Source organism: Callithrix jacchus, chromosome 10, assembly GCF_049354715.1.
Source record: "Callithrix jacchus isolate 240 chromosome 10, calJac240_pri, whole genome shotgun sequence".
Classification (NCBI taxonomy): Eukaryota; Metazoa; Chordata; class Mammalia; order Primates; family Cebidae; genus Callithrix; species Callithrix jacchus.
Genome location: NC_133511.1, coordinates 35,950,048 through 36,022,136, shown reverse-complemented (window position 1 = coordinate 36,022,136; position 72,089 = coordinate 35,950,048). Strand labels below are relative to the sequence as shown.

General features: G+C 40.4%; 6 non-coding genes across 6 annotated transcripts; 1 reads left to right on the top strand and 5 right to left on the bottom strand.

The window, feature by feature from the left end:
- Window positions 1–9,850: 9,850 nt before the first annotated feature.
- LOC118151012 (U6 spliceosomal RNA) lies at window positions 9,851–9,957 on the bottom strand. Its single transcript, XR_004739151.1, has one exon. It is a non-coding gene; the product is annotated as a U6 spliceosomal RNA (small nuclear RNA).
- Window positions 9,958–10,780: 823 nt separating this feature from the next.
- On the bottom strand, window positions 10,781–10,887 carry LOC118151016 (U6 spliceosomal RNA). Its single transcript, XR_004739155.1, has one exon. It is a non-coding gene; the product is annotated as a U6 spliceosomal RNA (small nuclear RNA).
- A 29,372-nt stretch (window positions 10,888–40,259) lies between these two features.
- Window positions 40,260–40,366, top strand: LOC118151017 (U6 spliceosomal RNA). Its single transcript, XR_004739156.1, has one exon. It is a non-coding gene; the product is annotated as a U6 spliceosomal RNA (small nuclear RNA).
- Window positions 40,367–41,380: 1,014 nt separating this feature from the next.
- On the bottom strand, window positions 41,381–41,487 carry LOC118151010 (U6 spliceosomal RNA). Its single transcript, XR_004739150.2, has one exon. It is a non-coding gene; the product is annotated as a U6 spliceosomal RNA (small nuclear RNA).
- A 746-nt stretch (window positions 41,488–42,233) lies between these two features.
- LOC118151014 (U6 spliceosomal RNA) lies at window positions 42,234–42,340 on the bottom strand. Its single transcript, XR_004739153.1, has one exon. It is a non-coding gene; the product is annotated as a U6 spliceosomal RNA (small nuclear RNA).
- A 4,303-nt stretch (window positions 42,341–46,643) lies between these two features.
- On the bottom strand, window positions 46,644–46,750 carry LOC118151015 (U6 spliceosomal RNA). Its single transcript, XR_004739154.2, has one exon. It is a non-coding gene; the product is annotated as a U6 spliceosomal RNA (small nuclear RNA).
- Between the last annotated feature and the right edge of the window lie 25,339 nt (window positions 46,751–72,089).

Sequence of the window (72,089 nt, the reverse complement as noted above, 5' to 3'; positions counted from 1 at the left end):
GTCTGCCCCCTCACCTATCTGGGTGCCTGAGCGACACGTCAAGCATGCCCTGAAGAAGACAGTCCTCTCTAAGGCCAGTGACCATCCCTCTTCCTTCACTGACATCTCCTCGTCAGCCGAGCCCTCAGATGACTTCACTGAACTCCCTTCCCCTGAGAATCCGATGTCTACGCCTACGGAAGACGACATCCCGCCGTGTCCATCGCCAGCGGCACCAGCTGACACCTCCTCAAAAGGTTCCAGTCCTGACCTGGACCCAGATGCGACACCTAGTGGCTGATGCGTCACACATTGTTCGTCAGCAAGGACATTCTCTTAATCTGGTTACTCTATTTTTAGCCATGCTAGCCATTTTTTCTTGTGATTCTACGTCGGCAATTATAGCCATTGTGTCTGTGATAACTTCTACAGCTACAGCTGCTGTTAGTCTTTCAAAATCCATTAATACTGCTGTATATGCAAATCATTTAGCCAAAAATGTTTCTATTGCTATGGGATCTCAAATGTCTATTGATGACAAGTTAGAAGCTAAACTGCATCATTTAAAGTTAGACAGTAAAATAGGCGTTAGCTAACATTTGAGGTGTTTGTACAAAAAAGAGGCACACAGAATGTCAGTCCTAGCAGAGGTGGTGGGCTCAAGCTGAAGAAATGTGGGTGCATGTGCTCCTCAGTGACATATAATCTAATATCACTTGCAAGGCCATTAGCCTCTAAAGATAATATTGACTATGATGCTGGACCTGAAGGGATGGCTGGTTAGTCAATGACGGGTAAGATCCTCAGGGGAGGACAACCTAAGACAGGCACAGCCGCAGTAAGGCCAGCATACACCGGGGATGTGCCCAGCCGGCAATCCCTCCTGAGGCTTTTGAGCGTTACCCCACAATGCTGTCCATCTAGCTTGTCTTCCTAGTGAAGGTGACAGCTGCCACTGACTACTGCTTGGACATGAAATTCCTGTGTGGTCTGTTTCAATGTACTACACCCTACATATTAATAATAGTAATGCTTAATGTTGTGCCTGCCATATGTCTTCCATCTTGTGTCCTCCACCCTCCGAGAGATGCAACTGAAGCTGTTTACACTTCATTTGCAAAGTAAAAAAACGGGAGATGTGGTGTTTGCGCCAAAGGCTCGAGACAGTTGACTCGTCCCAGTTTGGCTGCTGGACCTGTACTGCATTTCCTCACCTCGAGGGCTGTTGAGTGAGACAGGGCCGTAAGCTGACTCACTAAAAGCAACAACAGAATGCAAAGCAAAGGCCTGCAGTTTATGAGGACATTGTGCTGTCTGCTTCCATGTCCCCCTTCAGTCTCTGTGTAAGCAATAAACTTGCTGCAATTGAAATGTCTAAGAAGAGCAGAGACCTCTGCCCATATTTTCCCTGGAGCCAAGCCTTTGTTCTAGCTCCTGATGCAAAACAGGTTTAACCAGCCACCTTAAGGGCGCCATTGTATCTTTAGAATGTAAAATCATTGAAATGTAAACTACTACCATTAGCCCCCTTAAACTGCTTCCTGAGCAGGATATCAAGCCCCGGATATCTATTTTATGGAGTTTTTGTTTCCTTTCTGTTTTCCCCTTTGTTTCTTTCTGCTGAGATGACGTAAATGTAAACAAGACAAAAGGTATAAAAGCTGTAACCCACAAAAATAAATTTGCTGCGTTTTGGCCATAATCTTCACGCAGCCCTCCAGACTCTACTTTTCTATATTCTTTCTTTTCCGCGCACTCTCTCTCTCAGGTTGAACGAGACATCTACGTTGGCGGTCTCGGGGACTCCCGCGGGTCGGTAGTCCCCCGGCAGACGTGCCGGACCCCGACAAAGAAAACTAAATATATGTTTAGATTCAGAGATTTGAAAACACGTTTCATCTAGGAGCTTCGTTTGGATATTCCAGAATGAAAAAGATTACACGCTGTATTGAGAAACATCCGGTTCTAAAACAACAATGGAGCTACCTAACAGAAAGGTCTTCAATGTGTGCATTAAATTTACAGAGTTAAACTGATGTGTGTTTGCAGCTGTTTGTAAACCCTTGTTGTAAAGAATCAGAAATCGGATTTTTCCAGCCAAATACAAGCATTTAAGGAATAGCTTTACCAAATCAAGAACAAAATGCCATTCACAATCACTACAAAAAGAATAAAACACCTAAAAATACAACTCACAAGAAACGTAAAAAACCTCTTCAAGGAAAACTACAAACCACAGCTCAATAAAATAAGAGAGGACACTAACGGAGAAACATTCCATATTCATGGTTAGGAAGAATTAATATCGTGAAACTGGCTATACTGCCCAAAGTAATTTACAAAATCAACGCTATCTCCATCAAGCTAGCATTGACTTTCTTCACAGAACTAAAAAAACCACCATGAACTTCATATAGAACCAAAAGAGAGCCCAATAGCCAAGTAAATTCTAAGCAAAAAGAACACAGTGGGGGGCATCACACTACTGGATTTCAAACTATACTACAAAGTTACAGTAATCAAAACAGCATGGTACTGGTACCAAAACAGAGATATAGACCAATGCAACAGAACAGACGCATCACAGGCAACACAACATATCTACAACCATACAATCTTTGATAAACGTGACAAAAACAAGCAATAGGGAAAGAATTCCGTTTAATAAATGGGGGTGGGAAAAGTGGCTAGCCATGTGCAGAAAGAAGAAACTGGACCCCTTCCTGACACCTTACACTAAAATTAACTCCAGATGGATTAGAGACTTAAATATAAAACCTGGCACCATAAAAACTCTAGAAGGAAATCTAGGCAAAACCATTCAGGACATAGGAGCAGGCAAGGACTTCATGAACAAAACACCAAAAGCATTGGCAACAAGAGCCAAAATGGACAAATGGGACCTAATGAAACTCCACAGCTTCTGCACGGAAAAAGAAACAGTCACTAGAGTGAATCAGCAACCAACAGAATGGGAAAAAATTTTTGCAGTTTACCCATCTGACAAAAAGCTGATATCCAGAATTTACAAAGAACTCAAACAGGTTTACAGAAAAATAACAAAGAAGCTCATTCAAAAATGGGCAAAGGATATGAACAGGCACTTTACAAAAGAAGACATACATGAGGCCAACAAACATATGAAAAAATTCTCATCATCACTGGTCATTAGAGAGATGCAAATCAAAACCACATTGAGATACCATCTCACGCCAGTTAGAAAGTTGATCATTAAAAAATCTGGAGACAACAGATGCTGGAGAAAATGTGGAAAAATAGGACCACTTTTAAACTGTTGGTTGAAGTGCAAATTACTTCAATCCTTGTGGAAGACAGTGTGGCGATTTTTTAAGGCCTTAAAAATAGAAATTTCACTTGAACCAGCAATCCCATTACTGGGTATATATCCATAGGACTATAAATCTTTCTACTATAAAGACACATGAACACGAATGTTCATTGCAGCACTGTTTACAATAGAAAAGACCTAGAACCAACCCAAATGCCCATCAATGATAGACTGGATTGGTAAAATGTGGAACATATCCAGCATGGAATATTATGCAGCAATGAAAAATGATGAGTTCGTGTCGTTTGTAGGCACCTGGATTAATCTGGAGAACATCATTCTCAACAAAGTGACACAAGAACAGAAAATGAAATACCACATATTCTCACTCATAGGCGGGTGATGAAAAATGAGAAAACATGGACACAGGGAAGAAAGTACTAAAAACTGGGTCTACTGGGAAGAATAGGGAAGGAGAGCAGAAGGGGAGGTGGAGAAGGATAGCCTGAAAAGAAATGCCAAATATGGGTGAAGAAGAGGAAGGCAGCAAAATATCCTGCCATGTGTGTACCTATAAAACTGTCTTGCATGTTTTGCACATGTACCCCAAAACCTAAAATGAAATTAAATAAAGAAAGAGCTGTGTAACTACGTCTAGAATCCAAATCAAACGTATCTTTCAAACTGCTCTGCTGTCTATTCATTCAACTAAGAGAGTTGAATCTATGTTTAGATTCGAAGAGTGGGAAACACGTTTCATCTAGGAGCTGCATTTAGATATTACAGAGTGAATGGGAGTACACGCTGTATTGAGAAATACCTGGTTCTAAAACCAAAACGGAGCTACCAAACAGAATGGTCTTCAATGTGTGAATTTAACTTACAAAGTTTAACTGATGGGTGTTTCCAGCAGTTTGTAAACCCTTTCTGTAAAGAATCAGAAAACGGATATTTCCATCCAAATCCAAGCATGTAAGAAGTAGCTGTGAAACTGTGTCTGAAACAGAGAACAAACGTATCTTTCAAACTGCTCTGCTATATGTTCGTTCAGCTAAGAAAGTTGAATCTATGTTTAGATTCAGAGAGTTAGAAACACTTTGGTCTAGCAGCTGTGTTTTGATATTCCAGAGTGAATGGGAGTACACACTCTATTGAGGAATATCTGGTTCTGAAACCAAAACGGAGCTACCTAACATAATAATAATAAATGTGTGCATTCAACTTACAGAGTTAAACTGATTTGTGTTTGCAGCCGTTTCTTAACCCTTTCTGTAAAGATTGAAAAAAGAATTTTTAAAGCTAAATCCAAGCATTTAAGAAATAGCTGTGAAACTGCGTCTAAAACACAGATGAAAAGTATCTTTCAAACTGCTCTGCTGTATGTTCGTTCAACTAAGAGAGTCAAATCTATGTTTAGATTCAGAGAGTTGGAAACACGTTTCATCTAGGAGCTTCATTTGGATATTCCAGAGTGAATGGGACTACAAGCTGTATTGAGAAATATCTGCTGCTAAAATGAAAACGGAGCTACCTAACTGAACGGTTCTCAACGTGTGCATTCAACTTACAAAATAAGCTGATGTGTGTTTGCAGCAGTTTGTAAACTCTTTCTGTAAAGAATCAGAAAACAGATATTTTTAGCCAAATCCAAGCATTTAAGAAATAGCTGTGAAACTGCGTCTAAAACGGAGAACAAACGTATCTTTCAAACTGCTCTGCTGCATGTTCATTCAACTAAGAGAGTTGAATCTATGTTTAGATTCAGAGTTAGAAACACGTTTTGTCTAGCAGCTGTGTTTTGATAATCCAGAGTGAATGGGAGTGCACGCTGTATCGAGAAATGTCTGGTTCTGAAACAAAAACAAAGCTACCTAACAGAACGGTATTAAATGTGTGCATTCAACTTACAGAGTTAACCTGATGTGTGTTTGCAGCAATCTGTAAACCCTTTGTGTAAAGAATTAAAAACCGGATTTTTAAAGCCAAATACAAGCATTTAAGAAATAGCTGTGAAACTGCCTCTAAAACACATAAAAAAATGTATTTTTTAAACTGCTCTGCTGTATGTTCATTCAACTAAGAGATTTGAATCTATGTTTAGATTTATAAAGTTAGAAACACGTTTCGTCTGGGAGCTGCATTTGGATATTCCAGAGTGAATGGGAGTACACGCTGTATTGAGAAATACTTGGTGCTAAAAAAAAAAAAAAACAGAGCTACCTAACAGAATGGTCTTCAAAGTGTGCTTCGAATTACAAAGTTAAACTGATGTGTGTTTGAATCAGTTTGTAAAGCCTTTCTGAAAAAAATCAGAAAATGGATATTTTTAGCCAAATCCAAGCGGTTAAAAAATAGCTGTGAAACTTCGTCTAAAACACCAAACAAATGTATGCTTCAAACTTTTCTGCTGTATGTTCGTTCAACTAAGAGAGTTGAATATATGTTTGGATTCAGAGAGTTAGAAACACGTTTTTTCTAGGAGCTGCGTTTGGATATTCCAGAGTGAATGAGACTACAAGCTGTATTGAGAAATATCTGCTGCTAAAATGAAAACGGAGCTACCTAACTGAATGGTCCTCAACGTGTGCATTCAACTTACAAAATAAGCTGATGTGTGTTTGCAGCAGTTTGTAAACTCTTTCTGTAAAGAATCAGAAAACGGATATTTTTAGCCAAATCCAAGCATTTAAGAAATAGCTGTGAAACTGCATCTAAAACAGAGAACAAACGTATCTTTCAAACTGCTCTGCTGCATGTTCATTTAACTAAGAGAGTTGAATCTGTGTTCAGATTCAGAGATAGAAACACGTTTCGTCTAGTAGCTGCGTTTTGATATTCCGGTGAATGGGATCACACGCTGTATTGAAAAATATCTAGTTCTAAACCAAAATGGACCTACGTAACACAATGGTCTTCAATGTGTGCATTCAACTTACAGAGTTAAACTGATGTGTGTTTGCAGCAGTTTTTAAACCCTTTCTGTAAAGAATGAGAAAACAAATATTTCCAGCCAAATCCAACCATTTAAGAAGTATCTGTGAAAGTGCATCTAAAACACAAAACAAACGCATCATTCAAACTGCTTTCCTATATGTTCATTCTACTGAAAGCGTTGAATCTATGTTTTGATTCGGAGAGTTAGAAACACGTTTTGTGTAACAGCTGCGTTTGGATATTTCAGAGCAAATGGGAGTACACACTGTATTGAGAAATATCTCTTTCTAAAATAAAAACAAAACTACCTAACAGAATGGTCTTCAAAGTGTGCATTCAACTTACAGAGTTAAACTGATGTGTGTTTGCAGGAGTTCTTAAACCCTTTCTGTAAAGAATCAGAAAACAGATATTTCAAGCCAAATCCAAGCATTTAAGAAATAGCTGTGAATCTGCATCTAAAACACAAAACAAACGTATCTTTCAAACTGCTCTGCTCTATGTTCATTCACCTAAGAGAGTTGAATCTGTGTTTAGATTCAGAGTTAGAAACACATTTCGTCCAGCAGCTGTGTTTTGATATTTCAGATCGAATGGGAGTACACGCTATATTGAGAAATATCTGTTTCTAAAACAAAAACAAAACTACCTAACAGAATGGTCTTCAATGTGTGCATTCAACCTACAGAGTTAAACTGATGTGTGTTTGCAGCAGTTTGTAAACTCTTTCTGTAAAGAATCCGAAAACGGATATTTCCAGCTAAATCCAAGCATTTGAGAAACAGCCATTAAACTTCTTCTAAAACCCATAACAAACGTATCTGTCAAACTGCTTTGCTGTATATTCATTCAACTAAGAGAGTTGAATCTATGTTTAGATTCAGAGACTTAGAAACATGGTTCATCTAGGAGCTTCATTTGGATATTTTAGAGTGAATGGTTGTACATGGTGTATTGAAAAATATCTGGTTTTAAAACGAAAACGGAGCTGCCTAACAGAATAGTCTTCAATTTGTGCATTCAGCTTACAGATTTAAACTTATGTGTGTTTGCAGTGGTTTGCAAACCTTTTCTGTAAAGAATCAGAAAACGAATTTTTTCAGCCAAATACAAGCATTTAAGGAATAGCTGTGCCGAATCAAGAAAGAACTGCCATTCACAGTCGCTACAAAAAGAATAAAATACCTAGGAATACAACTCACAAGAAACATAAAAAACCTCTTCGAGGAAAACTACAAACCACTGCTTTATGAAATAAGAGAAGACACAAACAGTGAGAAACATTCCGTGTTTATGGTTACGAAGAATCAATATCGTGAACCTGGCTATACTGCCCAAAGTAATTTACAGAATCAACACTATTCCCATGAAGCTACCATTGACTTTCTTCACAGAACTGGAAAAAACAACCATGAACTTCATATGGAACCAAAAGAGAGCCCGTATAGCCAAGTCAATTCTAAGCAAAAAGAACACAGTGGGGGGCATCACACTACCAAAGTTCAAACTATACTACAAGGCTACAGTAATCAAAACAGCATGGTTCTGGTATTAAAACAGAGATATAGACCAATGTAACAGAACAGAGGCATCGGAGGCAACACAATATATCTTCAACCATACAATCTTTGATAAACGTGACAAAAACAAGCAATAGGGAAAGGACACCTTGTTTAATAAATGGGGTTGGGAAAAGTGGCTAGCCATGTGCAGAAAGCAGAAACTGGACCCCTTCCTGACACCTTACACTAAAATTAACTCCAGATGGATTAAAGACTTAAACATAAGACCTGGCACCATAAAAACCCTAGAAGAAAATCTAGGCAAAACCATTCAGGACATAGGAGTAGGCAAGGACTTCATGAACAAAACACCAAAAGCATTGGCAACAAGAGCCAAAATAGACAAATGGGACTTAGTGAAACTCCACAGCTTCTGCATGGAAAAAGAAACGGTCACTAGAGTGAATCGGCAACCAACAGAATGGGAAAAAATTTTTGCAGTTTACCCATCTGACAAAGGGCTGATATCCGGAATTTACAAAGAACACAAACAGATTGACAGGAAAAAAACAAACAATCTCATTCAGAAATGGGCAAAGGATATGAACAGACACTTTACAAAAGAAGACATACATGAGGCCAGCAAACATATGAAAAAATTCTCATCATCACTGGTCATTAGAGAGATGCAAATTAATGTATTCAAAGTGCTTGGACGACAGGCTTACATAAGTCATTGTGCCCAGCTAGCCGATTTATTGCTAAAAAAGAAATCAGAGAGACTGGGCTGAGCACTGTGACTCATGCCAGGAATCCTAGCACTTTAGAAGGCCGAAGTGGGTGGGTCACCTGAGGTCACGAGTTCAAGGTCAGTCTGGGCATCCCGAGGATAACCCACTTCATTTAAAAAAAGAGAAAAAGAAAAAGAAAAGAAATAAAATCAGTGTGCATAATTGCAAAAACCAAGGTGACAGATCACTTCACCCTTTGCCCCAGCTTTCTTTATGACGTACTGTTTCCCTCTTGTCACCCAGGCAGGAGTGCAATGGTATAATCTTGGCTTATTGCAACATCTGCCTACTCTGTTCAAGCGATTGTCCTGCCGCAGCCTTCCAAATAGCTGGGGTTGGATGTGTCCACACAACCATGTTCAGCTAACTTTTATTTATTTATTTAATTTTATTTGTGAACCTCAAATCTATCTGGTTTGATTTCTACAAAATAGCCACAATGGCAAAAAAAAAAAAAATACGGAACGCTGCACACCTTTTCCTGTCAACCTTGTGCAGCAGTCACACCAGCCTTCTGTGTATCATCTAAATTTTAGTGTAGCTGCTGCCGGAGCGAGCACATGCCATGTCCGGCTCAGCTTTTTCATTTGTCTCTGTTTTAATGTTGTTTTTAGGTAGCTGGTTGAGCTCTGTCGTTCGCAGCCGGTCTTGAACACATGACCTCATGATCTGCTCGCTTCGGCCTTCCAAAGTGCTGAAATTATAGGCATGAGCCACCGAGCCCAACCTAAGTTTTGTTTTCGTTTTAAAGACGGTGTTTCACCATGTTGGTCGAGCCGATCTTGAACCCACAACCTCAGGTGATCCGCCCACCTTGGTCTTCAAAGTGCTTGGATCACAGGCTCACGTGAGCCACGGTGCCTGGCAGGCCGACTGTATTGTTTAAAAGAAATCAGGGAGACTGGGCCGGGTGCTGTGACTCACGGCAGCAATCCTAGCACTTTGGAAGGCTGGATTGGGCGGGTCACTTGAGGTCACAAGTTAGAGGTCAGCCTGGACGTCCCGATGAAAACCGGGCTCATTTAAGAAAAGAGAGAACGAAAAAGAAAAGAAATCAGACAGATCAGTGTGCACAATAGTAAAAAAACAAGGTGACAGATGACTCCACCGCCTGCCCCGCCTTTCTTTATGACTTACTGTTTCCCTTTTGTCACCCAGATTTAGTGCAAAGGTGTGATCTTGGCTTATTACAACATCTGCCTCCTTGGCTCAATTGATTGTCCTGCGGCAGCCTCCCAAATAGCTGGGGTTGCAGGTGTCCACACCACCACGTCCAAGTAACTTAATGTTTTTTTTTCTTTGTACCTCAAATCTATCTGTATTTGATTTCAACACAACAGCCACAATTTCTAACAAAATATACAGAATGCTGCACACCTTGGCAAGTCATCCTTGTGCGGTGGACACGCCAGCCTTCTGTGTATTGTCCCAATTTTAGTGTAGGTGCTGCAGGAGCGAGCAGATGCCATGCCCGAAACAGCTTTTTGATTTTTTTCTGTTTTTATGTTTTTTTTATAAGGAGTGGGTTGAGCTGTGTTGTTCGAGGCCAGTCTTGAATATGTGACCTCACAATCAGCTCACCTCAGCCTTCCAAAGTCCTGGGATTACAGGCGGGAGCCACCGAGCCCAACCTAAGTTCTGTTTTCATTTTAAAGATGGGGTTTCACCATGTTGGTCGGGCTGGTCTTGAACCCACAACCTTGGATGATCCGCTGGCCTCTGTCTTCAAAACACTTGGATGACAGGCTCACATGAGCCACTGTGCTCAGCCGGCCAAATTTATTGTTATAAAAGAAATCAAAGAGACTTGGCCAGGCGCTGTGACTGACGCCAGCAATCCTAGCACTTTGGGAGGTAGAGGTGGGTGGGTCGCCTGAGGTCACGAGTTCGAGGTCAGCCTGCGCATCCCAGTGAAAACCCACCTCAGTTAAAAAAGAGAAAATAAAAAAGAAAAGCAATCAAACAAATCAGTTTGTACAATTATAATAAAACGAGGTCCCAGATGACTCCACCCCCCACCGCGCCTTTCTTTGTGACATACTGTTTCCCTCTTGTCACCCAGTCTGGAGTGCAATGGTGCGATCTTGGCTTATTGCAACATCTGCCTCCTCGTTTCAAGCGATTGTCCTGCCGCAGCCTCTCAAGTAGCTGGGGTTGGAGGTGTCCACACCACCACGTCCAGCTAACTTTCTGTTTCTTTTTTGTTTTGTTTTGTTTTTCTTTTTTGTACCTCAAATCTATCTGTATTTGATTTCTACAAAACAGCCACAATGGCAAAAAAGAAAAAAAATACAGAACGCTGCACACCTTTGCGTGTCATCCTTGCATGGCAACCATGCCAGACTTCTGCGTATCGTCCCAATTTTAGTGTAGGTGCTGCCGGAGTGAGCACATGCCATGCCCGGCTAAGTTATTTTATTTTCTTTGCTTTTATGTTTTTTAAAGGGAGCAGGTTGCGCTGTGTCGTTCAAGGCCAGTCTCGAACCTGTGATCTCACAATCCACTGGCCTCAGCCTTCCAAAGTGCTGGGATTACAGGCGTGAGCCACCAAGCCCCACCTAAGTTTTGTTTTCATTTTAAAGACGGGTTTTCACCATGTTGGTCAGGCTGGTCTCGAACCTGCAACCTCAGGTGATCCACCCGCCTTGGTCTTCAAAGAGCTTGGATGACAGGTTCACATGAGCCCCCATGCCCGGCTGACCGACTTTATGGTTAAAAAAGAAATCAGAGAGACTGGGCCGGGTGCTGTGACCCACGCCAGCAATTCCACCACTTTGGGAGGCCAAGGTTGGCGGGTCACCTGAGGTCATGGGTTTGAGGTCAGCCTGGGCATCCTAATGAAAACCCACCTCCTTTAAAAAAGAGAAAAAGAAAAAGAGAAAAAATCAGACAGATCAGTGTGTACAATTTGTAAAATATGAGGTGCCACCTGACTCTACCCCCCAGCACCACCTTTTTTATGATGTAGTGTTTCCCTCTTGTCACCCAGGCTTTTGTGTAATGGTGGCATCTTGGCTTATGGCAACATGTGCCTCTTCGGTTCAAGCGACTGTCCTGCCGCAGCCCCCCAACTACCTGGTGTTGCAGGTGTTCACACCACGATGTCCAGCCTAATTTTATTTTTCCTCAAATCTCTCAGTATTTGATTTTTACCAAACAGCAACAAAAGCAAAAAAAAAGAAACTATGGAATGCTGCACACCTTTGTGTGTCATCCTTGAAAAGTGGCCTCACCTGACTTTTGTGTATCATCCCAATTTTAGTGTAGGTGCTGCCAAAGCGAGCACGTGCCATGCCCGGCTCTGCTTTTCTATTTTTTTTCTGTATTTATTTATTTTTTTATATAGAGTGGGTTGCTCTGTGTTGTTCAAGACCAGTCTTGAACCTGTGACCTCACGATCTGCTCTCCTTGGCTTTCCAAAGTGCTAGGATTTACAGGCGTGAGCTGCCGAACCCAACCTAAGTTTCGTTTTTATTTTAAAGATGGGGTATCACCATGTTAGTCGAGCCAGTGTCAAACCCACAACCCAGGGTGATCCAACCACCTTGGTTTTCAAAGTGCTTAGATGACAGACTCACATGAGCCACAGAGCCCAGCCGGCTAATTTTATTGTTAGAAAAGCAAACAGAAAATGGGCCGGGCAATGTGAACCACACCAGCAATCCTAGCACTTTGGGAGGCTGAGGTGGGTGGGTCATCTGAGTTAACAAGTTTGAGGTCAGCCTGGGCATCCCCGAGAAAACCCACCTCATTTAATAAAAGAGAAAAAGAAAAAGAAAAGAAATCAGACAGATCAGTGTGTACAATTGTAAAAAACGAGGTGCCAGATGACTCCACCTCCTGCCCCGCCTTTCTTTATGACATAGTGTTTCCCTCTTGTCACCCAGACTGGAGTGCAACACTGCAATCTTGGCTTATTGCAACATCTTCCTCTTCGCTTTAAGTGATTATCCTGCCACAGCCTCCCAAGTAGCTGAGGTTGCAGTTGTCCACACCGTCTCATCCAGCTAAATTTCTGTTTTTTGTTTTTTGTTGTTTTTTTTTTTGTACCTTAAATCTGTTTCTATTTGATTTTGACAAAACAGCCACAGCGGCAAAAAAAAAAAAAAAAAAAAAAAAAAAAACACGGAATGCTGCACACCTTTGCATGTCATCCTTGCATGGCAGCCATGCCGGCCTTCTGTGTATTGTCCCAATTTTAGTGTAGGTGTTGCCGAAACTGGCCCATACCATGCCCGGCTCAGCTTTTCTACTTTTTTCTGTTTTTATGTTTTCTATTGGGAGTGGGTCGCACTTTGTCATTCAAGGCCAGTCTTGGACCTTTGACATCACATTCCACTCGCCTCGGCCTTCCAAAGTGCTGGCATTACAGGCGTGAGCTGCCGAGTACAACGTGCTGGGATTACAGGCGTGAGCTGCCGAGTACAACGTAAGTTTTGTTTTCTTTTTAAAGACAAGGTTTCACCATGCGGGTTGGGCCAGTCTCGAACCTGCAACCTCGGGTGATCCACCTGTCTTTGTCTTCAAAGCACCTGAATGACAGGCTAACATGAGCCACCGAGCCTGGCCAGCAGATTTTATTTTTACAAAATATGTCAGAGAGACTGGGCCTTGCGATCTGACTCATGCCAGCAATCCTAGCCCTTTGGGAGGCTGAGTTGGCTGGGTATCCTGAGGTCACGAGTTCAAGGTCAGCCTGGGCATTCTGTGGATATCCTGTATCATTTAAAAAAAGAGAAAAAGAAAAAGAAACAAAATCAGACAGATCAGTGTCAACAATTGTAAAAACAAGGTGCTGGATGACTCCCCCCTACACCTTTGTTTATGACATAGTGTTTCCCTTTTTTCATCCAGACTGGAGTGCAATGGTGAAATCTTGGCTTATTGCAACATCTGCCTCCTCAGTTCAAGCGATTGTCCTGCCACAGCCTCCCAAGTAGCTGGGGTTGCAGGTGTCGACACCACCCCATCCAGCTAACTTTTAAATTTTTTTGTACCTCAAATCTGTCTGTATTTGATTTCAACAAAACAGCCACAATGGCAAAAAAATACGGAACACGGCACACCTTTGCATGTCATCCTTGTGTGGCGGTCACACTGGCCTTTGTGTATTGTTTCAATTTAATTGTAGGTGTTGCCAAAGCAGGCACATGCCATGCCCAGCTCAACTTTTCTGTTTTTTTTTTTTCTGTTTCTATTTTTTTTATATGGAGCAGGTCACGCTGTGTTTTTCGAAACCTGTGACCTCACTATCCGCTCACCTTGGCCTTCCAAAGTGCTGGGATTACAGGCATGAGCCACCAAGCCCAACCTAAGTTTTGTTTACATTTTAAAGACCAACTTTCACCATGTCCGTCAGGCCAGTCTCGAAACCGCAACCTTGGGTGATCCACCCGCCTTGGTCTTCAACGTGCTTGGATGACAGGCTCACGTGAGCCATGAAGCCTGGCCAGCCGATTTTACTGTTAAGAAAGTAATCAGAGAGACTGGGCCGGGCAATGTGACTCACGCCAGCAATCCTAGCACATTGGGAGGCCAAAGTGGGCGGGTCACCTGAGGTCAGTAGTTCAAGGTCAGCCTGGGCATCCCGGAAAAAACCCACCTCATTTAAATAAAGAGAAAAAGAAAAAGAAAACAAATCAGACAAATCAGTGTGTACAATTGTAAAAAACGAGGTGCCAGATGACTCCACCCCCCACACTGCCTTTCTGCTTCCCTCTTGTCACCCAGACTGGAGTGCAATGGTGCAATCTTGGCTTATTGCAACATCTACCTCCTTGGATCAAGCAATTGTCCTGCCACAGCCTCCCAAGTAGCTGGCATTGCAGGTGTCCACACCACCTCCTCCAGCTAACTTTCTGTATTTTTATTTTATTTTATTTTATTGTACCACAAATCTGTCTGTATTTGATTTTGACAAAACAGACACAATGGCAAAAAAAATATGAAATGCTGCACACCTTGGCATGTTATCCTTGAATGGCGGCCACGCCAGCCTTCTGTGTATTGTCCCTATTTTAGTGTAGGTGTTGCCGAAGTGGGCACATGCCATGCCCGATTCAGCTTTTATATATTTTTTAAAATATTTTTTATTGGGAGTGGGTTGCACTGTGTCATTCAAGGCCTGTCTTGAACCCTTGACATCATGATCTACTCGACTCGGCCTTCCAAAGTGCTGGGATTACAGGCGTGAGCTGCCGAGCCCAACCTAAGTTTTCTTTTCATTTTAAAATCGGGGTTTCACCATGTTGGTTGGGCAGGTCTCGAACCTGCAACCTCGGGTGATTTGCCCGCCTTGGTTTTCAAAGCACTTGGATGACAGGCTCATGTGAGCCACCCAGCCCAGCCAGCTGATTTTATAGTTATAAAAGCAATCAGAGAGACTGGGTCAGACAATGTGACTCACGCTAGCAATCCAAGCACATTGGGAAGCTGAGGTGGGCAGGTCACCTGAGGTCACGGGTTTGAAGTCAGCCTGGAGAAAACCCACCTCTTAAAAAAAAAAGAAAAAGAAAAATCAGACAGATCAGTGTGTACAATTGTAAAAAACGAGGTGCCGGATGACTCCACTCACCGCCCCACCTTTCTTCATGATGTACTATTTTCCTCTTGTCACCCAGACTAGAGTGCAACAGTGCAATCTTGGCTTATTGCAACATCTGCCTCCTCGGTCATGTGATTGTCTTGCCGCAGTCTCCCAAGTAGCTGGGGGTGCAGGTGTCCACACCACCCTGTACAGCTAACATTCTGTTCTTTTTTTTTTTTGTACTTCAAATCTGTCTGCATTTTATGTCTACAAAACAGGCACAATGGAAAAAAATACGTAATGCTGCACACCTTTGTGCGTCATCCTTGAGCCACAACCATGCTGACCTTCAGTGTACCATCCCAATTTTAGTGTAAGTGTTGCTGAAGAGGGCACATGCCATGCCTGGCTCGGCTTTTCTATTTTTTTCTGTTTTTTATAGTGAGTGGGTTGTGCTGTTTCTTTCAAGGCCAGTCTCAAATTTGTGACCTCACAATCCACTCGCCTCGGCCTTCCAAAGTGCTGGGATTACAGGCATGAACCACCAAGCTGAACCTAAGTTTTGTTTCTTTTTAAAGACGGGGTTTCACCATGTTGGTCAGGCCAGTCTCAAACCCACAACCTCAGGTGATCCACCCACCTTTGTCATCAAAGTGCTTGGATGACAGGCTCATGTGAGCCACCGAGCCCAGCCGGCTGATTTTATTGTTAAAAAAGAAATCAGGGAGACTGGGCCGGGTGATGTCACTCATGCCAGCAATCCTAGCACTCGGGAGTCCCAGGTTGGCAGGTTACCTGAGATCACCAGTACGATGTCAGCCTGGGCATCCTGGGGAATACCCACTTTCGTTAAAAAAAAAGAGAGAAAATGAAAAAGAAAAGAAATCAGAGAGATCAATGTGTTCAATTGTAAAAAACAAGGTACCAGATGACTCCACCCCCTGCCTCGCATTTCTTTATGACATAGTGTTTTTCTCTTGTCACCCAGACTAGAGTGCAATGGTGCAAACTTGGCTTATTGCAACATCTGCCTTCTCAGTTCAAGCAATTGTCCTGCAGCAGCCTCCAAGTGGCAGGGGCTGCAGGTGTCCACACCACCGCATCTAGTTAACTTTCTCTTTTTCTTGTACCTCAAATCTGTCTGTATTTGATTTCTACAAAACAGCCACAATGGCAAAAAATTTCAGAACTCTGCCCACCTTTGTGTGTCATCCTTGCGCGAAGGCCATGCTGGCCTGTGTATCATCCCAGTTTTAGTGTAGGTGCTGCCAAATCTGGCACATGCCATGCCCAGCTCAGCTTTTCTATTTTTTTCTGTTTTTATGTTTTTTATAAGGAGCGAGTTGCGCTGTGTCGTTCAAGGCCAGTCTCGAACCTGTGACCTCAAAATCGGCTCACTCACCTCGGCCTTCCAAAGTGCTGGGATGACAGGCCTGAGCCACCAAGCCCAACCTAACTTATGTTTTCATTTTAAAGACGGGGTGTCACTATGTTAGTGGGGCCGGTCTCGATCCCGCAACCACGGGTGATCCACCCGCCTTCTCCAAATCTCTTAGATGATGGGCTCACTTGAGCCACTGAGCTCAGATGGCCGATTTTATTGTTAAAAAAGCAATCAGAAAGACTAGGCTGGGTGATGTGACTCATGCCAACCATTCTAGCACTTTGGGAGGCATAGGTAGGCGGGTCACCTGAGGTCAAGAGTTTGAGGTAAGCCTGGGCATCCCAAGGAAAACATACCTCATTTAAAAAAAGAGAAAAAGAAAAAGAAAAGAAATAAGACAGATCAGTGTGTACAATTGTAAGAAACGAGGTGCCAGATAACTCCAGCCCTCGCCCTGCCTTTCTCTATGATATAGTGTTTCCCTCTTGTCACCCAGACTGGTGTGCAATGGTGTGATCTAGGCTTATTGCAGCATTTGCCTCCTCGGTTCAAGCGATGGTCCTGCTGCAGCCTCCCAAGGAGCTAGGGTGTCAGGTGTCCATACCACCCCATCCAGCTAACTTTCCTTTTTTTTTTTGTACCTTAAATCTGTCTGTATTTGATTTCTACAAGACAGCCACAACGGCAAAAATAATACAGAATGCTGCACACCTTTGCGTGTCATCCTTACGTGGATTCCATGCTGGCCTTTGTGTCATCCCAATTTTAGTGTAGGTGCTGCTGAATTTGGCACATGCCATGCCTGGCTCAGCTTTTATTTTATTCTGTTTTTATGTTTTTTATAGGGAGCAGGTTGCGCTGTGTTGTTCAAGGCCAGTCTCGAACCTGTGACCTCACAATCTACTCGCCTCGGCCTTCCAAGGTGCTGGGATTAGAGGGGTGAGCTGCTGAGCTCCAACTAAGTTTTGTTTTCTTTTTTAAGACGGGGTTTCACCATATTGGTCGGGCCAGTCTTGAACCCACAACCTCAGGGGATCTGTCCTCCTTGGTCTTCAAAGCACTTGGATGACAGGCTCACATGAGCCACCGAACCCAGCCGGCCGATTTTATTGTTAAAATATAAATTGGAGAGACTGGGCTGGGCGATATGACTCATGCCAGCAATCCTAGCACTTTGGAAGGTCGAGGTGGGTGGGTAACCTGAGTCCACGTGTTCGAGGTCAGCCTGGGCATCCCAGGGCAAACCCACCTCATTTAAAAAAAGAGAAAAAGAAAAAGAAAAGAAATCAGACAAAGCAGTGTGTACAATTGTAAAAAACGAGGTGCCAAATGACTCTACCCTCCACCCCGCCTTTCTTTATAACAGAGTGTTTCCCTCTTGGTACCCAGACTGGAGTGCAATGGTGCAATCTTGGCTTATTGCAACATCGGCCTCCAAGGTTCAAGCTATTATCCTGCTGCAGCCTGCCAAATAGTTGGGGTTGCAGGTGTTCACACCACACGTCCAGCTAATTTTCTGTTTTTTTTTCTTTGTACCTCAAATCTATCTCTATTTGATTTCTACAAAACAGCCACAATGGCAAAAAAAAAAAAAATACAAAATGCTGCACACTTTTGCATGTAATCATTGTGCGGTGGCCACGCCAGCCCTCTGTGTAGCATGCCAATTTTAGTGTAGGTGCTGCCGAAGCGAGCACATGCCATGCCCTGCTCAGCTTTTTTTATTTTTTTCTGTTTTTGTGTTTTATATAGGGAGCAGGTTTCTTTGTGTCGTTCAAGTCCAGTCTCGAACCTGTGACCTCACGATCTGCTTGCCTTCACCTTCAAAAGTGCTGGGATTATAGGCATAAGCCACCGAGTTCAACCTAAGTTTTGTTTTCCTTTTAAAGATGGGGTTTTACCATGTTAGTCGGGCTGGTCCCAAAACCACAACCTCGGGTGATTTGCCCAACTGGGTCTTCAAAGCGCTTGGATGACAGGCTCACATGAGCCAGTGTGCCCAGCCAGCCGACTTTAATGTTAAAAAAGAAATCAGAGAGACTGGGCTGGGCGCTTTGACTCATGCCACCCATCCTAGGACTTTGACAGGCGGCTGTGGGTGGGTCACCTGAGGTCCTGAATTCGAGGTCAACCTGGGCCATCTCGGTGAAAACCCACCTCATTTCAAAAAAGAAAAAAATCAGACAGATCAGTGTGTACAATTGTAAGAAACGAGGTGCCTGATGACTCCATCCCCCACGCTGCCTTTCTTTATGATGTAGTGTTTTCCTCTTGTTATTCAGGCTGGAGTGCAATGGTGAGAACTTGGCTTATTGCAATATCTGCCTCCTCAGTTCAACTGATTGTCTTGCCGCAGCTTCCCAATTAGCTGGGGTTGCAGGTGTCCACACCACCACATCCTGACATTCTGTTTTTTTTCCTTTTCTGTACCTCAAATCTCTCTGTATTTGATTTATACAAAACAGCCACAATGGCAGAAAAATATGTTACGCTGAACACCTTAGCATGTCATCCTTGCCCGGTGGCCTTGCCGGCATGCTGTGTAGCATTTCAATTTAAGTATAGGTGCTGTTTAAGCAAGCACATTCCATGCCCGGCTTAGCTTTTTAATTTTTTTCTGTTTTTATGTTTTTTATAGGGAGTGAATTGCACTGTGCCGTTCAAGGCCAGTCTCCAACATGTGACCTAAAGATCCGCTCATTGAAGTCTGTCATGAAAAATCTAATATTCAATAATAAATATCAGAAATAAGCTATCTATGAAAATGCTTTGCAATGTGTGGATTAAGTTCAAAGACATGAACGTTTGTTTTTATTCAGCAGGTTGGAAGCACTCTGTTTAGTAGAATCTAGAAAAAGACATTTGTGTGCTCATTGTGGAATATAAAATAAAAACCAAATACGTTGTGATAAAAATTAGAAACGAGATATCTGTGAAAATGCTTTTTGATGTGTGGATTCAGCTCACAGAGTGGAACATGTGTTTTGATTTGGAAGTTTGGAAACACTTTCTTTGTAAAATTCAGGAGAAAGCATTTCAGAGTTCATTGAGTCCTATAGTTAAAAACCAAATGTCCCACAATGAAAACTAAAAAAAAGTACTGTGAAAATTCTTTGTGATTTGGGGTTTTGGCTCATACAGTCTAACCTTTGTTTTGATTCTGTAGGTTGCAAACACTCTTCCTGTGGAATCTAAGAAGGTGTATAGAGGTTAATGGTGAAAATAGTGTATTTCACCCTAAAAACAAGAGAGAAGGTATCTGTGAAAATGCTTTGTGATGTGTGCATTAAGCTAAGAGAGTCTATCCTTTATTTTTATTCAGTTGGTCGGAAACACTCTATTTGTAGGATCTAGCAGCAACATTTCAGATCCCATTGAGACGTATGATAAAAAACTGAATACACCACGATGAAAACTAAAAAGAAGGGTTTCCACCAAATCCACAAATTGCAAAGGATTTTCACAGATAGCTTCTCTCTTGTTTTCAACATGGAATATTTGGGTTTCCACCAAAGGCCACTATATCTCTTCTTAGGTTCCACAAGAAGAGTGATTGCAACCTCCAGAATCAAAACCAAGATTCAACTCTATGAGCTTAATCCACACATCACAAAAAAATTATCGAGTATTTTCTTTAGTTTTCTTCGTGGAATATTTGGTTTTTAACCATAGGACTCAATGGGCTCTGAAATGTTCTTTTCTGAATTTTACAAAGAGAGTGCTTCCAACATTTTGAATGAAGACAAATATTAAACTCTGTGATCTGAATCCACATCCCAAAATATTTTTACAGATTTATATTCTCTAGTTTTTAATCACAAAATATTGTCTTTCTTCCCAAGCCTCAATAAGCTTCAAAATCTATTATATTAGATTCTACAAAAAGAGTGTTTTCAACCTGCTCAATTTAAACAAAAGTTCAATGCCATAGGCTGACTCTACATATTGCAAAACATTTTTATAAAATGCTTGTCCCTTTATAGAATCTACAAAAACAGGTTTTCCAACCTGCTGAACCAAAACAAAGCTTCAAAATTTGGGCTGAATCCATATATCACAAAGCATTTTCACAGAGAGCTTCTTTCCAGTTTATATCAGGGGATATTTGGTTTCTCACCATAGGCCTCAGTAAGCTTTGAAATTTTCTCCTTAGATTCTATAAAAACAGTTTTTCTAACCTGCTAGATCAAAACAATTGCTGAACTCTGTGAACTGAAGGCATACATGGCAATGCATTTGTAAAGATAACTTGTGTATAGTTTTCATCATGGCATTCATAGGCCTCAATCGGATCTGAAATAGCCCACCCTATAATCTCCAAAAAACAAACTGATGAATCAAAACCAATTCATCACAAATTTGATTTGTGAGGTGAATCCACACATTGCAAAGCATATTCACCGATAGTTGTTTCTAGTTTTTATCACGGGATATTCAGTTTTTTACCATAGGCCTTAATGTACTCTATAATGTCTCTTTCATGATTCCACATAGATTATCCAACATGCTAAATGAAAACATGTATATATTAAAATTTACCAAAATATGCAAAATGGGTAACATCCATTTGATATATGTGGCAACTCTGTAGCTCTCGATTGTTAATTCCATTATGAAAAGGAACTGGTAAGTGGGGGAGACATGCAGAGCCTTGCTTAACAATCTGTCAAGCCTGTTCTCGAGTAGTTTTAAGTTGAAAATGAAGACTGTGTGCATTTTGGTGATGTAAAGCATAAGATACTTGTGCCTGCTGAATGGGAGTGAGAACTAGAAAAATAGATTGAGTAAGAAGATCGGCCTGTTGGTTTCCTTCACTAAGACGTCCAGGTAGGTTGGAATCAGCTCGTATGTAACCTACACAAAAAGGATGATAGAGCCATTGAAGAGATTTTTGTAGAGGAATTAAAAGGTGAATGAGAGTGGAGGAATCAGTAGAATATAATGGAGGAGTCTCTAAGTTTTGTACAAGCTGAACAACATATTGGTTATCAGAGTAAATGTTAAGAGGAACATCCCAGTGAGATAAAAAAACAAAAACAAAAACTGCACTGCAGGTAGTTCAACTCGTTGTGCTGATGTTTCCTGGGTCTGAAAAGAAAAAGGAAGGTTGTTAATAGTGCCAGCAGCAACACCGGATGAGGATCCCTTTGTAAATGCTAGTTGTGCCTGTGACAAAGATAGTTTAACACATTTTTGGGGAAAAATGAGAGAATTAAGAGTATCAAATTGTAAACTTTTATCAGTTGGAAGATGACGCCAATATTTCCTGGAAAACCAGCAAAAGCAATTTGCCAAGTTTCTGAGAATTGCCAAAGCAAAGTTTGTTGAGGGCCTGTATAGGGAACAAAAACTTCTGGAGTCTCGTATCCAAACAGTGCAAGGGCATGAGTTCTGCCTTTAGCAACCAGAGTAGCAACCAAATCATAATAAGAAGTGACTACTTTTCCATGACTGGCAGGAATATGTAACCATTCTAATATTTGTTGTTGCCAGAAAACACCTGTAGGTGTGTATTGTGTAGGTAACACACAAAAGTTCCAGGGTGCCTTGTCCTGTACTCTATTTAATTTTTGTTCTGTTAAGGCCTTTTGGACAATTTGCAATGTTTGCATAGCTTTTGGTGTTAGCTGGCATAGGAAAGTAGGGTTAGAAGGTCCTTTTAAAATGTCAAATAAGGGTTTTAAATCTCCTGTAGTAAGTTTGAGACTAAGTTTGATCCAATTGAAGTCACCCAAAAATTTTTGGAAGTCATTAAGAGTTTTTAATTGAGAAGTATTTAGATTTGGAATTTAATAAGATATGTTTTGTGATTCAATTATTTGTTTTAAATAGTGATAAAGGGCAGAAGATTGGATTTTCTCTGGAGCAATTACCAGTCCAGAATAGCCAAACAACTTTGTAAGTGCACAAAGGCAGGATGTAAATGAACATTAGATGAAGCAGCAATTAGCATATCATCCACGTAATGGATAAGAATAATATTAGGATGTTGTTGTCTTATAGGAAGAATAGCCTTTGCAACAAAAGTTTGACAAAGTGTAGGGCTATTGGCCATGCCCTGAGGCAACACTACCCATTCATATCTGTCCCAAGGTTGTTCATAATTAGTAGATGAGACAATGAAAGCAAATCTTTTACAATCCTGTGGAGCCAGGGGTATAGTAAAGAAACAGTCTTTTAAATCAACAACAATCAACTTCCATTCTTGTGGTATTATCACAGGACATGGCAGACCAGGTTGAAGAGGCCCCATTATTTCCATAGTTTCATTAATTTTTCTTAAATCATGTAAAAGCCTCCATTTACCAGATTTCTTCTTAATAACAAAAACTGGAGAATTCCAAGGGCTTTGAGTAGGTCAAATATGTCCTTCCTCAAGTTGCTCCTGTACCAGCTCTTGAGTGGCAGAAATTTTTTTCTTTAGACAAGAGCTATTGTTCTACCCACACTGGAGAGTCAGATTTCCAGCAAATACCATCAGCATGGGCATCGGGAGGATAGGTGGCCCTTAAGAAAAATACCCTAAACCCTGTTTGTCATATTTTGGAGAAGGACAAACAGGTTCTGTTATTCTCTGCAAATTTTTTTCCAGATCTTTTTCCTCTTGATAGCCTTGGTCTTTTATGAGTTGCCAAGCAATATTTTCTGTAACAAGATTAGCTTCCATTTTTTCTAAAACATCTGGACCCCATAGATTAACTGGGAGTCCTGGGAGGACATAAGAACAAAAATGCCCTTCATGTCCTTCATTTTCAATGGCCTTATAGCTGCTTGACATGCTGAGTTAGCATTCTCATATGCCAATTGTTTAACTAGCAGAGTACCAGCTTCTCCATCTTGCACCAACCTGCCAACTTCCTGAAGTAAGCGAGACACAAATCTTGATGTGGTTCATCAGGGCCTTAATTTTTGCCAGTTCCTCAGTTTTAACCCCTGTTGACAGCAATTGTTTCAAAGCCTGTAAGGCTAAAACATTAATTTGTCCATAAGCTATCTCAGGATGCTGTATTTGAGCATTAAGGTCCTCATGCTTTTCCTTTCCCATAAGCATATCCAAAGAGACTGGAATTTGTTGAGCACAATTTCTCTGTGCCTGATCAAAAGCACGATTATCATAATCAGCTCTCCAAAGAAGATAATTTCTGTCTGAGAGGTAAGCCTTTGTAAGGTGACCGCAATCATGTGGAGGCAAGGCTTCTGTAGCTAAATTTTCTAAAAGGGAGACAGTACAAGGAGCCGTAGGGACATATTGAGCAACAGCCTCTTTTAACTCCTTCAGTGTTTTAGGAGGTATTGGCTGATATCTGCAAACTGTCTGTCCTTGTGCATCCTGAACTTCTACAACAGAAAAAAAGAATGGAAACATGCTATCCACATCAGTAAATAGAAGAAAGACAAAGGATAGACTTTGTGTTCTTGTAAACATCACAAAGCATTTTCACAGATAACTTCTATTTTTTTTTAATGTGGAATATTGTTTTTTTCACCATAGGCCCCTATATGCCTTCTTATATTCCACAAGAAAAGTTATTGCAACATACAGAATCAAAAATAAGGTTCGATTGTATGAGCCACAAACCCACATCACAAAGCGTTTTCTCAGTATGATTTTTTAGTTTTCCTTTGTGGGCTATTTGGTTTTTAACTATAGGACTCAATGGGCTCTGAAATGCTCTTTTTTGAATTTCACAAAGACACTGTTTCCAAACTTCCAAATCGAATCACATTTTAAACTTTGTGAGCTGAATCCACACATCAAAAAGCATTTTAACAGATATCTTGTTTCTCCATTTTTATCACAACATATATGGTTTTTCACCTATATTCCTCAATGAGCATTCAAAGGTCTTTTTCTAGATTCTACAAAACAGAGTGCTTCCAACCTGCTGAGTAAAAACAAACATTTACCTCTGTGAACTAAATCCACACATCAAAGCATTTTCACAGATTGTGTGTTTCTAGTTTTTATCACGGGTTATTCTGTTTTTCACCATAAGCCTCTACGGGCTCTGAAATGTCACTTTATAAATTCTCGAAAAAGAGTATTTCAGACAATCTGCATCAAAACAAACGTTTTACGCTGTGATCTGAATCTGCACATTGCAATGTATTTTTCACAGATAAGTTCTTTTTGGTTTTCATTGTAGGGAATTCGGCTTTTTGTTATACTTCTCTATGGGATCTGAAATGTTTTTGCTAGATTCTACAAAGAGTGTTTCTCACCAGCTGAATAAAAGCAGAGAATCGACTCTGTGAGCTTAATGCACACATCACAAAGCCTTTTCACAGATAGCTTCTCTTTTGTTTCAATGTGGAATATTCGGTTTTTACCAAAGGCCTCTATATCACTTCTTAGATTCCACAAGAAGAGATATTGCAACCTCCAGAAACAAAACCAAGGTCGAGTCTATGAGCTGAATTGGCACATCAAAAAGCATTTTCAGAGGTTTTTTTTTTTTTTTAGTTTTTATTGTGGGATATTTGGTTATTCAACAAAGGACTAAATGGGCTCTAAAATGCTTCGTCCTGAGTTTTCCAAAAAAAGTGTTTCCAACATTTTGAATCAAAACAAATCTTAAACTCTGTGAGCTGAATCCACATATCCCAAAACATTTTACAAGATATATATTTTCTAGTTTTTAATCTCAAAATTTTCAATCTCTCACCGAAACTTCAAAAAGCATCAAAATATATTTCTTAGATTCTACAAAAAGAGAGTTTTTAACCTGTTGAATCCAAACCAAAATTCAAAGCCATAGGCTTACTCTACATATTGCAAAGCATTTTTATAGAATGCTTGCCCCTTTATAGATTCTACAATAACACGGTTTCCAACCTGCTGAACCAAAACAAAGCTTCAAATTTTGGGCTAAATCCACATATCACAAAGCATTTTCACAGATTGATTTTTCCAGTTATTATCATGGGATATTTGTTTTTTCACCATAGGCCTCAGTTGGCTTTGAAAAATTTTCCTTAGATTGTATAAAAACAGTTTTTCCAAGCTGCTGAATCCAAACAGTTCTTGAACTCTGTGAACTGGAGGCATACATGGTAAAGCAGTTGTTTATAGTTTTCATCATGGGATTCATAGGTTTCAACCAGCTCTGAAATATTCCTCCCTAGAATCTCCAGAAAAGTGTTTCCAAACTGCTGAATCAAAATTAAAGTTCAAATCTGTGAGCTGAATTCACACATTGCAAAGTATATTCACAGATAGTTGTTTCTAGTTTTTATCACAGGATATTCAGTTTTGCCCATAGGCCTTAATGTACTCTATAATGTCACTTTCATGATTCCTCATAGATTTTCAAACATGCTAAATGAAAACAAAATTTAAATACTGTAACTTTAATTCACACATTGCAAAGCATTTTCATATATAGCTTATTTCTGATTTTTATTATTCAATATTAGTTTTTTCATGACAGGCTTCAATGAGCTTTGAAATATTTTCTTAGATTCTACAAAGAAATGTGTTTCCACCTGACTGAATCAAAATAAAAGTTCAACTCTGTGAGCTGAATCCATACATCAGAAAGCATTTTCACAGATATCTTGCTTCTAATTGTTTTAACAGAATATTTGGCTTTTCACCTATAGTCCTCAATGAGATTTCAAATTTTTTTTCTAGATTCTACAAAAAAGAGTGCTTCCAATCAGCTGAATAAAACAAATGATCACTTCTGTGAACTTAATCCACACATTGCAAAGCATTTTCCCAGATCACTTGTTTCTAGTTTTTATCACTGGATGTTCTGTTTTTCATACTAAGCCTCTATGGGCTCTGAAATGTCAGTTTATAAATTCAACAAAAAGAGTAATTCAGACATTCTGTATAAAAAGAAATGTTTAACAATGTGACCTGAATCTGCATGTTTCAAATTATTTTTATTTAGCTTCTTTTTAGTTTTCATTGTGGTGTATTCAGTTTTTCATCATACATCTCAATGGGATCTGAAATGCTGCTGCTAGATTTTACAAATAGAGTGTTTCTTACAAGCTGAATAAAAACAAAGAATCAAATTTATGTGCTTAATGCAAACATCACAAATAACCTTTACAGATACCTTCTTTCTTGTTTTTAACTTGGAATATTCTTTTTTTTTCACCATAGGCCCCTATATCCCTTCTGAGACTCCACAAGAAGAATGTTTGCAACCTACAGAGTCAAAACAAACTTTCGACTGTATGACCTGAAACCCCACATCACAAAGCATTTTCACAGTACTTCTTTTTAGTTTTCATTTTGGGATATTTTGTTTTTAACTATAGAACTCAATGGGTTCTGAAATGCTCCCTCCTGAATTTTACAAAGAAACTGTTTCCAAACTTCCAAATGAAAACACATGTTGAACTCTGTGAGCTGAACCCACACATCAAAAAAGCATTTCCACAGATATCTTGTTTCCAATTTTTATCACAACATATTTGGTTTTTTACCTGTATTCCTCAATGAGCATTCAAATGTCTTTTTCTAGATTCTACAAAACAGAGGGCTTCCAACCTGATGAATGAAAACCAACGTTCACCTCTGTGAACTTAATTTACACATTGCAAAGCATTTTCTCAGATCACTTGTTTCTAGTTTTTATCAAGGGATATTGTGTTTTTTGTGATAGCCTCTATGGGATCTGAAATATCACATTATAAATTCTACAAAAGAGTAATTCAGATATTCTGTATGAAAACAAACGTTTAACAGTGTGAGCTGAGTCTGAACGTCGTGAAGTATTTTTCACAGATAGCTTCTTTTTGGTTTTCATTGTGGGGAACTCGGCTTTTCATCATACGTCTCAATGACATCTAAAATGTTGTTGCTATATTCTACAAAAGGAGTGTTTCCGACCAGCTGAATACAAACAATGGATCGAATCTGTTAGCTTAATGCGCCCATCACAAAGCATTTTCACAGATAGCTTCTCTCTTGTTTTTAAGGTGGAATATTCGGTTTTTCACCCAAGGCCTCACTATCACTTCTTAGATTCCACAAGAAGAGTGATTGCAACCTCCAGAATCAAAACCAAGGCTCGACTGTATGAGCTGAATCCACACATTGCAAAGCATTTTAACAGATAGTTCTCTCTTGTTTTTGACATGGAATACCCTGTTTTTCACCATAGGCATATATATTGCTTCCAAGCTTCCACAAAAACTGTGTTTTCAACCTCCAGAATCGAAATAAATGTTTTACCATATGAGATGAATTCCCACATCACAAAGCGGTTTCAGAGTATTTATTTTAGTTTTCATTGTGGGATATTGGGTTTTTAACCATGGGACTCAATGGGCTCTGAAAGATTTTTTCCGGAATTTAACAAAGAGAGTTTTTCCAACATTCTGAATCAAAACAAATCTTAAACTCTGTGAGCTGAATCCACATATCCCAAAGCATTTTAACAGATATATATTTTCTAGTTTTTAATCTCAAAATCTTCAGTCTTTCACCAGAAGCCTCAATAAGCTTCAAAATGCATTTCTTAGGTTCTACGAAAAGAGTGTTTTCAACCTGTTGAGTCCAAACCAAAGTTCAAAGCCATAGGCTGACTATACATATTACAAAGCATTTTTATAACAGCCTTGGCCCTTTATAGATTCTACAAAGACAGGGTTTCCAACCTGCTGAACCAAAACAAAGCTTCAAATTTTGGGCTGAATCCACATATCGCAAAGCATTTTTACAGATTTCTTCCTTCCAGTTTTTATCATGGGATATTTGCTTTTTCACCATAGGCCTCAGTAAGCTTTTAAATATTTCTTCTTAGATTCTATTAAAACAGTTTTTCCAACCTGCTGAATCAAAACAGTTCTTGAACTCTGTGAACTGGAGGCATACATGGCAAAGTATTTGTAAAGATAGCTTGTTTATAATTTTCATCATGGGATTCATAGGCCTCAGTCAGCTCTGAAATATCCCTCCCTAGAATCTCCAAAAAAGTGTTTCCAAACTGCTGAATCAAACCAACGGTTCAAATCTGTGAGCTGAATTTACAAATTGCAAAGCATATTCACAGTTAGTTCTTTCTAGTTTTTATGACGGGATATTCAGATTTTTACCATTGGCCTTAATAAACACTATAATGTCCCTTTCATGCTTTTACATAGATTTTCCAACATGCTAAATAGAAACAAATGTTAGATTCTGTAACATTAATTTACACATTGCAAAGCATTTTTATAGATGGCTTATTTCTGATTTTTATTATTCACTATTAGATTTTTCATGACAGGCTTCAATGAGCTTCGAAATATTTTCCTGAATTCTACAAAGAAAAGTGTTACAAACTTGCTGAATCAAAACAAAAGTTCAACTCTGTGAGCTGAATCCACACATCAAAAAGCATTTTCACAGATATCTTGTTTCTAATTTTTATCACAACATATATGGTTTTTCACTTATATTTCTCAATAAGCATACAAATGTCTTTTTCTAGATTCAAAAAAACAGAGAACTTCCAACCTTCTGAATTAAAACAAACGTTCACCTTTGTGAAGTTAATCCACAGATTGCAAAGCATTTTCTGAGATCACTTGTTTCTAGTTTTTATCACAGGATATTCTGTTTTTTGCCTTAGGACTCAATGGGCTCTGAAATGTCACTTTATAAATTCTCCAAAAAGTGTATTTGAGACATTCCGTAAGAAAAGAAATGTTTAACACTGTGAGCTAAATCTGCATGTTGCAAAGAGTTTTTTTACACATAGCTTCTTTTTAGTTTTCATTGTGGGGATTTGGCTTTTCAACATATGTCTCAATGGGATCTGAAAGGTTGTTGCTAGATTCTACAAAAAGAGTGTTTCCGACCAGCTGAATAGAAACAAAGGATCGACTCTGTGAGCTAAATGCACACATCACAAAGTATTTTCACAGATAGCTTCTCTCTGTTTTTAACATGGAATACTCGGTTTTTCACCGTAGCCTATATATCGCTTCTTAGATTTCACAAGAAGAGTGATTGCAACCTACGGAATCAAAACCAAAGTTCGATGGTATGAGCTGAATCCTCACATCACAAAGCGTTTTCAAAGTATTTTTTTTTAGTATTCATTGTGGAATATTTGGTTTTTAAAAATAGGACTCAATGGGCTCTGAAATGTTTTTTTCTGAATTTCACAAAGAGAGTATTTCCAACCATCTGAACCAAAACAAATGTTAAACTTTGTGAGCTGAAACCACGTATCCCAAAACATTTTAACAGATATATATATATTTTAGTTTTTAATCACAAAATGTTCAGTATTTCACCAGGAGCCTCAATAAGCCTCAAAATATATTATCTTAGATTCTACAAAGTGTTTTCAACGTGCTGAATCCAAACAGAAGTTCCAATCCATAGGCTTACCTTACATATTGCAAAGCATTTTTATAGAATGCTTGTCCCTTTATAGATTCTAGAAAAACAGGGTTTCCAACCTTCTGAACCATAACAAAGCTTCAAAAATTTGGGCTGAATCCACATATCACAAAGCATTTTCACAGATACCTTGTTTCCAGTTTTTATCATGGTATATTTGGTTTTTCACCATAGGCCTCAGTGGGCTTTCAAATATTTCTTCATATATTTTATAAAAACGGTTCTTTTAACCTGCTGAATCAAAACCACTCTTGAATTCTGTGAACTAGAGGCATACCTGGCAAAGCATTTGTCAAGTTAGCTTGTTTATAGTTTTCACCATGGGATTCATAGGCCTCAATCAGCTCTGAAGTATCCCACCGTAGAATCTCCATAAAAGTGTTTACAAACAGTTGAATCAACACAAAGGTTCAAATATGTAAGCTGAATCCACACATTGCAAATCATATTCACAAATAGTTGTTTCTAATTTTTATCATGAGATATTCAGGTTTTTACCATAAGCCTTAATGGACTTTATAATGTCCCTTTCATAATTCCACATAGACTTTCTAATATGCTAAATGAAAATAAAGGTTAAATTCTATAACATTAACTAACACATTGCAAAGCATTTTCATAGATAGCTTATTTCTTATTTGTATTATTCAATAGTAGATTTTTTATGACAGGCTTCAATGAGCTCCGAAATATTTCCTAGATTTTACAAAGAAAAATGTTTCCAATTTGCTGAATCAACATGAAAGTTCAACTCTCTGAGCGGAATCCACACATCAAAAAGCATTTTCACAGATATCTTGCTTCTAAATATTATCACAGGATATTTGGCTTTTCATCTATAGTCCTCAATGAGTTTTTAAATGTTTTTTTCTAGATTCTACAAAACAGAATGCCTCCAACCTGCTGTATAAAAATAAACAATCACCTCTGCCAACTTAATACACACATTGCAAAGCATTTTCCCAGATCACTTGTTTCAAGTTTTTTTTTTCATGGAATATTCTGTTTTTCACCATAGGCCTCTATGGTGCTCTGAAGTGTTATTTTTTAAATCCTCCAAAAAAAGTATTTCAGACATTCTGTATTAAAGCAAACCTTTAACACTGTGAGCTGAATCTGCACGTCGCAAAGTATTTTTCACAGATAGTTTATTTTTACTTTTCATTATGGGGAATTTTTCTTTTCATCATATGTGTCCATGGGATATGAAATGTTGCTAGTTTCTACAAAAAGAGTGTTTCTGAAGAGCTGAATAAAAACAAAGAATCGACTCTGTGAGCTAAATGCACATATCACAAAGCATTTTCACAGATAGCTTCTTTCTTGTTTTTAACATGGAATAATTTTATTTTCACCATAGGCTCCTATATCCCTTCTTACATTCCACAAGAAGAGTGTTTGCAACCTACAGAATCAAAACAAAGGTTCAACTGTCTGAGCTGAAGCCCCACATAACAAAGCATTTTCACAGCACATTTTTTTAGTTTTCATTTTGGGATACTTGGTTTTGAATGATAGGACTCAATGGGCTCTGAAATGCTCCCTCCTGAATTTTGCAAAGAAAGTGTTTCCAAACTTCCAAAGCAAAACACATATTCAACTCTCTGAGCTGAATCCACACATCAAAAAGAATTTTCACAGATATTTTTTTTCTAATTTTTATCACAACATATTTGGTTTTTCACCTATATTCCTCAAAGAGCATTCAAATGTCTTCTGCTTGATTCTACAAAGCAGAGTGCTTCCAAACTGCTGAATAAGAACAAACGTTCACCTCTGTGAACTTAATCCACACATTGCTAAGCATTTTCCCAGATTGCTTGTTTCTAGTTTTGGTCATGGGATATTCTGCTTTTCATCATAGGCCTCTATGGGCTCTGAAATGTCACTTTATAAATTCTCTGAAAATAGTATTTCAGACATTCTGTATGAAAACAAACGTTTAACACTGTGAGCTGAATCTGCACATTAGAAATGATTTTTCACAGATGGCTTCTTTTTAGTTTTCATTGTGGGGAATTCAGCTTTTCATCATATGTCTCAATGGGATCTGAAATATTGTTGCTAAGTTCTACAAAAGGAGTGTTTCCGATCACCTGAATAAAAAAGAAGGATCGACTATGTGAGCTAAATGCAAACATAACAAAGCATTTCAAAGATAGCTTCTTTCAGGTTTTTAACGTGGAATACTCTGTTTTTCACCATCTGTCTATATATCACTTCTGAGAGTCCACAAGAACTGTGTTTGCAACCAAGAGTGTCAAAACAAAAGTTTGACTGTATGAGCTGAATCCCCACATCACAAAGCATTTTCACAGTAATTTTTATAGTTTTTATTTTGGGATATTTGGTTTTTAACTATAGGAATCAATGATCTCTGAAATGCTCCCTCCTGAATTTTATAAAGAATGTGTTTCCAAACTTCCAAATCAAAACACATGTTCAACTCTGTGAGCTGAATCCACACATCAAAAAGCATTTTCACAGATACGTTGTTTCTAATTTTTATCACAACATATTTGTTTTTTCACCTATATTTCTCAATAAGCATTCAAAAGTATTTTTTCTAGATTCTACAAAACAGAGGGCTTCCAACCTGATGAATGAAAACAAGCCTTCTCCTCTGTGAACTTAATCCACACATAGCAAAGTACTTTTTCACATTGCTTGTGTCTAGTTTTTATCACAAGATATTCTGTTTTTTTGCCATAGACCTCTATCAGCTCTGAAATGTCACTATAAATTCTCCAAAAAGAGTATTTCAGGCATTCTGTATAAAAACAAACGTTTAACACTGTTAGCTGAATCTGTACATCACAAAGTATTTTTCACAGATAGTTTTTTTTACTTTTCATTGTGGAGACCTTGGTTTTTCATCATACGTCTCAATGGGGTCTGAAACTTTGTTGCTAGATTCTACAAAAAGAGTGTTTTCAACTACCTGAATAAAAAAATGGATAGACTCTTTTAGCTTTAGGTACACATCACAAAGCATTTTCACAGATAGCTTCCCTATTGCTTTTAACATGGAATATTCGGTTTTTTACCAAGGCCTCTATATAGCTTCTTAGATTTCCCAAAAAGAGTGATTGCAACCTCCAGAATCAAAATAAAGTTTCGACTGCATGAGCTGAATCCGCACATCACAAACCATTTTCAGAGTAATTTTTTTAGTTTTCATTTTGAGATATTTTGTTTTTAACCATAGGACACAATGGGCTCTGAAATGTTATTTCCTAAATTTTACAAAGAGCTGCTTCCAACATTCCGAATCAAAACAAATTTTAAAATCTTTCAGCTGAATCCACATATCCAAAAACATTTTAACAGATATATATTTTCTAATTTTTAATCACAAAACGTTCAGTCTTTTACCAGGAGCCTCAATACGCTACAAAATGTATTATCTTAGATTCTACAAGAAGAGTCTTTTCAACCTGCTGAATCCAAACAAAAGTTTAAAGCCATAGGCTGACTCTACATATTGCAAAGTATTTTTGTAGAATGCTTGTCCCAGACTTGATCCAAGATGGCTGATTGCTAACAGCTCGGGATTGTAGCTCCCAGTGAAAGTGAAGAGAATCAAAGGAAACCACACTTTCAGACAAATTTTAGTCGCTCACAGACCAGAAGATTCCCAGTGGAGGAGCCCCACAAGTCACCAGCACGACTCTTGTGGCCATCTCAGTGGTTTTGCTGGCTCCTCAGTTCAGCAGTTCTTTGTGCACAGTAAACGGGACTGGTTCCCATTTTGAGTGATGTTTGGAGCTCCAGGAAGGCAGAGCCACTTATTACGGACTCAAGAAGAAAGCCAGACTGGAGATTCCTGGGATGAAGGGCACCATCAGTATTATCGCTGCTGTTTTGGCCGGAGGAGTGGGTTGCTTGGATTCCAGCACTGGGAATCAATAAATTGAACATCTACTCAGAACCCTAATTAGAAAGGCAGTAATTTTAAAGATGACAGATGGATAAATTTATGATAAAGGGAAGAAGCCAGCTTAAAAAGGCTGAGAATACCCAAAATCAGAACCCTTCTTCCTCTAAAGGGGATTACAGTTCCTCATCAGCAACGTAACAAGCCCTGATTTAGAAGGACTGTGTTCCATTAACAGAAGTAGGCTTCAGAAGGTGGATGATAAGAAACTTCTGGGAGTTAAAAGAACTTGTTCTGACTCAATGTATAGAAAATAAAACTTGGAAATGAGGTTTGACAAAATGCTAACAAGAATAGACAATATAGAGAGGAATATAAATGAACAAATGGAGTTGAAAAACACAACACAAAAACTTAGCAAAACATGCACAAGTTTGAATAGCTGAATCAATCAAGGAGAAGAAAGGATATCAAAGGTCGAAGACCAACTTAATGAAATAAAACAAGAAGATAAGAATAGAGAAAAAAGAATAAAAAGAAATGAGCAAAGTCTCCAAAAATTATGCAACTATGTGAAAAGACCTAATTCATGTTTGATAGGTGTACGTGAATGTGACGGAGAGAATGAATCCAAGCTGGAAAATACTCTTCAGGATATTATTCAGGAAAACTTTCCCAATCTAGCAAAGCAGAACAATGTTCAACTACAGGCCATACAGAGAACAGTACAAAGATATTCCTCAAGAAGAGCAACCCCAAGGCACATAATCATCAGATTCACCAGGGTTGGAATGAAAAAGAAAATACAAATGGCAGCCAGAGAGAAAGGTCAGGTTACCCACAAAGAAAAGCCTATTAGACTTACAGAAGATCTCTCAACAAAAACCCTACAAGCCAGAAGAGAGTGGGGGCCAATATTCAACATCCTTAAAGAAAAAACTTTTAGCCCAGAATTTCATATCCTGCCAAACTAAGCTTCACAATTGATGAAAAAATAAAATATTTTATGAACAAGCAAGTACTCAGAGATTTTATTACCACCAGTCCTGCTTTGCAAGAGCTTCTGAAAGAAGCATTATACATAGAAAGGAACAACCAATATTAGCCTTTCTAAAAATATACCAAAAAGTAAAGAGCATCAACATAAAAAAGAATTTATAGAAATGAATGGATAAAATAGCCAGTTAACATCAAATGGCAGTAACCCTAAATTTAAGTCGACTAAATCCCTTAATTAAAAGATACAGCAAAAACCTAAAGGTATGTTGCATCCAGACCCATTTCACATTTAAAGATACAAAAAAAACTCAAAACAAAGGGATGGAGAAAGGCTTACCAATAAAATGCAGAGCAAAAATAAATAAATAAATAAAAATCAGAAGTTGCAATTCTCGCATCTGATAAAATAGACTTCAAAGCAAAAAAGATATAGTGGTAAAAGGATTAATGCAACAATAAAAGCTAACGATCCTAAAACCCAAATAAATGAGACCCATAAAGAGACTTAGACTCAACGAGACAGAAAATTGATGAGGACAACCAGGACTTGAACTCAGATCTGGAACAAGTAAACTAAATAAATATTTAGAGAGCTCTCCATTTTAAACACAAAAAATATACAATCTCTACTTTAAATACACAAAATATTGATCGGCCATTATTAATACCCATTTTCAGAAAAAAACAATATTCCCATTCTCTCTCCTTCTTTTTCTTACTCTTTCCTCCTCTCCTTCAGTCCTTTTTTTCTCTTTCTTTTCTTCTTTCCTTTCTAAATTAAAAAAAAAGAAAACAAAAAAAAAGAGAATGTTCATCTCTTTATAGATTCTACAAAAACAGGGTTTCCTACCTGCTGAACCAAAACAAAGCTTCAAACATTTGGGCTGAATCCACATATCACAAAGCATTTTCACAGATAGCTTGTTTCCAGTTTTCATCATCAGATATTTTGTTTTTTACCACAGGCCTCAGTGGGCTTTGAAATATTTCTTCTTAGATTATATAGAAACAGTTTTTCCAACCTGGTGAATCAAAACAATTCTTGAACTCTGTGAACTGGAGGCACACATGGCAAAACATTTCTAAAGATAGCTTGTTTATAGTTTTCATCATGGGATTTATAGGCCTCAACTGGCTCTGAAATATCCCACCCTAGAATCTCCAAAAAAGTGTTTTCAAACTGCTGAACCAAAATAAAGGTTCGAATATTTGAGGTGAATGCACACGTTGCAGAGCATATTCACAGATAGTTGATTCTAGTTTTTGTCACAGGATATTCAGTTTTTTACCATTGGCCTTGATAGACTCTATAATGTCTTTTTCATGATTCCACATAGATTTTCCAACATGCTAAATGAATACAAAGGTTAAATTCTGTAACATTAATTCACACATTGTAAAGCATTTTCATAGATACCTTATTTCTGATTTTTAATACTCAATATTAGATTTTTCATAATAGGCTTCAATGAGTTTTGAAATATTTTCCTAGATTCTTCAAAGAAAAGTGTTCTGAACTTGCTGAATCAAAACGAAAGCTCAACTCTGTGAGATCAATCCACATATCAAAAAGAATTTTCACAGATATCTTGCTTCTAATATTTATCACAGGATATTTGGCTTTTCACATATACTCCTCACTGAGCTTTCAAATGTTCTTTTCTAGATTCTACAAAAAAGAGTGCTTTCAACATGCTAAATAAAAACAAACAATCACCACTGTGAACTTAATCCACACATGGTGAAGCATTTTCCCAGATCATTTGTTTCTAGTTTGTATCATGGGATATTCTATTTTTGACTGTAGGCCTCTAAAGGATCTGAAATGTCCCTTTTTAGATTCTTTGAAAAGAGTATTTCAGACATTCTTGATGAAAAAAAACGTTTAACACTGGAAGCTGAATCTGCATGTCACAAAGTATTTTTCACAGATAGCAGCTTTTTAGTTTTCATGGTGCTATATTCGGTTTTCACCATACGTCTCAATGGGATCTGAAATGTTGCTGCTAGATACCACAAGAAAATTCTTTCTAACAAGCTGAATAAAGACAAAGGATTCACTTTGTGTGCTTAATGCAAACATCACAAAGTATTATCACAGATACCTTCTCTCTTGTTTTTAACATGGAATATTCTTTTTTTCACCATAGGCCTCTGTATCTTTTCTTAGATTTCACAAGAAGAGTGTTTGCAACCTACAGAATGAAAACAAAGGTTCGACTGTATGAGCTGAAACCCCAAATCACAAAGCATTTTCACTGTAAATTTTTTTAGTTTTCATTTTGGGATATTTTGTTTTTAACTACTGGACTCAATGGGCTCTGAAATGCTCCCTCCTGAATTTTACAAAGAAAGTGTTTCCTGACTTCCAAATCAAAACACATGTTCAACTCTGTGAGCTGAATCTACACATCACAAAGAATTTTCACAGATATCTTATTTCTAATTTTTACCACAACATATTTGGTTTTTCACCTGTATTCCTCAATGGGCATTCAAATGTCATTTTTCAGATTCTACAAAACAGAGTGCTTTCAACCTGCTGAATAAAAACAAACCTTCACTTCTGTGATCTTAATCCACACATTGCAAAGCGTTTTCCCAGATCGCTTGTTTCTAGTTTTTATCACAGGATGTTCTGCTTTTCACCATAGGCCTCTATGGGCTCTGACATGTCACTTTATAAATTCTCCAAAATGAGTATTTCAGACATTCTGTATAAAAGCAAACGTTTAACACTGTGAGCTGAATCTGTGTGTCATGAAGTGTTTTCCACAGATAGCTTCTTTTTAGTTTGCATTGCAGGGAATTCAGCTTTTCCTCATATGTTTCAATGGGATCTGCAATGTTGTTGCTAGATTCTACAAAAAGAGTGTATCCGACCAGCTGAATAAAAACAAAGTGTCCACTCTGTGAGTTTAATGCACATATCAAAAAGCATTTTCACAGATGTCTTCTCTCTTAATTTTAACGTGGAATATTCGTTTTTTTCAAAAAGGCCTCTCTATTGCTTTTTAGATTTTACAAGAAGAGTTATTGCAACCTCCAAAATCGAAACCAATGTTCGAGTTTATGAGCTGAATCCGCACATCCCAAAGCATTTTAGAGTATTTTATTTTCAGTTTTCTTTGTGGGATATTTGGTTTTTGACCATAGGATTCAATGGGCTCTGAAATGTTTTTTTCTGAGTTTTACAAAAAAAGTATTTCAAGCATTCTGAAATGGAACACATGTTAAATTCTGTGAGCTGAATTCACACAATTCTAAACATTTTAACAGATATATATTTTCTAGTTTTTAATCACAAAATGTTCAGTCTTTCACCGGAAGCCTCAATAAACTTAAAAATATATTATCTTAGATTCTACAAAATTTTCAACCTGCTGAACTGAAACAGAAGTTCAAAACCATAGGCTGACTCTACATGTTGCGAAGCATATCTTCCCTTTATAGATTCTACAAAAAACAGGATTTCCAACCTGCTCAACCAAAACAAAACTTCAAAAATTTGTGCTGATTCCACATATCACAAAGCATTTTCACAGATAGCTTGTTTCCAGTTTTTATCATGGGATATTTGGTTTTTTACCATAGGCCTCAGTGGGCTTTGAAATATTTCTTCTTAGATTATCCAAAAACAGTTTTTCCAACCTGCTGAATCAAAACAATTCTTGATTTCTGTGAACTGGAAGCATACATGGCAAAGCATTAGTAAAAATAGCTTGTTTATAGTTTCCATCATAGGATTCATAGGCTTCAATCGGCTCTGAAATATCTTATCCTAGAATCTCTAAAAATGTGTTTTCAAACTGCTGAATCAAAACAAAGGTTCGAATCCGTGAGCTGAATTCACACATTGCAAAGCATATTCACAGATAATTGTTTCTAGTTTTTATCATGGGATATTCAGTTTTTTACCATAGGCATTAATGGACACTATAATGTCTCCTTCATGATTCCACATAGATTTTCCAACATGTTAAATAAAAACAGAGGTTAAATTCTTTAATATTAATTTACACATTGCAAAGCATTTTCATAGATAGATAATTTCTGATTTGTATTATTCAGTATTAGATTTTTCATGCAGGCTTCAATGAGCTTCAAAATATTTTCCTAGTTTCTACAGAGAAAACTGTTCCCAACTTGCTGAATCAAAATGAAAGTTCAACTCTGTAAGCTGAATCCACACAACAAAAAAATTTTCACAGATATCTTGCTTCTAATTTTTATTGTGGGATATTTGGCTTTTCACCTATAGTTCTCAATAAGCTTTCACACATCCTTTTCTAGATGCTACAAAAATAGTGCTTCCAACCTGCTGAATAAAAACAAACGATCATCTCTGTGAACTTAATCCATACATTGCAAAGCATTTTCCCACATCGTTTGCTTTTAGTTTGTATCACGGGATATTCTGTTTTTCTCTGGAATCCTCTAAAGTCTCTGACATGTCACTTTTTAGATTCTCCAAAAAGAGTATGTCTGACATTCTATAGGAAAACAAACATTTTACACTGTGAGCTGAATTTTCACGTCACAAAGTATTTTTCACAGATAGCTTCTTTTTAGTTTTTATTGTGCTGTATTCAGTTTTTCATCATGCATCTCAATGGGATCTGAAATATTGCTGCTAGATTCTACAAATAGAGTATTTTGGACCAGCTGAACTTCTGTGTAGTTAATGCAAACATCACAAAGCATTTTCACAGACACCTTCTCTCTTCTTTTTAACGTGGAATATTCTTTTTTCACCAAAGGCCTCAATATTTCTTCTTAGATCCCACAAGAAGGGTGTTTGCAAACTACAGGATCAAAACAAAGGTTCGACTGTATGAGCTGAATTCCCACATCACAAAGCATTTTTTCAGAGTAATTTTTTTAGTTTTTATTTTGAGATATTTGGTTTTTAACTATAGGACTCAAAGGGGTCTGAAATGCTCCCTCCTGAATTTTACAAAGAAAGTGTTTCCAAACTTCCAAATCAAAACACGTGTTCAAGTCTGTGAGCTGAATCCACACATCAAAAAGCATCTTCACAGTTATCTTGTTTCTAATTTTTATCACAACATATTTGGTTTTTCACCTACAGTCCTCAAGCATCAGTCACCTCGTTTTTTACAATTGTACACACTGATCTGTCTGATATCTTTTCTTTTACATGTTCTCTTTTTTTATATACGGGATATCTGGGCTGACCTCAAACTCGTGACCTCAGGTGACCCACTCACCTCGGCCTCCCAAAGTGCTAGGATTGCTGGTGTGAGTCACGTCACCCAGCCCAGTCTCTCTGATTTATTTTAACAATAAAGTCGCCGGCTGGCCGGGCACGGGGGCTCATGTCAGCCTGTCATCAAAACCCTTTGAAGACCAAGGCATGCGTATCACCAGAGGTTGGGGGTTCAAGATTGGCCCGACCAACATGGTGAAACCCCATCTTAAAAACGGAAACAAAACTTAGGTTGGGCTTGGTGGCTGACACCTGTAATCAAAGCACTTTGGAACGCCAAGGCAAGCGGATTATGATTTCACAAGTTCGAGACTGGCCTTGAATGACACAGAACAACCCTCTCCCTATAAAAAAACATAAAGACAGAAAAAAAAAGCTAAGTCAAGTATAAGATGTGCTTGCTTCGGCAGCACCTACACTAAAATTGGGACGATACACAGAAGACCAACGTGGCCGCCAGGCAAGAATGACATGCAAAAGTGGCCAGTGTTTAGTATTTTTTTTTTTTTTTGCCATTGTGGCTGCTTTTTAGAAATCAAATACAGACATACTTGAGGTACAAAAAGAAAAAAAAAAACTAGAAAATTGGACGTGGTGGTGTGGACACCTGCAACCCCAGGTACTTGGGAGGCTGTGGCAGGACAATCGCTTGAACCAAGGAGGGAGATGTTGAAATAAGCCAATATCACACTATTGCAATCCAGTCTGGGTGACAAGAGGGAAACAATATGTCATAAAGAAGGTGAGGCGAGTGGTGGAATCATCCGGCACCTCGTTTTTTACAATTGTACACATTGATTTGTCTGATTTCTTTTCTTTTTTTATTTCTGTTTTATTAAATCAGGTGGGATTTCCCTGAGGTGCTCAGACTGACCTCGAACTGGTGACCTCAGGTGACCCGCCCACCTCAGCCTCCCAAATTGCTAGGATTGCTGGCATGAGTCACATCCCCCAGCCCAGTCTCTCTGATTACTTTTTTAGCAATAAATTCTGATGGCCCAGCTCGGTGGCTCATGTGAGCCTGTCATTCAAGCATTTTGAAGACCAAGGAGGGTGGATCACCAGAGGTTGCGGGTTCGAGACCGGCCCGACCAACATGGTGAAACCCAGTTTTTAAATGAAAACAAAACTGAGGTTGGGCTTGGTGGCTCACGCCTGTAATCCCAGCACTTTGGGAGGCTGAGGAGAGCAGATCGTGAGGTCACAGACTGGCCTTGAACAATGCACTGCAACCCACTCCCTATAAAAAACATAAAAACAAAAACTCCACTCCCCACCCTGCCTTTCTTTATAATGTAGTGTTTTCCTCTTGTCACCCAGGCTGGAGTGCAATGGTGCGATCTTGGCTTATTGCAACATCTGCCTCCTCGGTTCAAGTGATTGTCTGGCCGCAACCTCACAAGGAACTGTCATTGCAGGTGTCCACATCACTATGTCCAGCTAACTTTTTTTTTTTTGTACGTACCTCAAATGTATCTGTATCTGATTTCTACAAAACAGCCACAATGGCAAAAAAAAAATATGGGATGCTGCACACCTTTGCGTGTCATTCTTGCACAGCGGCCATGCCTGCCTTCTGTATATCATCCCAATTTTAGTGTAGGTGCTGCCAAAGGAAGCATATGCCATGCCCAGCTCAGCTTTATTATTTTTTTCTGTTTTTATGTTTTTTTATAGGGAGCAGGTTACACTGTGTCGTTCAAGGCCAGTCTCGAAACTGTGACCTCACGATCTGCTCACCTTGGCCTTGCAAAGTGCTGGGATTACAGGCGTGAGTCGGCGAGCCTAACACATGTTTTGTTTTCATTTTAAAGACGGGGTTCACCATGTTGGTCGGACCGGTCTCGAACCCGCAGCCTTGGGTGATCCGCCCACCTTGGTCTTCAAAGCAGACAGGGCCAGGCGCTGTGACTCACGCCATCAATCCTAGCCCTTTGGGAGGCTGAGGTGGGCGGGTCACCTGAGGTCACGAGTTTGAGGTCAGCCTGGGCATCCCGGTGAAAACCAACCTCATTTAAAGAAAGAGAAAAAGAAAAAGAAAAGAAGTCAGACAGACCAGTGTGTACAATTGTAAAAACCGAGGTGCTGGGTCACTCTACTCCCCGTTCTGCCTTTCTTTATAATGTAGTGTTTTTTTTCTTATCACCCAGGCTGGAGTGCAACAATGCGATCTTGGTTTATTGCAACATCTGCCTCCTTGGTTCAACCAATTGTCCTGCCGCAACCTCACAAGGAGCTGGGGTTGCTGGTGTTCACACCACCATGTCCAGCTAACTTTCTGTTTGTTGTTGTTGTTGTTTTTTATTTGTACGTCGCTGAAATCTATTTGTATTTGATTTCTACAAAACAGCGGCAACAGCAAAAAAAAAAAATTATGAAATGCTGCACACCTTTGCGTGTCATACTTGCGCAGCCGCCACGCTGGCCTTCTGTGTTTCGTCTCAATTATACTGTAGGCGCTTCCAAAGCAAACGCATGCCATGCCTGGCTCAGAATTTTTATTTTTTCCTGTTTTTATGTTTTTTATGCAGAGCAGGTTGTACTGTGTTGTTCAAGGCCAATCTCGAACATGAGACCTCACGATCCGCTCGCTTTGACATTCCAAAGTGCTGGGATTACTGGCGTGAGCCGCTGAGCCCCACCTAAGTTTTGTTTTCATTTTAAAGATGGGGTTTAATCATGTTCGTTGGGCCGGACTCGAACACGCAACCTCGGGCGATCCGCCCACCTTGGTCTTCAAAGCAATTGGATGACAGGCTCACGTGAGACACCGGGTCCCACTGGCAGACTTTATTGTTAAAAAAAAAAATTAGAAAGACTGGGCCTGGCGCTGTGACTCACGCCAGCAATCCTAGCACTTTGGGAGGCCGAGGTGGGTGGGACACCTGAGGTCATGAGTTCAAGGTTAGCCTGGGCATCCTGGTGAAATCCCACCTCATTTAAAAAAAAAGAAAAAGAAGAAGAAAAGAAATGAGACAGATCAGTGTGTACAATTGTCAAATACGAGGTGCCGGATGACTCCACCCCCAACCCTGCCTTTCTTTGTGATGGTTTCCCTCTTGTCACCCAAGCTGGAGTGCAACAGTGTGAACCTGGTTCACTGCAACATCTGACTCCTCGGTTCTAGTGATTGTCATGCTGCAACATCCCAAGTATCCGGGGTTGCAGGTGTCCACAACACCATGTCCAGCTAACTTTCTGGTTTTTTTTCTTTGTACCTCAAATCTATTTGTATTTGATTTTTACAAAACAGCCACAACGGCAAAAAAAAATACAAAACGCTGCATACCTTTGCCTGTCATCCTTACGTGGTGATCATGCCGGGCTCCTGTTTGCCGTTTCAATTTTAGTGTAGGCGCTGCCAAAGCAAGCATATGCCATGCTTGGCTCAGCTTTTTTATTTTTTCCTGTTTTTATGTTTTTTATGGGGAGTGGGTTGTGCTCTGTCATTCAAGTCCAGTCTCAAACCTGTGACCACAGGATCCAATTGCCTTGGCCTCCCAAAGTTCTGGGATTACTGGCAAGAGCCGCCGAACTTAACCAAAGTTTTGCTTTCATTTTAAAGATGGGGTTTCATCATGTTGGTCTGGCCAGTCTTGAACTTGCAACCTCACGTGATCCACCCTCGTTGTTCTTCAAAGGGCTTGGATGACAGGCTCACGTGAACCCCCATGACTGGCTGGTCGGCTTTATTGTTAAAATAAATCAGAGAGACTGGGCCAGGCGCTGTGACTCACACCAGCAATTTTACCACTTTCGGAGGCCGACGTGGGTAGGTCACCTGAGGTCACCAGTTCGAGGTCAGCTTGGGCATCCTGGTGAAAACCCAGCTCACTTAATAAAAGAGAAAACATAAAAGAAAAGAAATCAGACTGATTAGTATGTAAAATTCTGAACAAGGAGGTGCTGAATGACTCCAACCCCCACACTGGCTTTCTTTATGACATACTATTTCCCTCTTGTCACCCAGGCTAGAGTGCAACTGTGCGATCTTGGCTTATTGGAACATCTGCCTCCTCCATTCAAGTGATTGTCCTGCTGCAGCCTCCCAAATAGCTGGTTTTGGAGGTGTCCACACCACCACGTTTAGCTAACTTTCTGGGTTTTTTTGGGGGGGTTTGTTTGTTTTTTTTTTTTGTACCTCAAATCTATCTGTATTTGATTTCTACAAAACAGCCACAATGGAAAAAAAAGTACAAAGCATTGAACACCTTTGTGTGTCATCCTTGCACGGCAGCTATGCCTGCTATCTGTGTATCATCCCAACTTTAGAGTAGGTGCTGCCAGAGCGAGCACATGTCATGCCCACCTCAGCCTTTGTATTGTTTTTTCTGTTTTTATGTTTTTTATAGGGAGTGGGTTGAGCTGTGCTGTTCGAGGCCAGTATCGAACCTGTGACTTCACGATCCACTTGCCTAGGCCTTCCAAAGTACTGGGATTAGAGGCGAGAGCCACCGAGCCCAACCTGTTATGTTTTTGCTTTAAAGACGGGTTTTTACCGTGTTGGTCGGGCCGGTCTCGAACCTGCAACCTCGGGTGATCCACCCGCCTTGGTCTTCAAAGCTCTTGGATGACAGGCTTACGTGACCCACCATGCCCAGCTGGCTGAATTTATTGTTATAAAAGAAATCAGAGAGACTAGGCCAGGTGCTGTGATTCACGCCAGCAATCCTAGCACTTTTGGAGGCCAAGGTGGGCGGGTCACCTGAGGTCACGAGTTCGACCAGCCAGGGCATCCTGGTGAAAACCCAGCTCACTCAAAAAAAGAGAAAATGAAAAAGAAAAGAAATCAGACAAATTAGTTTGTACAATTGTAAAAAAACGAGGGGCCGCATGACTCCACCCCCGTGCTGCCTTTCTTTATGACATACTCTTTCTCTCTTGTCACCCAGGCGGGAGTGCAATGGTGCCATCTTGGCTTATTGCAACATCTGCCTCCTCGGTTCAAGCGATTGTCCTGCCACAGCCTCCCAAGTAGCTGGGGTTGCAGGTGTCCACACCACCATGTTCAGCTAACTTTCTGGTTTTTTTTTTTTTTGTTTTGTTTTTTTTACACCTCAAGTCTATCTGTATTTGATTTCTACAAACAGCCAGAAGGGCAAAAAAATAATAATAATAATAATAAGGAACACTGCACACTGCGTGTCATCCTTGCATAGCGGCCGCAACGGCCTTCTACATATTATCCCAATTTTTGTGTAGGTGCTGCCGAAGAAAGCACATGGCATGCCCAGCTCAGATTTTATTTTTTTCTGCTTATATGTTTTTTATAGGGAGCCCAACCCAAATTGTGATTTTGTTTTAAAGAAGGGGCTTCATCGTGTTTGTTGGGCTGGTCTCGAACCTGCAATCTCAGGTGATCTGCCTGCCTTGGTCTTCAAAGTGCTTGGATGACAGACTCACGTGAGCCTCCAGGCCGGCCAGCCGACTTTATTGTTAAAAAAAAAATCAGAGAGACTGGGTCGGCCACTGTGACTCATGCCAGCAAACCTAGCACTTTGTTAGTCTGAGGTGGGCAGGTCACCTGAGGGCACGAGTTCGAGGTCAGCCTGGGCATTCTGGTGAAAATCCACCACCTTTAAAGAAAGAGAAAAAGAAAAAAAAAAGAAATCAGACAGATGGGTGTGTACAGTTGTAAAAAACGAGGTGCCGGTTGACTCCACCCCCGGCCCCACCATTCTTTATGAAGTAGTGTTTCCCTCTTGTCACCCTGCCTGGGGTGCAATGGTGGGATCTTAACTTATTGCCACATGCGCCTCCTCCGTTCAAGCGATTGTCCTGCCGCAGCCCACCAAGTAGCTGGGGTTGCAGAGGTCCACATCACCACGTCCAGCTAACTTTTTTTTTTTAACCTCAAATTTATCTGTATTTGATTTCTACAAAACAGCCACAATGGCAAAAAAAAAAAATACATAACACAGCACACTTCTGCATGTTGTTCTTGCAGGGCATCCATGCCCACCTTCTGTGTATTGTCCCAATTTCAGTGTAGGTGCTGCCGAAGTGAGCACATGCCATGCCCGGCTCAGTTTTTTTTTTATTTTATTTTTTGCTTCTATGTTTTTTATAGGGAGCAGGTTGTGGTGTGCCATTAAAGGCCAGTCTCGAAACTGTGACCACACAATTTGCTCGCCTCGACCTTCCAAAGTGCTAGGAGTACAAGTGTGAGCCACCAAGCCCAATCGACGTTGTGTTTTTGTTTTAAAGACAGGGTTTCACCATGTTGGTTGTGGCAGTCTTGAACCCACACCTCAGGTGCTCCACCCTCCTTGGTCTTCAAAGCACTTGGATGACAGGCTCACGTGACTTTATTGTTTAAAAATAAATCAGAGACTTGGTCAGGTGCTGTGACTCACACCAGCAATCCTAGCACTTTGGGAGGCCGAGGTGGGTGGCTCACCTGAGGTCATGGGAACGTGGTCAGCCTGGGCATCCTGGTGAAAACACACCTCCTTTTAAAAAAGAAAAGAAATTAGACAGATCAGTGTTAACAATTGTAAAAAACGAGGTGTTGGATGACTCCACCCCCAGGCCTGCCATTCTTTATGACCTACTGTTTCCCTCTTGTCACCCAGGCTGGAGTGCAACGGTGGGATCTTGGCTTATGGCAACATGTGCCTCCTCGGTTCAAGCGATTGTCCTGCCACAGTTCCCCAAGTAGCTGGGGTTGCAGGTGTCCACACCCCCGTTTAGGTAACATTTTTTGGGGGGCCTCAAATCTATCTGTATTTGATTTCTACAGAACAGCCGCAATGGCAAAAAAAAAAAAAAAAAAAAAAGAAATGCAGAACACTTCACATTTTTGCATGTCGTCCTTGCATGGCAGCCACACACACCTTCTGTTTATCGTCCCAATTTTATTGTAGGTGCTGCCAAAGCGAGCACAAGCCATGCTCCGCTCAGCCTTTTTATTTTTCTCTGGTTTTCTTTTTTTTATAGGGAGCGGATTGCGCTGTGCATTAAAGACCAGTCTCAAATAGGTGACCTCACGATCCGCTTGCTTCAACCCTCCAAAGTGCTAGGAGTACAGGCATGAGCTGCTGAGCCCAATCTAACTTGTGTTTTTGTTTTAAAGACGGGGTTTACAGTGTTGGTCAGGCTGGTTTTGAACCCGTAAACTCGGGTGATCCTCCCGCCTTGGTCTTCAAAGCGCTTGGATGACAGGCTTATGTGAGCCCCCATGCACGGCCGGCCGAATTTATTGTTAAAAAGAAAGTCAGAGAGACTAGGCCAAGCGCTGTGACTCATGCCAGCAATCCTCGCAGTGTGGGAAGCCAAGGTGGGCAGGTCACCTGAGATCACAGGTTCGAGGTTAGCCTGGGCATTCTGGTGAAAACCTACTTTCTTTTAAAAAGGAGAAAAAGAAAAAGAAATCAGACAGATCAGTGTGTACAATTGTAAAAAACGAGGTGCCAAATGACTCCACCCACGGCTCCGTCTTTCTTTATATGGTCATGTTTCCCTTTTGTCACCCAGGGTGGAGTGCAATGGTGGAATCTTCATTTACTGCAACATGTGTCCCCTTGGTTCAAGCGATTGTCCTGCTGCAGCTCCCCAAGTAGCTGGGGTTGCAGGTGTCTACACCACCACATCCAGGTAACTTTTTTTTTTTTGGACCTCAAATCTATCTGTATTTGATTTCTACAAAAAAGCCACAACAACAACAATAAGAAAAAAAAGTAACACAGCACACCTCTGCATGTCGTCCTTTCATGGCGTCAATGCCTGCCTTCTGTGTATCATCCCAATTTCAGGGTAGGTGCTGCCAAAGCGAGCACATGCCATGCCTGGCTAATTTTTTTAATTTTTTTCTGCTTTTAAGTTTTATTTTAACTTTTACAAATTTTATTCCATTATTATCAATGTTTCTGTTTAAATTATATGCAATTATGGTTTAATTCATCTATCTATATGTGGTTTTACATAATAATAATCAATGTAATACTAACACAAGCTAAAGGAAAGTCTTTAAACTCTTAAAGTCTTATTTCACAAGGACTTTTTTCACATTGATTTTTACACTGATTTTAGTTAAAATAATTTCTTCTTACCTGATTTATTTATTTATTTTTAAAAATTTTTTATTGCACTTTAGGTTTTGGGGTACATGTGCAGAACATGCAAGACAGTTGCATAGGTACACACATGGCAGTGTGTTTTGATCCTTTCTCCCCTTCACCCACATTTGGCATTTCTCCCCAGGCTATTCCTCCCCAGCTTCCACCCCTGCTGGCCCTCCCCTTTTCCCTCCAATAGACCTCAGTGTTTAGTACTCCCCTCCCTGTGTCCATGTGTTCTCATTTTTCATCACCCGCCTGGGTGAGAATATGCAGTATTTCATTTTCTGTTCTTGTGTCAGTTTGCTGAGAATGATGTTCTCCAGATTCATCCATGTCCCTACATGTGACACAAACTCATCATTTCTGATTGCTGCATAATATTCCATGGTGTATATGTGCCACATTTTCCCAGTCCAGTCTATCATCAATGGGCATTTGGGTTGGTTCCAGGTATTTGCTATTGTAAACAGTGCTGCAATGAACATTCGTGTGCATGTGTCCTTATAGTACAATAATTTATAGTCCTTTGGATATATACCCAGTAATGGGATTGCTGGGTCAAATGGAATTTCTATTTCTAAGACCTTGAGGAATCACCACACTGTCTTCCACAATTGTTGAACTAATTTACACTCCCACCAACAGTGTAAAAGTGTTTGTTTTTCTCCACATCCTCTCCAGCATCTGTTGTCTCCAGATTTTTAAATGATCGCCATTCTAACTGGCATGACATGGTATCTCAATGTGGTTTTGATTTGCATCTCTCTAATGACCAGTGATGATGAGCATTTTCTCATATGATTGTTGGCCTCATATATGTCTTCTTTTGTAAGGTGTCTGTTCATATCCTTGGCCCACTTTTGAATGGGCTTGTTTGGTTTTTTCCTGTAAATCTGTTTGAGTTCTTTGTAAATTCTGGATATCAGCCCTTTGTCAGATGGGTAAACTGCAAAAATTTTTCCCATTCTGTTGGTGGCCGATTCACTCTGGTGACTGTTTCTTTTGCCATGCAGAAGCTGTGGAGTTTGATTAGGTCCCATTTGTCCATTTTGGCTTTTGTTGCCAATGCTGTTGGTGTTTTGGTTATAAAGTCCTTGCCTACTCCTATGTTCTGAATGGTTCTGCCTAGATTTTCTTCTAGGATTTTTATGGGGTCAGGTCTTATGTTTAAGTCTTTAATCCATCTGGAGTTAATTTTAGTGTAAGGTGTCAGGAAGGGGTCTAGTTTCTGCTTTCTGCACATGGCTAGCCAGTTTTCCCAACACCATTTATTAAACAGGGAAATCTTTCCCCATTGCTTGTTTTTGTCAGGTTTATCAAAGATGGTATGGTTGTAGATATGGTGTGTTGCCTCCGATGCCTCTGTTTTGTTCCATTGGTCTATATCTCTGTTTTGGTACCAGTACCATGCTGTTTTGATTACTGTAGCCTTGTAGTATAGTTTGAAATCCGGAAGTGTGATGCCCCCCACTGTGTTCTTTTTGCTTAGAATTGACTTGGCTATGCGGGCTCTCTTTTGGTTCCATATGAAGTTCATGGTGGCTTTTTTCAGTTCTGTGAAGAAAGTCAATGATAGCTTGACGGGGATAGCGTTAATTCTGTAAATTACTTTGGGCAGTATAGCCACTTTCACAATATTAATTCTTCCTAACCATGAACATGGAATGTTTCTCCATCTGTTTGTGTCCTCTCGGATTTTGTTGAGCAGTGGTTTGTAGTTTTCCTTGAGGAGGTCCCTTACATTTCTTGTGAGTTGTATTCCTAGGTATTTTATTCTTTTTGTAGCAATTGTGAATGGCAGTTCGTTTTTGATTTGGCTTTCTTTAAGTCTGTTATTGGTGTAGAGGAATGCTTGTGATTTTTGCCCATTGATTTTATATCCTGAGACTTTGCTGAAGTTGCTTATCAGTTTCAGGAGTTTTTGGGCTGAGGCGATGGTGTCTTCTAGGTACACTATCATGTCGTCTGCAAATAGAGACAATTTGGCTTCCACCTTTCCTATTTGAATACCCTTTATTTCTTTTTCTTATCATTAAAAAATCTGGGGACAATATATGCTGCAGAGGATGTGGAGAAATAGGAACTCTTTTACCCTGTTGATGGCAGTGTAAATTATTTCAACCATTGTGGAAGACAGTATGGTGATTCTTCAAGGCCTTAGAAATAGAAATTCCATTTGACCCAGCAATCCTATTACTGGGTATATATTCAAAAACTATAAATCAATCTACTATAAGGACACATGCTCACGAATGTTCATTGCAGCACTGTTTACAATAGCAAAGACCTGGAACCAACCCAAATGTTCATTGATGATAGACTGGACTGAAAAAATGTGGCACATATACACCATAGAATATTATGCAGCAATCAAAAATGATGAATTTGTGTCGTTTGTAGGGACATGGATGAATCTGGAGAACATCATTCTCAACACACTGACAAAAGAACAGAAAATGAAATACCGCATTTTCTCACTCATAGGTGGGTGATGAACAATGAGAACACATGGACATGGGAAATGGAGTACTACACACTGGGATCTATTGGAGGGAATGGGGGAGGGACAGTGGGGGGGAGCTGGGGAGGGATAGCCTGGGCAGAAATGCCAAATGTGGGTGAAGGAGAGGAAGGCAGCCGAACACACTGCCATGTGTTTACCTATGCAACTATCTTGCAGGTTCTGCACATGTACCCCAAAACCTAAAATGAAATAAAAGAAAGGAATGCTTGCCCCTTTATACATTCTACAAAAGCAGGGTTTCCAATCTGTTGATCCAAAACAAAGCTTCAAAAATTTGGGCTGGATCTACATATCACAAAGCATTTTCACAGATAGCTTGTTTCCAGTTTTTATCATGGGATATTTTCTTTTTCATCATAGACCTCAGTGGGCTTTCAAATATTTCTTCTTAGATTCTATAAAACCAGTTTTCTCAACCTGCTGAATCAAAAGAATGTTTGCACTTTGTGAACTGAAGGCATACATGACAAAATTTGTAAAGATATCTTGTTTATAATTTTCATCATGGGATTAATAGGCCTCAATTGGCTCTGAAATATCCCACCCTAGAATATCTAAATAAGTGTTTTCAAACTGCTGAATTAAAACTAAGGTTTCAATATTTGAGCCGAATCCACACATTGCAAAGCATATTCACATATAGTTGTTTCTAGTTTTTATCACGAAATATGCAGTTTTTTACCATAGGCCTCAATAGACTCTAAAATGTCCCTTTCATGATTCCACATAGATTTTCCAACATGCCAAATGAAAACAAACATTAAATTCTGTAACATTAATTCACACATTGCAAAGCATTTTCATAGATACCTTATTTCTGATTTTTATTATTCAATATTATATTTTTCATGACAGGCTTCAATGAGCTTTGAAATATTTTCCTGGATTCTGCAAGGAAATATTTTACCAACTTGTTGAATCAAAATGAAAATTCAACTCTGTGAGCTCAATCCACACATTAAAAAGCATTTTCACAGATATCTTGCTTCTAATTTTTATCCCAGGGTATTTGGCTTTTCACCTATAGTCCTCAGTGTGCTTTCAAAATTCTTTTTCTAGATTCTACAATAAAGAGTGCTTCAAACCTGCTGAATAAAAAAAAATCACCTCTGTGAACCTCATCCACACATTGCAAAGCCTTTTCCCATATTGTTTCTTTCTAGTTTGTATCACAGGATATTCTGTTTATGCCATAGGCCTCTAAGGGCTCTGAAATGTCCCTTTTTAGATTCTTTAAAAAGAGTATTTCAGACCTTTTTTATGAAAACCAAAGTTTAACACTGTGAGCTGTATCTGCACGTCACAAATTATTTTTCACACATAGCATCTTTTTAGTTTTCATCGTGGTGTATTCGGTTTTTTATCATACATCTCAATGGGATCTGAAATGTTGCTGCTAGATACTAGAAAATAGGGTGTTTCCAATCAGCTGAATAAAAGCAAACCATCGACTTTGTTTGCTTAATGCAAACATCACAAAGCATTTTCACAGATACCTTCTCTCTTGTTTTTAACATGGAATATCCTTTTTCTCACCATAGGTGTCTATATCTCCTCTTAGATTCCACAGGAAGAGAGTTTGCAACCTACAGAATCAAAACAAAGGTTTAACTTTAAGAGCTGAAACCTCACATCACAGCATTTTCACAGTACATTTTTTAGTTTTCATTTTGGGATATTTTGTTTTTAACTATAGGATTCAATGAGTTCTGAAATGCTCCCTCCTGAATTTTACAAAGAACGTGTTTATAAACTTCCAGATCAAAACACATGTTCAACTCTTTGAGTTGAATCCACACATCAAAAAGCATTTTCACAAATATCTTGTTTCTAATTTTTATCACAATATATTTGTTTTTTAACTATATACCATAATGAGTAGTCAAATGTCTTTTTCTAGATTCCACAAACAGACTGCTTACAACCTGCTGAATAAAAACAAACCTGTACTTCTGTGAGCTTAATTCACACATTGCAAAGCATTTTCCCAGATTGTTTCTTTCTAATTTGTATCATGGGATATTCTGTTTTTCACCGTAGCCTCTAAAGGCTCTGAAATGTCCCTTATTAGATACTCCAAAAAGAGTATTTCATACATTCTTGACAAAAACAAACGTTTAACACTGTGAGATGAATCTGAATGTCCCAAAGTATTTTTCACAGATAGCTTCCTTTTAGTTTCCATTGTGGGGAATTCTTCTTTTCATCATATGTGTCAATGAGATCTGAAATGTTGTTGCTAGATTCTACAAAGAAACTGTTTCTGACCAGCTAAATAAAAACAAAGGATCGACTCTGTTAGCTTAATGCACACATCACAAAGCATTTTCTCTCTCGTTTTTAATGTTGAATATTCTGTTTTTTACAAAAGGCCTCTATATCACTTATTAGATTCCATAAGAAGAGTGATTTCAACCTCCAGAATAAAAACCAAGATTCGACTGTATGAGCTGAATCCACACATGACAAAGCGTTTTCAGAGTATTTTTTTTTTTTTTTAGTTTTCATTGTAAAATATTTGTTTTTTAACTATAGGACTCAATGGGCTCTGAAATTTTTTTTTCTGAATGTTACAAAGAGTGTTTTCAACATTCTGAATCAAAACAAATGTTAAACTTTGTGAGCTGAATCCATATATCCCAAAACATTTTAACAGATATATATTTTCTAGTTTTTAATCACAAAATGTTCAGTTTTTCACCAGAAGCCTCAATAAGCTTCCAAATATATTATCTTAGATTCTACAAAAGAGTGTTTTTAACCTGCTGAATACAAACAAAAGTTCAAAGCCATAGGCTGACTCTTCATATTGTAAAGCATTTTTATAGAATGCTTGTCATAGACTTGATCTAAGATAGCTGATTATTAACAGCTTGGGATTGTAGTTCCCAATGAAAGCACAGAGAACAAGAGGATGCCACACTTTCAGATGAATTTTCGTGGCTCACGGACGAGAAGTTTCCCAGTTGAGGAGCCCCACGTGTCGCCAGCACGACTCTTGTGGCAGACACAGCAGTTTTGCCCATGCCACGGTGTGGCAGCTCTTTGTGCAAAGTAAACAGGACTGGTTTCCCTTCTGACCAATGTTTGGAGTTCTGGGAAGGCAGAGCCGCTTATTACGGACTCAAGAAGAAAGCCAGACTGGAGATTCCCAGGCAGAAGAGCACCATCAGTCTTATCGCTGCTGTTTTGGCCAGCGCAGTGGGTTTCTCGAATTCCAGTGTTGGGAATCAATAAATTGGACGTCCACTCAGAAACCTAATTAGGAAGGCAGTAATTGTATAGATGACAGATGGATAAATTTATAATAAAAAGAAGAAACCAGCTTAAAAAGGCTAAGAATACCCAAAATTAGAACTTTTCTTTCTCTACAGAGGATTACAGTTCCTCATCAGCAATGAAACAAGCCCAGATGGAGAAGGACTGTGTTCCATTAACGGAAGTAGGCTTCAGAAGGTAGATAGATGATAAGAATCTTCTGGGAATTAAAAGAACTTGTTTTAACCCAATGTAAAGAAACTAAGGACTTTGAAAAAGGGTTTGACGATATGCTAACAAGAATAGACAATATTGAGAGGAATATAAATGAACTAACAAAGTTGAAAAACACAACATGATAACTTAGCAAAATATGCACAAGTTTGAATAGCTGAATTGATCAAGCAGAAGAAAGGATATCAGAGATCGAAGACCAACTTAATGAAGTAAAAGGAGAAGATAAGAATAGAGAAAAAAGGATAAAGAGAAATGAGGACATTCTATGGGACTATGCAAAAGGACCTAATTTACATTTGATAGGTGTATCTGAATGTGACAGAAAGAATGAATCCAAGCTGGAAAATACACTTCAGGATATTATTCAAGAAAACTTTCCCAATCTGGCAAAGCAGGACAATATTCAACCCCAGGCAATGCAGAGAACACCACAAAGATATTCCTCAAAAAGAGCAACCCCAAGGCACATGATTGTCAGATTTACCAGGGTTGAAATGAAAGAGAAAATACTAAGGGCAGCCAGAGAGAAAGGTCAGATTACCCACAAAGGAAAGCCTACTAGACTTACAACAGATCTCTCAGCAGAAAACCTTCAAGCTAGAAGAGAGTGGGGGCCAATATTCAACATCCTTATAGAAAAGAACTTTTAGGCCAGAATTTTATATCCTGCCAAACTAAGCTTCACAATTGAAAAAAAAAATAAAATATTTTATGTACAAGCAAGTACTCAGAGGTTTTAATACCAACAGGCCTGCTTTGCAAGAGCTTCTGAAAGAAGCATTATACATAGAAAGGAAAAACCCATAATAGCCTTTCTAAAAATATACCAAAAAGTAAAGAGCATCAACATAAAAAATTTATATAAACGAATGGATAAAATGGCCAGTTAACATCAACTGGCAGTAACCCTAATTTTAAGTCGACAAAATCCCCCAATCAAAAGATACAGGCAAAACCTAACAATATGTTGCACCCAGACACATTTCAAATCCAAAGATACACAAAGACTCAAAACGAAGGGATGGAGAAAGACTTACCAACCAAATGGAGAGCAAAAATAAATAAATAAATAAAAAGCAGGAGTTGCAATTCTCACATATGATAAAATAGATTTCAAAGCAACAAAAATATAGTGGTAAAAGGATCAATGCAACAATAAGAGCTAACGATCCTAATACCCAGATACATAAGACCCATAAAGAGAACCCGCAAATTGCAAAGCATTTTCACAGATAGCTTCTCTCTTGTTTTCAACGTGGAATATTCGGGTTTCTACCAAATCGCAAAACTAAATATTTGGGTTTCCACCAAAGGCCAAGATACATAAGACCCATGAAGATATTCTGGGCAATTCCAGGCAAGGCAATTCCAGGAAAGGCAATTCCAGGCAAGAAAATTCCAGGCAATTCCAGGAAAATCAATCCCAGGAAAGGCACTTCCACCCAATTCCATGCAAGGCAATTCCTGGCAATGTAATTCCAGAAAATTCCAGGCAAGACAATTCCAGGGAAGGCAATTCCAGGTAAGGCAATTTTAGTCGAGGCAAATCCAGGCAATTCCAGGCAAGGCAACTCCAGGAAATTCCAGGCAAGACTAATCAAATCAAGGCAATTCCAGGCAATTTTAGGCAAGTCAATAATTTCAGGCAAGGCAAGGTAAGGCAAATATTTTAGGCAAAACAAAGCAAAAAAATTCCAGGTAAAGCAAAACAAGGCAAGACAAGGCAAGGCAATTTCAGGCCATTCTAGCCAAGGCAATACCAGGCAATTCCAGGAAAGTCAGTTCCAGGTAAGGAAGTTCCAGGCAAGGCAATTCCAGTCAAAACAATTCAAGGCCAGGTAATTACACTCAAGGCAATTCCAGGCAATTCCAGGCAAGGCAATTCCAGTCAATTACAGGCAAGGCAATTCCAGTCAATTCCAGGCAAGGCAATTTCAAACAAGGCAATTTTAGGCAATTTCAGGCAAGACAATTCCAGGAAAGAAAACTCCAGGCTATTCCAGTCAATGCAAGGCAAGGAAACGCAATTTCAGGCAATGAAATTCAAGGCAAAGCAATTCCAGGCAAGGAAAGGCAAGGCAATTCCAGATAAGGCAACTCCAGGCAATTTCAGGCAAGGCAATTCCAATAAAGGCAATACCAGACAATTCCAGGCAAGTCAATTATTCCAGGCAAGGCAAGGTAAGTCAATTATTCCAGGCAGCACAATGCAAGGCTACTCCAAGCAAAGTAAAACAAGGCAAGGCAAGGCAATCCCAGGCAGGCAATGTTTATCAAGGCAATTCCAAACCATTCTAGGCAAGGCATTTCCAGGCAATTCAAGGCAAGGCAATTCCAGTCAAGGCAACTCCAGGAAATTGGAGGCAAGGCAATTCCAGGCAAGAAAACTTCAGGCAATTTCAAGCAAGGCAATTCCAGACAATTTCAGGCAAGGAAATTCTAGACAATTTCAGGCAAGAAAATTCCAAACAAGGCAATTCCAAACAATTCTAGGCAAGGCAATTTCAGTCAATTCCAGGCAAGAAAACTCCAGGCAATTCCAGTCAATTCAAGGCAAAAAAACGCAATTTCAGGCAATGAAATTCAAGGCAAGGCAATTCCAGGCAAGGAAAGGCAAGGCAATTTCAGAAAAGGCAACTTCAGGCAATTTCAGATAAGTCAATTCAAGGCAATTCCAATAAAGGCAATACCAGACAATTCCAGGCAAGTCAATTATTCCAGGCAAGGCAAGGTAAGGCAATCATTCCAGGCAGCGCAACACAAGGCAACTCCAAGCAAAATAAAACAAGGCAAGGCAATTCCAGGCAGGCAAGGTTAATCAAGGCAACTTCAAACCATTGTAGGCAAGGCATTTCCAGGCAATTCAAGGCAAGGCAATTCCAGTCAAGGCAACTCCAGGAAATTAGAGGCAAGGCAATTCCAGGCAAGGAAATTTCAGGCAATTTCAGGCAAGGCAATTCCAGACAATTCCAGGCAAGGAAATTCCCGGCAAGGCAATTCCAAACAATTCCAGACAAGGCAATTCCACACAAAGGAATTCCAGGTAATTCCAGGAGAAGCAATTCCAGGCAAGGCAATTTATGGCAAGGCAATGCCAGGCAAGGCAACTCCAGGCAATTCTACACAAGGTAATTCCAGGCAATTGGAGGCAAGGTAATTCCAGGCAAGGAAATTCCAGGCAATTCCAAGCAACACGATTCCAGGCAAGGCAATAGCAGACTATTCAAGTCAAGGCATTTCGAGGCAAGGCAGTTTCAGGCAATTCCAGTCAAGGCAATTCAAGGCAAGTCAATTCAAGGCAGTTCCAGAAAAAGCAAGGCAAGGCAATTTCTGGCAAGGCAATTTCAACAAGGCAATTCCAGGAAAGGCATTTTAAGGCAATTCCAGGAAAGGAAATTACTGGAAAGGCAATTTCAGGCAAGGCAAATTTAGAAAAGAAAATTCCTGGCAAGGAAATTTCAGGCAAAACAATTTCAGGCAATTCTAGAAAAGGCAATTCCAGGTAATTCCAAGCAAGGCAATTCCAGGCAATTCCAGAAAAACAATTCTAGGAAAAAGAATTACAAGCAATTCTAGGAAAGGCAATTCTTGGCAAGGCAAATTTAGGTAAGGCAATTCCAGGTAAGGCAATACCAGGAAATTCCAGGCAAGGCAATTCCAGGCAAGGCAATTCCAGGCAATTCCAGGCAATGCAATTCCAGGCAAGGAAATTTAAGGCAAGGCATTTTCAGGCAATTCCAAACAATTCCAGGCAAGGCAAGTTTGGCAAGGCAATTCCAAACAATTTCAGGCAAAAAAAATTTCAGGCAATGCAATTCCAGGCAATTTCAGGCCAGGGAATTCCAAGCAAGGCAATTCCAGGCAATTCTAATTAAGGCAATTCCAGGCAAGTCAATAATTCCACGCAAGGCAAGGTAAGGCAAATATTCCATGCAAGGCAAGGCAAGGCAACCCCAGGCAAAGCAAAAAAAAAGGCAAGGCAAGGCAAGGCAAGGCAAGGCAAGGCAAGGCAAGGCAAGGCAAGGCAAGGCAGGGCAGGGCAGGGCAGGGCAGGGCAGGGCAGGGCAGGGCAGGGCAGGGCAGGGCAGGGCAGGGCAGGGCAGGGCAGGGCAGGGCAGGGCAGGGCAGGGCAGGGCAGGGCAAGGCAAGGCAAGGCAAGGCAATTTCAGGCCATTCTAGGCAAGGCAGAACCAGGCAATTCCAGGCAAGGAAATTCCAGGTAAGGCAGTTCCAGGCAAAGAAATTTCAGCAAGGCAATTTCAGGCAAGGCAATTCAAGGCATGATAATTATACTCAAGGCAATTCCAGGCAAGGCAATTCCAGTCAATTCCAGGCAAGGCAATTCCAGGTAAGGCAATTTTAGGCAATTTCATGAAAGGCAATTCCAGCCAAGGAAATTTCAGGCAATTCCAGGCAAGGAAACTTCAAACAATTTCAGGCAAGGCAATTAGAGGCAAAGCAAGGCAAAGAAATGCAGTTCCAGGCAAGGCATTTCCAGGAAAGGGAATGCAAGGCAATTACAGGCAAGTCAACTCCAGGCAATTTCAGGCAAGGCAATTCCAGGCAAGAAAATTTCAGGCAATTCCAGGCAAGGCAATTCCAGACAAATCTAGGCAAGGAAATTCCAGGCAAGGCAATTCCACGAAAGAAAATTCCAGGCAATTCCAGGAGAGGCAATTCCAGGCAAGGCAATTCCAGGGAAGGCAATTTCTGGCAAGATAATTTCAGGCAAGGCAATTCCAGTCAATTCCAGGCAAGGCAATTCCAGGCAAGGCAATTTTATGAAAGGCAATTCCAGCCAAGGCAATTCCAGGGAAGGCAATTTCTGGCAAGATAATTCCAGGCAAGGAAATTTCAGGCAATTCCAGGCAAGGCAATTTGAGGCAAAGCAAAGAAAAGAAATGCAATTCCAGGCAAGGCATTTCCAGGCAATTCAAGGCAAGGCAATTACAGGCAAAGCAACTCCAGACAATTTCAGGCAAGGCAACTCCAGACAATTTCAGGCAAGGCAATTCCAGGCAAGGAAATTTCAGGCAATTCCAGGCAAGGCAATTCCAGACAAATCCAGGCAAGGAAATTCCAGGCAAGGCAATTCCAAACAATTCCAGACAAGGCAATTCCATGACAGGAAATTCCAGGCAATTCCAGGAGAGGCAATTCCAGGCAAGGCAATTCCTGGCAAGGTAATTTCAGGCAAGGCAATTTCAGGCAATTTAAGGCAAGGTAATTCCAGGCAAGGCAATTCCAGGCAACTCCAAGCAAGGCAATTCCAGGAAAGGCAGTTCCAGGAAATTCCAGGCAAGGCAATTCTAGGCAAGGCAATTCCAGACAATTCCAAAAAAGGCAATTTCAGGAAAGACAATTGCAAGCTATTCAAGGCAAGGCAATTTTAGGTAAGCAAATTCCAGGCAAGGCAATTTCAGGAAATTCCAGGCAAGACAATTCCAGGCATAACAATTTCAGTCAAATTAAGGCAAGTCAATTCCAGGCAAGGCAATTCCAGGTAATTCCAAGAAAGGCAATTCCAGGCAACTCCAGGCAAGGAAATTCCAGGCAAGAGAATTCCAGGCAATTCCAGGCAAGGCAATTTTAGGCGAGGCAATTTCATGCAAGGCAATTTCAGGCAAGGCAACTCCCAGGAATTCCAGGCAAGGAAATTGCTGGCAATTCCAGTCAAGGCACTTTTTGGAAAGGCCATTTCAAGCAGTTCTAGGCAAGGCAATTTAAGGCAAGGGAATTTCAGACAATTCCAGGCTTGCAATTTCAAGCAAGGCAATTTCAGGCAATTCCAGGCAAGGCAATTTCAGGCAAAGAAACTCCAGGCAATTTCAGACAAAGCAATTCCAGACGATGAAAAACAACAACCAAAAAAATGCAATTCCAGGAAACGCAATTCCAGGCAAGACAATTCCAGGCGAGGGAACGCAAGGCAATTCCAGGCAAGGAAGCTCCAGGCAATTTCAGGCAAAGCAATTCTAATCAAGGCAATACCAGGCAATTCCAGCAAGTCAATTATTCCAGGGAAGGCAACGTAAGGCAATTATTCCAGCAATGTAAGGCAAGGAAACTCCAAGCAAAGCAAAACAAAACAAGAAAAGGCAATTCCAGGCAAGGCAAGGTAAATCGAGGCAATTATAGACAATTTTACACAAGGCATTTTCAGGCAATTAAAGGCAAGGCAATTCCAGCAAGGCAACTCCAGGCAATTCCAGGCAAGACAATTCCAGGCAAGAAAATTTCAGGCAATTCCAGGTAAGGCAATGGCAGACAATTCCAGGCAAGGAAACTCCAGGCAAGGCAGTTCCACACAATTTCAGGCAAGGCAATTTCACACAAGAAAATTCCAGGCAATTCCAGGAGAGGCAATTACTGTCAAGGAAATTCCAGGCAAGGTAATTCCAGTCAAGGCTATTCCTGACAAGGCAATTCCAGGCAAAGCAATTCCAGGCAATTCTAGGCAAGGTAATTCCAGGCAATTTTAGGCAAAATAATTCCAGACAATTCCAGGCAAGGCAATTTTAGGCAAGGAAATTCCAGGCAATTCCAAGCAATGCAATTTCAGGCAAGGCAATTGCAGACTATTCAAGGCAAGGCAATTCCAGGCATGGCAATTCCAGGCAATTACAGTCAAGGCAATTCCAGGAAAGAAATTTCAAGGCCATTCCAGGAAAGGAAATTACTGGCAAGGCAATTTCAGAAAAAAGAATTCCTGGCAAGACAATTCCAGGAAAGGCAATTCCAGGCAATTCTAGAAAAGGCAATTCCAGAAAATTTCAGGCAAGGCAATTTCAGGCAAGGCAATTCCAGGTAACTTCAAGCAAGGCAATTTTAGGCAAAATAATTCCAGGCAAGGCAATTCCAGGGAATTCTAGGATATGCAATTCTAAGAAAGGCAATTCCAAGCAATTCCAGGAAAGGCAATTCCAGCCAAGGCAATTCCAGGCAAGGCAATACCAGGAAATTCAGGCAAGGCAATTCCAGGGGAGGAAATTCCTGGTTATTCCAGGCAAAACGATTTTAGTCGAAGCAATTCCAGGCAATTCCAGGCAACGCAAATCAAGGCAAGGCAATTCCATTCAAGACTATTCCAGGCAAGGCAATTTTAGGCAATTCTAAACAAGACAATACCAGGCAATTCCAGGCAATTCAATTCCAGGCAAGTGAATTTCTGAAGATTCCAGGCAAGAAATTACAGGCACGGAAATACCAGGGAATTCCACACAAGGCAATTCCAGGCATGGCAATTCCAGGCAAAAAAATTCAAGAAAAAACAATTTCAGGCAATGAAATTCCACGCATGGCAATTCCAGGCAAGGCAATACCACACAAGGCAATTTCAGAAAATTTCAGGCAAGGCAATTTCAGGCCAGGTAATTTCAAGCAGGGCAATTCCAGGCAAGGCAATTTCCGAGAATTCCAAACAAGGCAATTCCAGGCAAGGCAATTCTGGGCAAGGCATTTCCAGGCAATTCCAAACAATTCCAGACAAGGGAAATCTAGACAAGGCAATTCCAAAAAACTCCAGGCAAGCCAATTCCAGGCAATCCCAGGCCAGGCAATTTTAGGCAAGGCAATTCCAGGGAATTTCAGGCAAAACAATTTTAGGCGAGGCAAATCCAGGCAATAAAATTTCAAGCAAGGCAACTCCAGGGAATTCCATGGAAGGCAATTTTAGGTAAGGCAATTCCAGGAATGGCAATTTCAGTAAATTCCACTCATGGCAATTCCTGAAAAGGCAATCCCGGGCAAGGCCAGTCCAGGCAATTCTGGGCAAGGCAATATGAGGCAATTCCAGGAAAGGCAATTCCAGGCAAGAGAAGTCAAGGCAAGGCAATTTCAGGGTAGGCATTTCCAGGCAATGCAATTCCAGGCAAGGCAAGGCTAGGCAAGGCAATTGCAGTCAAGACAATTCCAGGCAAGGCAATTCAAGGCAAGGCAATTCCAGACAAGGCAATATCAGGCAATGCAATTCCAAAAAAACCCAATACCAGGCAAGTCAATTCCAGGCAATTCCTGGCAAGGCAATTCCAAACAATTCCAGACAAGGTAATTCCAGGCAAGGTAATTCCAGGCAATTTCAGGCAAGGCAATTCCAGGAGGTTTCAGGCAAAAAAATTCCAGGTATGACAATTTTATGCAATTTACTTCCAGGGAACTTCAGGCAAGGCAATATTAGTCGAGGCAATTTCAGGCAATTCCAGGCAAAGCTAGACAAGGCAATACCAGGCAATTCCAGGCAATGCAATTCCAGTCAAGTGAATTCCTGATGATTCCAAGCAAGGCAATTAAAGGCATGGCAATTCCAGGAAATTACAAAAAAGGCAATTTCAGACATCGCAATTCCAGGCCAGGTAATCCCAGAAAAGGTAATTCCAGGCAATTCCTGGTAAGCGAATTCCAGGCAGGGCAATTCCAGGCAATGAAATTCCATGCAAGGTAATTCCAGATGTTTCAAGGTTAGGCAATACCACGCAAAGCAATTTCAAGATATTCCAGGCAAGACAATTCCAGGGAGGGTAATTCCAAGTAATTCCAGGCCAGGCAATTCCAGGCAGGGTAATTCCAAGTAATTCCAGGCCAGGCAATTCCAGGCAGGGTAATTCCAAGTAATTCCAGGCCAGGCAATTCCAGGCAAGGCAATATCAGAGAATTCCAGGCAAGGCAATTTCAGGAAATTCCAGGCAAAAGAATTCCAGGCAAGGCAATTCCAGCAGGGAAATCCCAGGCAAGTCAATGCCAGGCAATTACAGGCAAAGCGATTTCAGGAAAGGCATTTCCAGGCAATTCCAATCAAGGCAATTCCAGGAAATTCCAGGCCAGTCAATAATTCCAGGCAAGGCAAGGTAAGGCAAATATTTAAGAAAAGGCAAGGCATCCAACTCCAGGCAAAGCAAAACAAGGCAAGGAAAGGCAAAGAAATTCCAGGAAAGGCAAGTCAAGGCAATTCCATGCCATTCTAGGCAATGCAATACCATGCAATTCCAGGCAAGTCAATTCCATATAAGGCAGTTCCAGGCCAGGGAAGTCCAGGCAACGCAATTCAAGGCAAGGTAATTACACTCAAGGCAATTCCAGGCAATTCCAGGCAAGGCAATCCCAGTCAATTCCATGCAAGGCAATTACAGGCAATTTCAGGCAAGGCAATTACAGGAAATTCCAGGGAAGGCAGTTCCAGGCAAGAAAACTTTAGGCAATTCCAGGCAAGAAAACTCCAGGCAAGGCAAGGCAAAGAAATGCAATTTTATGCAAGGCAATTCAAGGCAAGGCAATTCCAGGCAAAAGAAGGCAAGGCAATTTTAGGCAAGGCAATTCCAGGCAATTTCAGGCAAGGCAATTCCAGAGAAGTCAATTATTCCAGGCAAGGCCAGGTAAGGAAATTATTCCCAGCAATGCAAGGCAAGGTAACGCTAAGCAAAGAAAAACAAGGCAAGGCAAGGCAAGGCCATTCCAGGCAAAGTAAGGTAAATCAAGGCAATTTCAAGCCATTTTAGGCAAGGCATTTCCAGGCTATTCAAGGCAAGGAAATTCCAGACATGGCAATTCCAGGCTAGTCAATACCAGGAGAAACAATTCCAGGCAATTCCATGCAATGCAATTCCAGGCAAGTGAATTTCTGAAGATTCCAGGCAAGGCAATTACAGGCACAGCAATTACAGGAAATTCCAGGAAAGGCAATCCCCGAAAAGGCAATTCCAGGAAATTCCAGTTAAGCCAATTCCAGGAAAGGCAATTCCAGGCAATTCCGGGCAAGACAATTCCAGGAATGGCAATTTCAGGCAACGAAATTCCACACAAGGCAATTCCAAGCGATTCTCTGCAAGGCAATACCTCACAAGGCAATTTCAAAAAATTTAAGGCAAGGCAATTCCAGGCAACTACAGGCAAGGAAATTCCAGGGAAGGCAATTTCAGGCAATTCCAAGTAAGGCAAATTTAGGCGAGGCAATTCTAGGCAAACCAATTCCAGGCAAGGCAACTCCAGGGAATTCCAGGCAAGGCAATTCCATGCAAGGCAATTCCAGGCAATTCCAGGCAAGAAAATTTCAGGCAATTTCAGGCTTGCAATTCCAGGCAAGGAAATTCCAGGCAATTCCAGGCAAGGCAATTATAGGCAATGCAAGGCAAAGAAACGCAATTCCAGGCAAGGCAATTTCAGGCAAGAAAACGCAAGGCAATGTTAGGCAAGGCAACTCCAGGCAATTTTAGGCAAGGCAATTCCAGGCAATTCCGGGCAAGTCAATTATTCCAGGCAAGGCAAAATAAGGTAATTATTCCAGGCAACGCAAGAAAAGGCAAGTCCAAGAAAAACAAAACAAGGCAAGGCAAGGCAAGGAAATTCCAGGCAAGGCAAGGTAAATCAAGCAAATTCCAGGACATTCTAGACAATGCATTTCCGGGCAATTCAAAAGAAAATAATTTCAGGCAAGGCACCTTAAGGCAATTCCAAGGAAGGCAGTTCCAGGCAAGGAAATTTCAGGCAATTACAGGCAAGGCAATTCAAGACAGTTCCAGGCAAGGAAATTCCAGGCAAGGAAATTTCAAAGAATTCCAGGTAAGAAAATTCTATGCAAGGGAATTTCAAAAAAGGCAATTACTGGCAAGGCAATTCCAGGAAAGGCAATTCCAGGCAATGCAATTCCTGGCAAGGCAATTTCAGGCAAGGCAATTCCAGGAAATTCCAGGCAAGGCAATTCTACGAAACGCAATTCCAAGTAATTTTAGAAAAGACAATTCCTGGCAAGGCAATTCCAGGCAAGGCTTTTCCAGGCAAGGCAATTCCAGATAATTCCAGGCAAGAAAATTTCAGGCAAGTCAATTCCAAACAATTCCAGGCAAGGCAAGTCCACGCAATAGAGTTCCAGGCAATTCCAGGAGAGGAAATTACTGGCAACACATTTCCAGGCAAAAAAATTTCTGGCAAGGCAATTGCAGGGAATTCCAGGCAATTTCAGGAAAGGTAATTCCAGGCAAGACAATTCAAGGCAGTTCCAAGCAAGACAATTTCAGGCAGGGCAATTCCAGGCAATTCCAGGCAAGGCAATTCTAGGCAAGGCAATTCCAGGCAATTAAAGCAAGGCAATTCCAGGAAAAACAATTGCAGGTTATTTAAGGCAAGGCAATTCCAGGCAAGGCAATTCCAGGTAATTCCAGTAAAGGCAATTACTGGCAAGGTAATTTCATGCAATAAAATTTTAGAAAAGGCATTTCAAGGCAATTTCAGGAAAGGAAATTACTGGCAAGGAAATTTCAGGCAAAGCAATTCCAGGAAAGGGAATTCCTGGCAAGGCAATTCCAGACAAGGCAATTATATGCAATAATAGGCAAGGAAATTTTAGGCAGGGCAATTCCAGGCAATTTCAGGCAAGGCAATTTCAGGCAGGGCAATTTCAGGCAATTTCAGGAAAGGCAATTCCGGGAAATTCCAGAGAATGCAATTACTGGTAAGGCAATTCCAGGTAATTCCAAGCTGGGCAATTCCAGTCAATTTCAGGAAGGCAATTGCAGGCAATTCCAGGCAAGACAATTCTAAGAAAGGCAATTTTAAGCAATTCCAGGAAAGTTAATTCCTGGCAAGGCAATTCCAGGCAAGGCAATTCCATAAAATTTCAGGCAAGGAAATTCCAGGTGATTCCAGGCAATGCAATTCCAGGCAAGGCAATTCTTATCAAGACTATTTTAGGCAAGGCAATTCCAGGTGATTCCAGGCAATGCAATTCCAGGCAAGGCAATTCTTATCAAGACTATTTTAGGCAAGGCAATTCCAAGCCATTCTAGGCAAGGCAATACCAGACAATTCCAGGCAAGGCAATACAAGGCAAGGCAATTCCAGGCAATTCCAGGCCATGCAATTCCAGGCAAGTGAATTCCTCAAGATTCCAGGAAAGGAAATTACAGGCACGGCAATTCCAGGCAACTCCAGGCAAAGCAATGTCAGAAAAGGCAATTTCATGCAATTCCAGGTAAGCCAATTCCAGGCAAAACAATCACAAAAACTTCCAGGCCAGGCAATTTCAGGCAAGGTAATTCCAGGTAATTCCAAGCAAGGCAATTTCAGGCAAGGCAATTTCAAACAACTTCAGGCAAGGCAATTTCAGGCAAGGCAATTCTAAGAAAGGCAATTCCAAGCAATTCCAGAAGAGGCCATTTTTGGTAAGGCCATTCCAGGTAAGGCAATTCCAGGCAAGGCAACTCTTATCAAGACTATTTTAGGCAAGGCAATTTCAGGCAATTCTAGGCAAGGCAATACCAGGCAATTCCAGGCAAGGCAATACCAAAGAAGGCAATTCCAGGCAATTCCAGGCAACACAAGTTTAGGCAAGTGTATTCCTGAAGATTCAAAACAAGGAAATTACAAGCACGGCAATACCAAGCAATTCCACACAAGACAATTCCAGGCATGGCAATTTTAGGTTAGTCCAGGCAAGGCAATTCAACAAAAGGCAATTCCAGGCAAGACAATTCCAGCCAAGGCAATTCCAGGCAACGAAATTACATGGAAGGCAATTCCAGGCAAGGCAATACCACGCAAGGCAATTTCAGAAAATTCCAGGCAAGGCAATTCCAGGCAAGGTAATTTCAGGCAATTCCAGGCCAAGGCAATTTCAGATAATTACAGGCAAGGAAATTTCTGGCAATTCCAGGCAAAAGAATTCCAGAAAAAGCAATTCCAGGCAATTCCAGGCAAGGCAATTCCATTCAAGGTAATTTCAGGCAAGGCATTTCCAGGCAACTCCAAACAATTCCAGGCAAAGCAAATCTAGGCAAGGAAATTCCAGGAAACTCCAGGCAAGAAAATTTCAGGCCATGCAATTCCAGGCAATTCTAGGTAATGCAATTTCAGGGAAGGCAATTTCATGCAATTCCTGTCAATGCAATTTTAGGTGATGCAATTCCAGGCAAGGCAATCCCAGGCAAGGCAACTCCAGGGAATTTGAGGCAAGGCATTTTCAGGCAAGGCAATTCAAGGCAAGGCAATTTCTTGAAAGGCAATTTCAAGCAATTTTATGCAAGGCAATTACAGGCAAGGCAATTTTATGCAAGGGAATTTCAGGTAATTTCAGGGTTGCAATTCCAGGCAAGCTAATTCCCAGAAATTCCAGGCAATTTAATTCAAAGCAAGGCAATTTCAGGAAATTCCAGGAAAGACAATTTCTGGAAAGGCAATCCCAGGCAAGGCCATTCCAGGCAATTCCATGTATGGCAATTCAGGGAAAGGAAATTTGAGACAATTCCAAGCAAGGCAATTCCAGGCAAGGGAGGTCAAGTTAAGGCAAGTACAGGGCAGACAATTTCTGGCAATGCCATTCCAGGCAAGGCAGGGCTAGGCAAGGCAATTCCAGTCAAGGCAATTCCAGACAAGTCATTCCAGGCAAGGCAATTCCTTTCAAGGCCATTCCATGCAAGGCAATTCCAGGAAATTCCAGGCAGGGCAATATCAGGCAATGCAATTCCAGGAAAAGCAATACCAGGCAAGGAAATTTCAGGCAATTACATGCAAGGCAATTCCAGGCAAAGCAATTCCAGGCAATTCCTGGCAAGACAATTACAGGCAATTCCAGACAAGTCAATAATTCCAGGCAAGGCAAGGTAAGGCAAATATTCCAGGCAAGGCAAAGCAAGGCAACTTCAAGCAAAGCAAAACAAGGTAAGGAAAGAAAAAGCAATTTTAGGCAAGGCAAGGCAAGTCAAGGCAATTCCAGGCCATTTTATGCCAGGCAATACCAGGCAATTCCAGGCAAGTCAATTTCAGGTAAGGCAGTCCCAGGAAAGGAAATTCCAGGCAAAGCAATTCCAGGAAATGCAATTCAAGGCAAGGTAATTACATTCAAGGCAATTCTAGGCAAGGCAATTCCAGGCAAGGCAATTCCAGGCAAGGCAATTCCATGCAAGGCAATTTTAGGCAATTTCAGGGAAGGCAATTCCAGGCAAGGAAATTCCAAGCAAATCAATTCCAGGCAAGGCAATTTCAGGCAAGAAAACTCCAAGCAATTTGACGCAAGGCAATTCCAGGCAAGGCAAGGCAAAGAAATGCAACTCCAGACAAGGCAATTCCAGGCAACGAAATGCAAGGAAATTCCAGGCAAGGCAACCCCAGGCAATTCCAGGAAAGTCAATTATTCCAGGTAAGGCAAGGTAAGGCAATTATTCAAGGAATACAAGGCAAGGCAACTCCAAAAAGGCAAAAGAAGTCAAGGCAAGGCAAGGCATTTCCAGGCAAGGCAAGGTAAATTAAGGCAATTCCAGGCCATTCTAGGCAAGGCATTTCCAGGCAATTCAAGGAGAGGCAATTCCAGTCAATTGCAGGTGAGGCAATTCCAAGCAAGGCAATTTCAGAGAATTCCAAGCAAGAAAATTTTAGGCAATTCCAGGCAAAGAAATTCCAGGCAAGTCAATTCCAGGCAATTCCAGGAAAGGCAATTTCAGGCAATGCATTTCCAGGCAATTCTAAACAATTCCAGGCTAGGTATATCTAGGCAAGGCAATTCCAGGCAACTCCAGGCAAGGCAATTCCAGGCAAGAAAATTCCAGGCAATTCCAATCAAGGCAATTCCAGGCAATTCCAGGCAAGTCAATAATTCCAGGTAAGGCAAGGTAAGGCAAATATTCCAGGCAAGGCAAGGCAAAGCAACTCCAGGCAAAGCAAAACAAGTCAAGGCAAGGCAAAGCAATTTCAGGCAAGTCAAGACAAGTTAAAATAATTCCAGGCCATTCTAGGCAAGGCAATACCAGGCAATTCGAGGCAAGGCAATTTCAGTCAAGGCAAGACAAAGAAACACTATTCCAGGCAAGACAATTCCAGGCAAGGGAAGGCAAGGCAATTTCAGGCAAGGGAAGACAAGGCAATTTCAGGCAAGGGAAGACAAGGCAATTCCAGGCGAGGCAACTCCAGGCAATTTCAGACAAGGCAATTTCAGGCAATTCCAATCAAGACAATTACAGGCAATTTTAGGCAAGTCAATTATTACAGGCAAGTCAAGTTGAGGCAATTATTTCAGGCAACACAAAACAAGACAACTTCAATCAAAGCAAATAAGTCAAGGCAATGCAAGGCAATTCCAGGGAAGGCAAGGTAAATCAAGGCAATTCCATATCATTCTAGGCAAGGCATTTGCAGGAAATTCAAGGCAAGGCAATTCAAGGCAAGGCAAATTTAGGCAATTCCAGGCAAGTCAATTCTAGGCAAGAAAATTTCAGGCAATTCCTGGCAAGGCAATTCCAGGAAAGGTAATTCCAGAAAACTCCAGGCAAGGAAATTCCAGGCAAGGCAATTCCAAACAATTCCAGGAAAGGCATTTCCATGCAAGGAAATTCCAGGCAATTCCAGGAGAGGCAATTACTGACAATGCAATTCCAGGCAAAGCAATTACAGGCAAGGGAAGGCAAGGCAATTCCAGGCAATGCAACTTCAGGAAATATTAGTCAAAGCAATTCCAATTAAGGCAATCCCAGGCAATTCTAGGCAAGTCAATTATTCCAGGGAAGGCAAGGTAAGGCAATTTCTAAAAGGCAAAGCGAGGCAAGGCAATTCCAGGCAAGGCAGGGTAAATTTAGGCATCTCCAAGCCATTCTAGGCAAGGCATTTCCAGGCAATTCAAGGCGAGGCAATTCCAGGCAGGGCAACTCCAGGCAACTCCAGGCAAGGCAATTCCAGGCAATGCAACTTCAGGAAATATTAGTCAAAGCAATTTCAATTAAGGCAATCCCAGGCAATTCTAGGCAAGTCAATTATTCCAGGGAAGGCAAGGTAAGGCAATTTCTAAAAGGCAAAGCAAGTCAAGGCAAGGCAAGGCAATTCCAGGCAAGGCAGGGTAAATTTAGGCATCTCCAAGCCATTCTAGGCAAGGCATTTCCAGGCAATTCAAGGCGAGGCAATTCCAGGCAGGGAAATTCCAGACAAGGCAATTCCAGACAATTCCAGGCAAGGAAATTCCAAGCAAGGAAAATCCAAACAATTTCAGGCAAGGCAGTTCCATGCAAGGGATTTTCAGGCAATTCCAGAAAAGGCAATTACTGGCAATGCCATTCCAGGCAAGGCATTTAAAGGCAAAACAATTCCTGACAAGGCCATTCCAGACAAGTCAATTGCAGGCAATTTCAGGCAAGACAATTATAGGCAAGGCAATTACAGGCAACAAAATTCCATGCAAGGCAATTCCAGGCGATCCCAGGCAAAGCAATACCACGCAAGACAATTTCAGAAAATTCCAGGCAAGGCAATTCCAGGCAATTCCACGCAAGGCAATTTCAGGCAAGGCAATTCCAAACAATTCCAGCAAAGAAAATTTCAGGCAAGGCAATTTCAAACAATTCCAGGGAAGGCAATTCCATGCAAGGGAATTACAGGCAATTCCAGCAGAGGCAATTACTGGCAAGACAATTCCAAGCAAGGCAATTTCAGGCAAGGCAATTCCTCACAAAGGAATTCCAGGGAATTTTAGGCAAGGTAATTCCAGGCAAGGCAATTCCAGGCAATTCCAGGCAAGGCAATTCCAGGCAATTCCAGGCAAGGCAATTTCAAGCAAGGCAATTCTAGGAAAAACAATTTCAGGCAATTTCAGGAAAAACAATTGCAGGCTATTCAAGGCAAGGCCATTCCAGGCAAGTCAATTCCAGGCAATTCCAGTAAAGGCAATTTAAGGCAAGTCAATTCCAGCGAATTCCAATCAAGGCAATTACTGGCAAGGTAATTTCAGGCAAGGCAATTCCAGTAAAGGCATTTCAAGGCAATTCCAGGAAAGGAAATTACTGGCAAACAATTTCAGGCAAGGCAATTCCAGGAAAGTGAATTCCTGGCAAAGCAATTCTGGAAAAGGCAATTCCAGGCAATTTTAGGCAAGGCAATTTCAGGCAAGGCAATTAAAAACAAGGCAATTCCAGGCAATTCTAGGCAAGGCAATTCCAGGTAATTCCAAGCAAAACAATTCCAGGCAATCCCAGGCAAGGCAATACTAGGTAATTCCAGGTAAAGAAACTCCAGGGAAAGCAATTCCAGGTAATTGAAAGTGAGGCAATTTTATTCGATGCAATTCCAGGCAAGGCAATTCCATTCAAGACTACTCCAGGCAATTCTAAGCAAGGCAATATCAAGCAATTCCAGACAAGGCAATATCATGCAAGGCAATTCCAGCTAATTCCAGGCAATGCAATTTTAGGCAAGTGAATTCCTGAAGATTCCAGGCAAGGCAATTACAGGAACGGCAATTCAAGGCAATTCCAGGCAAGGCAATGATAAAAAAACAATTCCAGGCAATTCCAGGTAAGCCAATTCCAGGCAAGGCAATTCCAGCCAATTCCAGCCTGGGCAATTCCAGGCAAGATAATTCCAGGTAATTCCAAGCAAGGCAATTCCACACAACTCCAGGCAAAGCAATTCCAAGAAAGGCAATTCCAAGAAATTTTAGGAAAGGCAATTCTTGGCAAGGCAATTCCAAGAAAGGCAATTCCTGGCAAGGCCATTTCAGGTAAGGCAATTCCAGGCAAGGCAATTCCAGGCAAGGCAATTCCAGGCAAGGCAATACCATAAAATTCCAAGGAAGGCAATTCCAGGAAAGGCAATTTCAGTCGAGGCAATGCAATTCCAGGCAAGGCAATTTCATTCAAGACTATTCCAGGCAAGACAATTCCAGGCAATTCTAGGCAAGGTAATACCAGGCAATTCCAGGCAAGTATATACCAGTCAAGGCAATTCCAGGCAACGCAAGTTCTGGCAAGTGAATTTCTGAAAATTCAAAGAAAGGAAATTACAGACATGGCAATACCAGGCAATTCCATGCAAGGCAATTTCAGGCATGGCAATTCCTGGTTATTCCAGTGAAGGCAATTCCATAAAAGGAAAATCCAGGCAACTTCAGGTAGGTCAATTCCAGGCAAGACAATTCCAGCCAAGGCAATTCCAGGCAACAAAATTTTATGCAAGGCAATTCCAGGCAATTCCAGGCAAGGCAATACTAAGCAAGGCAACTTAAGAAAATTCCAGGCAAGGCAATTATAGGCAAGGTCATTTCAGGCAATTCCAGGTAAGGCAATTCCAGGCCAAGGCAATTTCAGAGAATTTCAGGCAAGGCAATTTCAGGCAATTCCAGGCAAATAAATCCAGGCAAGGCAATTCCAGGCAATTCCAAGCAAGGCAATTCCAGGCAATTCCA